Below are 72,089 nucleotides of genomic sequence, written 5' to 3'. Positions count from 1 at the left end.
GTGACGAGAAAAAGATTGGTGAAGGCAAATGTAAGTCCCTTACAATCAGAAACAGGGGAATGTATTATGGGGAACAAAGAAATGGCTGACCAGCTAAATGCATCCTTTGGTTCAGTCTTCACAAAGGAGGACATAGATATCATACCAGAAATTTTGGGGAACACAGGGTTCAGTGAGCGGGAGGAACGGAAGGAAATAAGTAATAGCAGGGAAATGGTGTTCGGGAAATTGATGGAATTAAAGGCCGATAAATTCCCAGGGCCTGCTAAACTACATGCCAGAGTATTTAAGGAAGTGTCCCTCGGAATTGTGGATGCATTGGTGGTCATCCTCGAAGATTCTACAGACTCTGGAATAGTTCCTTCTGATTGGAGGTAGCTAATGTAACTCTACTATTTAAAAAAGGAAGGTAGAGAGAAAACAGGGAACTATAAACCAGTCAGCCAGACGTTGGTAGTGGGGAAAATTCTACAGTCCTTTGTCAAAGATTTGATAGCAGAGCACTTGGAGAACAGTGGTAGAATCGGACATAGTCAACATGGACTTACGAAAGGGAAATCATGCTTGATACATCTACTGGAATTCTTAAAGGATGTAACTGGTAGACTTGATGAGGGGGAGACAGTGGATGTGGTTCATTTGGACTTTCAGAAGGCTTTCAACAAAGTCCTACAAAAGAGATTAGCATGTAACATTAAAGCACATGGGATTGGTAGTAGTGCATTTTAATGCATAGAAAATTGGTTTTCGGACAGCAAACAAAGTGTAAGGATAGATGGGTCTTATTCCAAATGGCAGGCAGTGACGAGATGTGTATGGCAGGGATTGGTGCTAGGACCACAGCTATTAACAATATACATTAATGATTCAGATGATGGAACTAAATGTAACATCTCCAAATTTGCAGATGACATAAAACTGGGTGGGTTGGAGAGTTGTAAGGAGGATGCAGAAAATCTTCAGGGTGATTTGGACAAGTTGCGTGAGTGGGCAAATGCATGGCAGATGCAGTATAATGTGGATACTTGTGACATTATCCACTTTAGCAGCAAAAAACAGGAAGGCAGATTATTATCTGAATGGCGATAAACTAAGAGAGGGGAATATGCAACGAGACCGGGGTTTTCTCGTACACTGTTTCGATGAAGGGTCACTGACCCGAAACTTTAACTCTGCTTCTCTTTCAACAGATGCTGCCAGACCTGCTGAGTGGTTCCAGCATTTCTTGATTTTATTTTCCCGTACACAGTTCGTTGAAGGTAAGCTTGCAGGTGCAACAGGCAGTAAAAAAGTCAAATGGTATGTTGGCTTTCATAGCGAGATAGTTCGAGTACAGAAGCAGGGATGTCTTGCTACAATTATACAGGGCCTTGGTGAGGCCACACCTGGAGTATTGTGTGCAGTTTTGCTTTCCTTATCTGAGGAAATATGTTCTTGCTATAGAAGGAGTGTAGCAAAGTTTAACCAGACTGATTCCTGGGATGGCGGGACTGACATATGAGGAGACATTGCGTCAGTTCGGATTATATTCGCTGAAGTTCAGAAGCGTGATTGGAGATCTCATAGAAACTTATAAAATGCTAAGACTACTTGACAGGGTAGAGGCAGAAAGGATATTCAAGCTGGTGGGGGAGTCCAGAAGCAGGGGTCATAGTCTAAGGAGACGGGGTAAATATTTCAGGACTGAGATGAGGGGAAATTACTTCACCCAGAGATTGGTGAGCCTGTGGAATTCACTACCACAGAAGGCAGTTGAGGCTAAAACATTGTATAGTTTCAAGAAGGAGTTAGATACAGCTGTTAGGGCGAAAGGAATCAAAGGATATGGGGGGGTCAGCGGGGACAGGCTACTGAGTTGCATGATCAGCTATGATTGTAATGAATGGTGGAGCAGTCTCTAAGGGCCAAGTGGCCCACTCCTGCCCCTATTTTATATATTTCTATTTCTGTCGGGCAGGGAAGTGGAAGGGATCCGCTCTGCAATTTCCAAGTGGCCCATTTCCCCCTCTCCTTGCCGAGCGACAAATGCAATGTATGCACTTTCTCCCTGCCCCTCTAGACAGACAAATGCCAGGTGGATGCTTTCCTCCTCCCCTTGCTGATCGACAAATGCAGAGTCTATCCTTTCCCCCTACCCATTCCGGACAGACAAATGCAGAGTGGACACCTCCCCACTCCCCTTGCTGAATGGCAAATGCAGAGTGGATCCTTTCCCCCGCCCGTTGCCGATAGGGCAAATGCAGAGTGGATCCCTTCCCTCTCCTCTTGCCGTCAGTAAAAACACCCACTCCCCTTCTAATGGCACCTTCCCATGCAAATACTGGAGATGCATCACCTGCACTTTCACGTCCTCTCGTTCAACCATCAGGGCTCCAAACACTCTTTCCAGGTGAAGCAGTAGTGTATCTGTACTTGCAGAGGGGTGTAGTGGTTAGCACTGCAGCCTCATAACTCCAGAGATCTCGGTTTAGTTCTGGGTATTGCCCTTGTGGAGTTTGCAAGTTCTCCCTGTGACTTTGTGGGTTTCTGCCAGGTGCTCTGGTTTCCTCACACAACAAAAGACTTGCACGTTGATAGGTGAATTGGCCATTGTAAATTGCCCTAGTGTAGGTACGTGGTAGGAGAATGGTAGGGAATATGGAGTTAATGTAGGATTGGTATAAATGGGTTATTGTTGGTCGGCACAGACTCGGTGGGTCGCAGTGCTTCTTTCAATGTTGTACCTCGAAACAAATAAATATCGTATTGAAAATAATTGTCCTTTACACAGAGGAAACCAAGCACATGTTCTGTTACTGCTTTGTTGAGCACTTCCAATAAGTCTGCAAACGTGATGCTTAGCTCCCAGTCACTTGCCATTATAATTCCCTGCCCCATTCCCATGCTGATGTTTCTCTCACGGCCTGCCACACTGCTTCAATCTTCCGGAATCAGCGTCAACTTCAAAAACTCACATGATAACTACTCCTCCATTTGTTTTTGACAGCGGGCGTTGGGAATGATTCCGCTCTTTATTTAAGGCCTTCCACCCTATCACAGTTATTCTCTTTCGTTCCTTCATTCCTTTCCTCTGTTCCCCTTTTCCCAGCCTCTGTTCTTACATAAATACTGCTGCAACAGAACACTTCATAGTTCTGAAGAAAATTCTCCAGCCGGGAATTTTAATTCTGTTCCTCTTTCTAAAAGTTCTACCTTGCCTACAAGGTAGTACCAGAACTTGCTGTTAATTTCTCAGCTTCCCAGCCTCCGCAGGATTTTGCCTTTTTACAGAATAAAATATCATGGAGAAATGAAGAAGTGAGGTTGTAATTGAATGTAAAGAGAAAGAAATAAATGCAATAGAAACATGACTTTGGAGAGGCTGGCAAAAAGGGGCTATGAGGGGATGAGGAAAGTGATCACATTAGAAATACATTTTGTAACTTGCTGCCTTGATGTCGAGGGCAGCCACCTCGATTACCATTACCACCATTACCAGCAATAGAGCCATCACTGTTTTTCTTGCCCACTTTTCTTGTATAAGCCCATGTAGAGCGGCAATGTATTTCTGAATCGTTCCTCTCAGAAATGCCGCACAATTATACTCCATATAAGGACTGTGAAGCTTCAGAGGGTAACTTGCCAAATCTTTGAGGAAATGTGATCACTCAGTGAGACTGTCGAGAGAATCAGAACACAAAGACACACTGACTGGTAATCAGAAATTCCAAACATTCACCATCGTTGAACTGTGCAGGGAGGGATGTGATGTGTTCCTTGTTAGCATTACGGAATGTGCTTTATCAAAGGTGATCACTTGGAATCAACAAAGAATTTACATTACCGAAATATATGAAAAGCAGCTCACAGTCTGCAGGACCTCAGAACAGTCACTGTGTGTTTTGTTGTTCTGTTGAACTGAGAGGAAGCGCCTGACATTGTGATGATTTCTGTGATATCAACATACTGCTGCAGGACATTTGACCTCGGACTTTGAACTTAGCTACATAAAATCCATAAGGACAAAGTATCGGGGGACGAATGTTTGTGCAATATCATTGATCATTGGAAAAATGTAAGAGCTTAGTGACTGCAAATAAACTGATCTCTTATTTCAAAGACTGACTCACAGTACAAAGATATGGTAATCTGTGTACACTTTCCAAAATGTAAAACACAAATATCAACAGTTCACGATAAATGACTAAGTTCAAATCAATCAGCAAAGTTAGGTACAGCAGGAGCATCAATTCTCCATGTGGTTTTAAAGTAAAATAGATGAACTTGTGAAATGTTCAAGCTGTTTTCTCCACCTGCATATAGAGGTTAATGAAACAGTAACACTGTTAATAATCTAGTCAGGCGAGTGAGGCTGTGTTACTGTAAACGGTTAATTCGTTGTGATCCAATCACCAGGAATGTAGCCTCTAATAATGTCATTTGTTAACTCCCTATGATTCAATGCAAAGATGGGAGCTGAAGGTAGATGTTGTTTCAATAAACTGTCCACTGTAACTCAATAAATAATAATTAATGTCAGTTTGATATATCCGGGAGTGAAAGTAGATCTGGAAAATGAAAAGAGCCTGAAGATCTAATGCTGATCAACAAATTAGCACAGCTGACGTGTCTCTATAAAGTTACCATAAGTAGAAAACCTTGAAATTAGTTCTTTCCCCGGATGTGAAACAACAACTCTCCTGAAATGGACATTTAACCAAAGAATTCACAAACTGTATTGGAACCAGGCTAATGACCCTCATAACTTTGCCATCCACTCACTGGTTTCTGCAGGGATTTCGGGTCCCGTCACAATCTGATAGGTTTGTTCCCCTGAGTTATGTTTTGCAGGTATCAAACAGACTGACAATTTAGTAAGTATGAGTTATGGGTGTTGACAGCAACTGGTTGCCACAGCAACTTGAATTACTCGGACATAATGATGGAGGTTTAAGATGTTTGGTATGGGTCTCTTGTATCTGTGAGAAGCCGGCCAATCCTGTAAATCATAAATACTGGTACTTTATTCATTTAGAGATACAGCACTGAAACAGGCCCTTCGGCCCACCCACTCTGTGCCGATCAACAACCAACCATTTATGCTAATCCTAAATTAATCCCATATTCCCTACCTAAACTCGGGGCAATTTATAATGGTCAATTTACCTATCAACCTGCAGGTCATTCGCTGTGGGAGGAAACCGGAACATCCGGCAGAAACCCACACGGTCACAGGGAGAAATTACAAACTCCGCACCGGCAGTACCCAGACCTAATCCCGGGTCACTGGAGCTGTGAGGCTGCGGTGCAATTCACTGCACCACTGTGCCACCCTGATTAGCCATTGACATTCTGAAAATGGTGCAAGTAACGAAGGAACATCCAGTAAGCACTTATATTCGGATGTAACTTTTGCCACACATGCAGGATCCTATATAAATGTTGAAATTCGAGGATCCCCTTGTCAACACGGTAATTTCAGAGTATCTCTGTCAATAGATAACATTAACGGGACACAATAAATACTGACAGTTGCAAGGTCTCCTGAAACGAAAATCTTATGGACCCAGAAGATATTACCAAACTCCCAGAGATTCTTTTCAAATGTTGCCACTTCAATGGACAAATTGCATTCATTGATAAGCAATCCCAGAACCGTCTGTCGATGACATAATCCAGAGGTCCATTTGCAAATGCTGAGAATGCCCTACGATTCTGTGAAAACTGGAACATAGTCTCAGTCCCAGTATCCCCTTGCAAATAAAGTCTCGCACCCGAGGGATCCCCTGGACACACAACTCCCAATCAGGGATGTCATGTAATTGCTCAAATGGCGAGATGCACTTACCGCCAAGAGCCGCGAATATAATTTATTAAATGATAAAAAAATACAGTAAAGCATGCTTCATACAGTTACTATCTAGATATCGTAGTGTTTTGACAATTGTATTGGACATATTGTTCATTTGAGGCTACCATGCACACACAAGCCAGCAGATGGCACTGAAAGAGAAAGTGAAAGAAAACAGAGTAAAGAAGACTCCATTATGTTCAAGAGTTTGCTGACTCGGTCCTCAGTCTTTTCCTCATATGTCTTACTAAACTCTGCTAAACCACAGGCCAGTTCAGAGACCATCAGAGTCATTGATCCTTACAAGGAACAGGCAGCAGTAATGAGGTGGTTAATGAAACAAAAAGACAGTAGTTTACTGAATTAATAGTTGGAGATGGAGGCTCACCAGGAACTAACGATCAGAGATAGCACAACCTGTGGACACTCTGAACCACCATATGTATCATAATTTCTATATATACTATATGGCAATTTGAATATACACATTGAAACTCCCAGAGCATACTCTTCCAGCCTATTGTTCTCAGATGTTGATCCATTCTCTCCCTCTTTGTAAAGCTACAGGTGCCTGTCAGTCATTGACGCAATAGTAGAGTAACATTGCAAGGAGAATCTTATTGATATCAAAGAGAAACCTCGCAGTGACACAAATAGGTCCCTTGGAAAGTGCCATGAATCACAGTCACTAAACAAACAAGGTCAGTAACATGCTTTCTTCTGAACACGTTTATATGTCAAACGGTGTATTGCCCAGATATTGCACAGACATGAATTGAAACTTCCCAAAGCCCAGAACATAATTTGATTGACTGTTCCACTGGTGAAAACTGCACAGCGCAATAGTTACATTGGTATTATACTGTCCATATCTGCCTGTGGATTCTGAACAGTGTCATGCTTGCATTTAAACAGTACTGCCTCCGTCTGCTGGTGAATACTGCACAATACAATTGTTGCATTGATACAGTAATACCTCCATTCTTTTGTATGTGTGACAGTGCAGTATTATAATTATATAGCAATGATGAGTGCAAAGACTACAATGATGTAGTAATGTCTACCTCATTTGGTGAATACCAGCTTACACCTCTGGTGGGGAAGACTAAACAGTGCACTTTTTCACAGTGGTATCCTCGTCTCTTTGGAATACAGAATAGTGCATTGCTTATTGTTACGATCAGGTGACGAGGGTCACACTATACCCCAATTGTCCTTCTTCTCATTTGACCGCAGCAGGGTTTCTTCCTTTCTAAACACTGGATGTACTTAACACTCCAGTGAGTGTTTTACCTTTATCCTTTGTTGTGATCGTAAAAGAACCAATTGGACAAGTTTTCTTGAGTTTAAACAAGGAAGAGGTGAGTTTATTATACTTAATAATTAAACGTTTAAAGTCGGTTGCCAATCCATGAATTTAAAAAAATCCCCTTTTTATAGCAGGTTTTCTTGACATTATGTTTAATATCATAATGCTTACCGCCACTGGTAGATCCACTTCCATGAACTGCACCAATGGCTCCAACTGATGCAATATGTGTTTATCCAGTATTTCATAACTGTTTCATGGTCAAGAAAATAAATGTGCACGGCATCTATAGAATGGCACATTGAACATCAACTGGCCACTAACAATAAACGGACAGTATTTTCATAAATTGACCTCCTGCGGACAAACTGAACAAGTTAAAATAAACTGACCCCGACCACACATCTAAACTATTCAGAAAATGCTGCGTGACTCACTAACTTAACAGGTCTCTGAAGCGGACACATCGCAGCAAAATACATAACCATCGACATTTGCGAAAGGTTCTCTTTTTTTCTTCTTGTCCTAGATGTACATCTCTTTAAGGGAGCTGCGGCAAATTGTAGGTGCCTCCCCACTCTCACAGATATGAGGTTGCTTAGCCTGCCCAGTACTCATATTTCGCTTTTACTGTCTCTGCTGACAGATTCTTCTGCACGACTCGGCCCTTCAGAAGCAGGAGAACCAAGCCAGCAATACCAATCTGAACAGTCACCCCTCTGACTTCAACACGCACCAGTTCAGCATTTAGCACAATGCATGGGAATGATGGTGAGACAGCACAGTCTGTACAGGGTGAAGTTCACATTGCAAGTGAGTAGCACGGGTAGTGGTGAAAGGCACAGTAGAGGACAGAGGAGGCAGGCGAGTGCGCCCTGACCCAAACATTGCTGAAGAGTGTGGGGAATACCAATTCAATGCCTGGCTGTTCACGCAAAGGAAATTGGAATAGTACCAGTAGAGAACGGTTGCGTGGGTAACCTGTCAAAGACTTTCAACATCATGGATGAGACTATGGAGGAGCCAATAGTCTCTGAATGGCACCCGGACGTTCCTGTTCATGGAACGAGTTGCCTGTGTTCTCTTATGAAGAATGTGTTGTCCTCTATGGAAGCTTACTATGCAAGAGCCCTGGTAACCACCAAGGCCAGCTTTGATTGAAACCCAACCTGCTGCTATTGGGGCTTTGGTTTCTACAGTGACGTCCAGCCTCGAAAAGTAGTGAAGCAGCGTTGACAGATTTAGTGGTTCGAATGGAGAGGAGCTTGGGTCGGATCAGTGGTGTCCTTTAGTTTTCTCTCATGCAGATCAGTGAGAGATAATGCACAGCCCCATGGGATCAGACTGGCGCTACGGCAGCTGCAGGTAGTGTCCTCTTTCAAGAGGGAAGTACATCTGTGCCCTTGACAGACCCTCGTCCCATGCCCATACACGCACCAGCAATGTAGTCCAGATGCACCAACCTGAAGCCAGTCCCATTCTCGGTCGCACCGCCGAAAATGCTGGTTGTAAATATCTGCAGTACCATTTTTACGACAGCTGCAAGCGTCCACCACGCTGAATTAAAAGGGGCAGCTCTATAATTAGAAAATACCAGCCTTCAAGGGAACACTATTAGGTGGCACATGAATGAATATTAATTTGAGTGCAATTTATTAACGTAATATTAGTCAAACATTTATCCATGTCAATTTGTGCAAAATGTTTTAGTAATAACTTAGGGCCCTCACAGTGTGTGGGCGTGGGAATGCCTCATGCAACGATTTTCTCTGTCCAGGTGCAGTGGAGATTTGACCTAAATGTAGGGGAAGAATCATCTTCGTGAATCACTTGGTGCAGGGGTGGGAGGAAGGGGTTTGAGTAGCATTTCAATGCAACCAATATTTAATCACTTGTTCTCAGACTTCACATGTTACTCGCTGCTTCACCGTGCAATGCCGGGCACCACGTGGTCAGCTTTCGGTGTGGTCTCCAATTCTGCTGCACAATGACAGTGCAGTGACTGGCACGGCAGAGCCATCTCTCAGTGTGGGCTCCAGGTCTGGCTGCTGATGCATGGCAGTGGGAGGGAAATATGAAATAATTGTCAAAGAGGACCACATATCTGCCAATATGATAGGAAAGAGGAAGGTTGAGTCCAGGGTAACTGCTACTGTCGTGAGTCAATAGGGGATCCGGACACCGAGCACGAACCCATACTTCCTCCAATTCAACTTGCTCGTCCATTACAGATACCCGCAATTAAAAAATACAGGAGCAATTTTTGGGCTGAAAAGTGCTATTATAAAGTTGACGTGTTCATTGAAGCCTCATCAAATCGCTGTTTGTTCTCAACAGAATAGACTACATTGTGAGTAACAAATACCATGTATTCAGTTCGAAGTAGGTACAATTAGATGCTTGTTTCATCCAGAAAGAATGATTGGGATGCTCTCTGTGAAAAGGGAAGAGGGGAAAGAACAGGTGTTGCATCATTCAGCCATTGCATGAGATGTTTTTTGTTGCAAGAGGAGTGATTCTGGGATTGACAGAGAGCTAGCCAAGAGCTTTACAGAGGGAATAGTGCCTTTGGATTGTTGAATGGGGAAGGGAGGGAATGATGCCTTTCATCGTCACATGGCGCTGGCGGCTGAAATTGCAGAAAACTGTTGAATATGTAAGTGTTGCTGTGGCAAGTGAGGACAAGGCTAACTGGATCATGGCTCTGGTGGTGACGAGAAGGGATGAGGGTGGAATTGCAGGTTACGTGCCTGAAGAAGGGAACTCTTCAGCCGATCAAAGACAGAAGCCAATTCGGAAATGATGATGTGGAAGGTGGCATCATTGGAACTGCTGTAACAGAGATGTAGATACCTGGAGAAGGCAATAGAGACCTGACACGAAGCAGGATGGGGGAGGTGGGGTGCATAATCGAGCTAGGTCTCTGGGTTGGTGGCTACAGATAGACACTGTGAGCTACCTGCCGATCCTCAGTTTTAGAAATAAGATTTCGAGGAATCGAATTGGGGATGGGTCGTGTAAAGGTAAAGTAGGGCTGGCAGCTAGAAGCAAAGTTAATTCCTTTCAGCTGAGAATGAGGTCAGGAAACTACAATGAAATAGTCATCAATGTTACCAAACAAGATGTCGTGTGCTGGTGGGATGTAAAGGTGTCAGACAACTGGATGGCGAGGCGAGGGATTGCGATACAGAAAGGCTGCACGTCCTATTCAGAGATACAGGTGTAGGTGGAAGATACATCCTGGTGAAAGATGGACTGTAAAGCGACTGGACATCCCTGTGTGGGATGGAAAAGTACAGACCTGAATATTTTGAATGGGCTAAGTTGCAGATGGTTTGAACATCCTGGTAAGAGATGGACATATTGAGGGTATGGCCGTCCTGATGAGGGATGGACATGTAGGGATCCGAATTTCCTGAATGGATTGAGTTTTAAAGGGATTGATCATCCAAGTGAGAGATAGAGTTTTAAGAGAATTACATGCTCTCGAGAGAGAAAGAGAAGTTTAAAGGGAATGAACATCTTGGTGAGAGATGTAAATGTCGAGTGGTTGGACGGCCTGGGGTGGGATGTAGTTGAAGGAATCTACATATCTCGTTTACAGTGTTGGACTGGATGTCCATGGTGAAAAGGAAACATTTATGGCCCGGAAACCAGAGTAGCTAAAATCGTGGATGGCGACAGAAGAAGACAAGGGGAGAAAGTGCAATGGAAAGAGTTAAGATCCATCGGAAAGGAACAGATTGAAATGTTGAGTCTTACGATGTAGCCTTGTTTGTGGATGTTTGGAGGATTTAGAAGGGGCTGTGCGCGGTCACAGGCACGGGGTGAAGATCTCAAGAGGAAATGAGTTCAAAGATAATATGGGAAAGGATGACATGATGTTCAGTGATGGACTCATGGTCTGGGGGAAGTGGAACGATATGTCAGAGAGTTCGTGTTTACGCTCCCCAAGGTAGAGGTCTTTACAACAAACAACAACAGCGATTCCATTGTCAGCAGGTTTAATGACAATGTGAGGGTTGAGAGAATAAAGTGCTGCACATCACAGGGAGATAGATAAGAGAGAGTAAAGGGGGCGGAATTCATTTCATAACACTTGCCTCCATCTTAACACAAACCTTCACTCTTTTACTCTCTCCAGTCCATCCTTTTTCCCTGATTCTGTATTTGCTAAAAGTAATTAATCTCGACTAATATATATTTCTGACGAACTCGCAATAACGTTCAAAGCTGGTCCTGTGTCTCTCGCCACAGATGATATCTCAGCTGTTATGTGTTTCCAGCATAATTCGTTTTCAATTCAAATGATGTTCGCCGTCTGCTGGTGGATACGGGTATTTCAGTAAGCCGACGAATCACAAAAATCACAATTTTCTGGAGAGTAATGCATGGTGTAGCTGCTCTCCCGACAGAGTAACAATTGCGCTCTGCTGATGACTAACTGAAATGTTTAAAATTGACGGCAAAAACGCATGAATTACTGACCAGTTTCTCCTGCTCTCCCACCATACTCCGGGATAGTGTAGCGCAGGAAAACATTATATTGTATCTCGAAATTGGTGTATATTTAGTCCTTGAACCACAATGCAGTCGTTAATATTGACAAAGGCACAAATTCCAACTGCAACATTGAATAAATCATTTTAATTATTTTTGAAGGTTATTCCCATTGTACATCAACACTTACATTAGAAACTGCAGTAATTTGTCCATATCGAGTATGTGGTGGTGGAGGAAGAAGTTACAATAAATGCAGATTAAAGAGACAGACCATTTATTTGTCACCTGACGTGTTCTAAACCTTTTTAAACAGGATATGGAAAAGTGAATCGGTTACAAAACGAACTTTACATAAACTCTTCATTAATAAGCAATGGTTTTCATCTCTGTAACAGTGTTGGTAATTACATGCGGAGTAATATATCTCAGTATTTGTACAGACAGAGAAATGATCCGAAATCAATTCTGTTTGGTATTTTAATTAAACAGAAAACACGCACCTTCAGACAAAATAAAGAGAAAAGCCAAATCTAGTTATTTCAAAACAATGTAAAATGATGGTTGATAAAAAAATAAAGTGATGTTTATATCGTAAAACAAAGCACAATTATCGTGTTCACACTGTTGGGAAAGTTTATGCCGTTCCTTCAGATTTAAGACAGAATAACACATCAGTCTGTGATCCACCTCCAGACATCATACACTGGATTTGAGGCTGACTTTTACCTGAAAGGACAACAAAAACGACTTGAGAGGTTTACAGCAATGTTAACCACCAAACAAATACATCAAATACAGTATATGATCTCTTCAGAATATTTCTGCTTCAATAAGCCTCTTATTTCTTTAGTAAGTACAGAAAATGTTCTCTCTTTTTTTGAGATACAGCACTGAAACAGGCCCTTCTGCCCACCGAGTCTCTGCCGACCATCAACCACCCATTTTTACTAGTCCTACACTAATCCCAAATTCGCACAAGATCCCCACCTGTTCCTTCATTTCCCTACCACCAACGTCTACTGGGGGCAATTTATAATGACCAATTTACCAATCAACTGTAAATCTTTTGGTGGTGGGAGGAAACCCAGTGAAAAGCAGACACAGGGAGAACTTACAAACTAAACACAGGCAGTACCCAGAATTGAACCCGGATCGCTGGAGCTGTGAGGCTGCGGTGCTAACCACTGTGCCACCCATCATCTTTCTGATACTTTGGAATCAATATCGATATTCTTAATATCGGAAACAGCTGGGACTGCACACTGTCAGCACAATACACGGTACAAATTATAAAACATTGGTCTTACCAGACTGATGGAGATGTAAGATGTTGAACTACACAGTCAGTGCCCATCTTTGGTGTAATGTCTGCTATTGTGAACGTGTCACAGTGAACATCCTCATTGTTTTCAGGAATGGAGGGAGGCATCAAAGCGGGATCAGTGCGGGTCTGAGAGCTGGAAACTGCACAGGGAAAGATCATGGATTAATGATTGGACTGAAAGCGGGATCAGTGCGGATCTGAGAGCTGTATACTGTGGAGACAAAGATTATGGATTAATGATTGGAGTGAAAGCGGGATCAGTGCGGGTCTGAGAGCTGTATACTGTGGAGAGAAAGATTATGGATTAATGATTGGACTGAAATTGGGCTCAGTGTGGGTCTGAGAACTGTATACTGTGGAGAGAAAGATTATGGCTTAATGATTGGACTGAAAGCGGGATCAGTGCGGGTTTAAGAGCTGTATACTGTGGAGAGAAAGATTATGGATGAATGACTGGACTGAAAGTGGGCTCAGTGCGGGTCTGAGAGCTGTATACTGTGGAGAGAAAGTTTATGATTTAATGATTGGACTGAAAGCTGGTCCAATGCGGGTCATCTATATACGTATAACGTAAAGGGGACTGGAATTTGTTGGCCTCGGAATGTTTTCCATCTCCATTCACCGTGTTGTTTTTTTTACTGCTGGGTGATAGCAGATGAAATTTTTTTTTTTTTTTTTTTTTAGAGATACAGCACTGAAACAGGCCCTTCGGCCCACCGAGTCTGTGCCGACCATCAACCACCCATTTATACTAATCCTACACTAATCCCATATTCCCACCAAACATCCCCACCTGTCCCTATATTTCCCTACCACCTACCTATACTAGTGACAATTTGTAATGGCCAATTTACCTATCAACCTGCAAGTCTTTTGGCTTGTGGGAGGAAACCGGAGCACCCGGAGAAAACCCACGCAGACACAGGGAGAACTTGCAAACTCCACACAGGCAGTACCCGGAATCGAACCCGGGTCCCTGGAGCTGTGAGGCTGCGGTGCTAACCACTGCGCCACTGTGCCGCCCTTGGATCAGCTAAGACTGAATCAGGGTGTTCAGATTGAGCACCTGGAAGATTTCCAGTCAAAGTGTTAGCAAGAGAGATATCACACACCGAATAACATAAGGGTGTCTTTTCTAAAATATTTCAAGCATTGTTTTGTCTAATTTCCTTTAATCACAACATGTATTTAAATCAACCAGCAGTCTGTGACATCGCCGAGTGGAACGAAATTCAAAGTAGTGACAGCGAGCTGGTGACTGTGGGAGTTTAACTCACCGAGAGTGGAGAGATCACCGCCAGCACTTGTGAAGAGATCATCAGGACTACTGTCCAGCAACAAGTGACCATCCTGAGTGTCAATGGCTCCAGTCTCAACATCATCATAATCACCCGGAACCAGACCTGAGCGGAAATAATGATTTTCACTGAAATTAAATGGTATCACTGAATACTTAGAATTATATTATTAGACGTCAGTCGACACGGGCCAGCCAGGGTAAACTGTGATCTTCAGCCATAGTGAGATTAGAGGCTGGCGAATGATGGGACCGTGTCCTGTCACGATAGGCGAGTCATCACTCATGCTATGTTTAAACTGCAGCCTGTAATCGATCGAAAGGAAGGGGCAGTGTAGGATATTGGTTGGCAGACTGACAACCTGCATGTTTGGCAGATGGCAGCAGCCAGAGCAAGGTTGGCGCCCAGGTTTTCGCATGCCTCCATGGAAGTGCTCCTCCAGGCAGCAAGGGCAAGGAGGGAAGCGCTTTTCCATCGGGACCGGAGGAGGAGGCCAGCGAGGCAGGTGGGGAGGGCATGGCAGGAGATTGAGCAGGTAGTGAGCAGCCGTGAGGTAGTCCCATGTAAGAGGTTTCAGTGCAGGAACGGGATCAATGCCCTGATGTAGTATGACAAGGTGAGTGCAGTGCCTAACATTAATTTGACAGCCTTAAATGTCACAAATGATAAAAATTAAATTAGAGAAGGGGTGCCCCACTCATTGGTTCAGATGTTCCGACACCATGGAGCACAGCTCAGTGCCCACCTTCGTGGAGAAGCACAATCTTCACTGACACTGCTGTTCCGACATTTGCAGGAAGCAGAGTCTCTGATGGTAAGCCCTCTCTGCTGGGTAGCATATTCTGCACTCAAGAAGCTGGTTGCGTGCGACTGTGTGCCCTGTTCATCCACACTCTTTTCCAGCCTCATGATTATTGTCCCTATCTGGGTGCTGCAGTCCAACTCCTGGGGACTGCAGCTGCTTCCATCTCTCATTCTCCTCCACAATGGGAGGCCTCAAAACCGGCGTGGCGTAGACCTATTGTAAATTGCTGCACTCACTTCTCAAGGTCTCCATTCTTTTTACTTGGTGTCGGTAAGTTTCAAGTCTGAGAGGATGCTCATCCTAAATACCTCTGTTATGATCGCCAAGATAGGTCAGCCTCCAGATTGCCAATACCGCGATACAGTATCTCTCCCCCTCCCTCCAGTGCCACAATGCTTTTCACAGCCAAAACTGACCTTCCTCTGACCTTCCCCCTCCTTATAGATGGCGAGTCTCTGAAAACTGTTGTCACCTTTCATTAAATTGTGAATGGTTTGGAAAATTGCCATGAATTTCCTGTTTATTGACTCAATTGCCTGCCCAGTGCCTGAAAGTGCAGCCTCCACCCACCAGCTCGGCCGCTTCCAGGAATATCACTTAACAGAGTAAATACGTCTGGCTTCTGTGAGACAAAATTCTGCTCTCCGTTTTAAAGTCACATCTGTCCCATTGAATCACCCATTCAACATACACACAAATGTCACATTTCACCGCCCACACAACAGTGTCAGAAATCACAATAATTGAATGTTTCATTCCATTAAAGTATTGGTTGCAATCGGTATTATTTTGCAGACATCCTTTCTTAAAAACTAAAATCCCTCAGCAAATCCCCATGCATTCAGCAGCATCATTTTACAGCGATTAAGTTCTGATTTATTTAGTTGTTGATTTTAGATAACAGACTGCGTGATGGATTAAAAAAACGTGATGGTAACAAATAAAAATGTACCCACCCTGAATACTGGAGGAGTTCCCTTCAGGATTTTCTGATCCAGGATCCGTATCACCCAAACTGTGACTGGTGTAATATTCAATCCGATTTAGGGACTCAATGGAATCAGCAACTGTTAAACACAAACATGGATGGTTATTGGAGAGATCGATTGGGACGGTCCAGCAAATAACATAATGCCGTCATCATCTGGTGACAATGTCCTGGGACTTTGTATCTGACACGATTGTGAAACATTTATCACAGGGACTGCAGTAGTTCAAGAGCAACTCGGGATGGACCAAATATGTTGGCTCATCCAGCGAGCAGTTAAAACAATACACAGTACAGCTGGTGGGTCAGATTTCAGACATCAGAGCAGAGACAATAGTATAAAACATAATCAGTTCGCACAGTTTCATAATCCAGAATCCCTCCATCCTGTCCGCGTTTCTTTCAATTTCAGAGTCTCAAACGGATGGTGGTGGCTTTAAAACCGAACCCCACCCCGGATAATGGGGCAGAAAAGTGTAAAGAGTGCAAGGAGACGAATAACGGATTTGTTCTTTCCTGTTTTTTTTTTTGCAAACTGAGAAATTAATCTCATTGGTTAAATTGCCCTCCAAATATATCGCAAGACAAAACTTTTATCGATTTGCTAGTGTTGTTGCCCCAGTATTGTGAAACAGAATTTGTAGATTAATGTTAAACTTCAGAATACAAAGTGTTAGGATATGTTTTTTGCAGGAACCACCGACTTCAGTTTAGGAGTTCCTGATGGAAGCGTGTTTCTGATCCAGAAATCCAGTCACTTAGAGAAATAAACTCTAAGTCAATGTGACTGTCTCCTCCTGAGAGCAGTGACTATTTATGGTCTAGCTTCAATGGAATAAAATGACATGATAGTTACAAACAAACAGAAATCACGTTCTTTAAGCAGTAGCAACGGGTGGAAATCTTCCCAACCCCATTGCTAATCTTGCGATACGCACAGATATAGACACACTCGCACTGTGATATGACTCCTTCACCTGGGGATAGCGAGCGGATTTCTGACAGTGTTCAGTCAGTAAACTGACCATTAACATGGGGTAGTTAAGTGGAAGTGACATTTGTCTTGTGAAAATTCGTTATGAAATATAAAACACAGACCTGAACGCCGTATCTGATAGGAATCCTTGCCAGGCGGAATATTCCCAATCTCTTCATAAATTGATTGGTACAAACCAGCCGGTGAACCCTTGCCACGAGTGACAGAACCTGTCAGATGGAGGGTGGGAAGATGAAAGCTTAGTTGCAAGCCACGAGCGTTTAACAGTAAATTATCTGCGAACACATCCAAATCACAGAGATGGTAGTAAATCACAGAGATGATAGTACACAGAGATGATAGAGATGACAGAGATGATCACAGAGATGATAGCAAAGAGACAAAGCCAGGTATTGTGAATGCGGAGTAGTTTTGCTGTGAGTATTTTCGTACATGTCTATGTGTCTATTTTTCTGCATACTCCTATGTTCACCTGCAGCAGACTGGGGGCAGATGTACTGACTGAGGAAAAATTCAATCAAGTTTGTTAGAAACGATCTCCCCCTGACAAAGCCATGCTGACTATCCCTGATTAATGCCTGCCTCTCCAAGTGGTGATTAATCCTGTTCCTTAGATTTTTTTCAATCGTTTCCCTACCACTGATGTTCGATTCACCTGCCTGCAATTACCTGGTGACCCCTGCTACCCTTCTTGAATAATGGTACCACATTCACTGCCCTTCAATCATCTGGTACATCTGCTGTAACCAGAGAGGATTTGAAAATGTGTGTCAAAGCCCCTCCGAGATCCTCCCTTACCTCACATAACAGCCTGTGTCACATCTCATCTGGGCCTGGGGATTTTTCCATTTTATGCCCGCCAAAACAACAAACACTTCCTACATTTCAATACTAATTTCTTTAAGTACTTCACAACCCCCCCTCCCTGATCTCTACACCTACATCGTCCATTTCCATGGTGAACACAGTTGAAAAGTAATCCATGAAAGCCGCATCTGCGTCCTCTGCCTGCAGATTGCAGACGGTCATTTTGGCTCATACCCGGTCCTAATATTTCCCTAGTTATCCTCTTGCCCTTAATATACTTAAAAAAATGCCTTGGGAGCTCCCTTGATCTTCCTCACCAGTGTTTTCGCATGTCCCCTCTTCGCTCTCCTAATTCATTTTTTAAGTACCCCCTATACTTTCTGTACTCCTCTCGGGAGTCCGCTGTTTATCAGCGCTCTGAATCTGCCATAAGCCTCATTTTTGTTCCTTGTCCAATCCTCCATATCCCTTGACATCCACTACATCCCTGGACTTGTTGGTCCTGCCCATCAACTTTACAGGAATATGTTAGCCCTGAACTCTCACTATTTCCCTTTTGAAGGTAAGAGCCCATGGGATCCAGGGCAATTTGACAATTTGTATTCAAAATTGGCTTAGTGGTAGGAAGCAAAGAGTGATGGTCTATGATGGAGCTGCATAAAACGCTAGTTAGGCCACAGCTGGAGCACTGTGTACAGTTCTCGGACCTGCACTGGAGGAAGGATGTGATTGCACTGGAGAGGGTGCAGAGGAGATTCACCAGGATGTTGCCTGGGTAGGAGCATTTCAGTTATGAAGCGAGACTGGAAAGGCTAGGGCTGTTTTCTTTAGAGCAGAGAAGGCTGAGGGGAGAACATGATTGAGCTTTACAAAATTATGAAGGGCATTCATAGGTTAGATAGGAAGAAACCTTTTCCCTTTGTGCAGGTGTCAGTAACCAGGGGGCATCGTTTTAAGGTAAGGGGAAGGATATTTAGAGGTGATTTGAGGGGAAAAGTATCACCCAGAGGATGGTTGGGGTCTAGAACATATTGCCTGAAGAGGTGGTAGAGGCAGGAACCCTCACAACATTTCAGAAGTCATTTAGATGAACACTTGAAATGCCATCGCACACAACACGAAAGGCCAAGTGCTGGAAATGGGATTAGAATAGATAGGTGCTTGATGGCCGCCCGAGACACGCTGGACCGAAGGGACTGTTTCTGTCCTGAATACCTCTATTACTCTATGACTCTATGACCTGATCTCCTGCTTGTGATCGTTTGCAAATGACTGCCAGACTAGTGAGGTTACCAGGCTCGAGCTTATCAGCTTTCGGACCGTCTAGTTACAGAGACTGTTCTGGTCGGGTCCTTGGCAGAGACAACAGGCCTATGCTGTCCTAGCTACAGAATCTTTCTTAATAAGCGAGAGAGAGAGGTATATTTCGATAGGAACTTTATATTATTATGAAAAGTGTCATTTATTAACTGTCCCATTTCTTATAATAAATCAGGAGTGAGATGGATGGGTGAAATATGACTTGAAGCGTTGTTTTGAATGTTGAATCGCCGCTGGTGAATGTAGAATGTCCTATACAAGTATCACTAGTCAAAATAACAGACAGACCCGGTTAGACAGCTCGATATTGGATGCCCAGAGCCGGAATCTGAATGGCTGGAATTGATACCCAATGGATGAAGGAAGATTAACAGTCAAATAAATTGCTGAATGCACAGCCCAAAAAGTTCAATTAAACGTCCTGATCCATTGTTACAATCAGTAAATTCTTTCAGAATTTCATGTGTGATGCGATGAACTCTCATAGTGAATGTGGACACTTCAAATCACTCTCCATTTTAAATGTTACATTTTACTAAATCCAGAGCACATTGAATGGAGAAAATCAGCAAATAAATATTACAATGTGTTTCTAACAAGGCCACTTGACATTCCATAGAAAGCTTCAATGAACGAGAGTTTTGTAAGTATATGACACAATATCTGGGATCTTTTGTTGGATCCGCGGTAATATATGAACCTCACCTCTTCTGATTGACTTTTTCTGTACAACCACCATCAGTGAGATCAACAAACAGATTAACAGGACTCCGAAGAAGACTGCTGCTAGGATGGAAGTAGTTTTATATCCCTGTTCTTAATCACAAAAATACAGAAAGGTTTAACACAGACACAGTCCGTCTTGCATGATAAAATATTTATAATAAGTATTTAATAATTATATCCACTGCTTCTGGGCAATGAGTCGGGCTGAACATTCCACAGTATGTGTGGTGAACATTGCACCAGAGGAAAGTGTGAGGCAATCTAAATTACAGAGACAGTGCCCCCCCCCCCCATGTTTCTGATGAGTCCAGGACAGTTCAGGTACAGTCAGAAAATGGGATTAGCAGAATTTCAACCAGACCATTTGAAATATGCAGTGAGGAAAAAATGTTCCAGTCAGTGAGAACGTGCTCATAGTATCTTGAGAAAATGACAACAATACAATTTCAACTAATATAAACCCTAACACTAGCTGGAATAGTAATAATGGTAAGTACCTGCAGATGCGGACGGGAAAGCAGTTGGAGGCACATCGAACCCTGTGGAATATATTGTGCAAAACGTTCAGGAGGATGAAATTTCGGCACTTTCCATTTAAATGATAAATACTGTTCTTAGTTTCCCGAACTAATGAGTCAATTTAACAAAACAAGGAACCCTAAACCCAATCTCCAAACCCTGCCACCCTCACCGGAACAAATCACACTGGCATCTTCCTTGTGATCACAGTCAGATTGAGCCAGAGATGAGGAAGGACAGTCGGCCAGAGAAGATTCGCTTCCAGTGCACTTCACCTCATCCAGCCAGATAACACCGTCACCCTGGGAAAAAGTAGCCCCTCCTGGCGCCAATAGAGCGTGACCACAACCCAGCTGTCTGCAGACAACATTGGCATCGGCCATATCCCAGGAGTCATCACACACCGTGCCCCAGCTGTTATTGCACAATATCTCCACTCTCCCAGAGCAGTTGGTGTTACCTCCAAACAGGCGCAACCATTGTCCCAAATCTATCAAAGAGAATCAATGATTACTATTGATGTAGTATAAGTCAGGAGTACAAGTCAGATAGTTGGTATAATAAAAAGGAAGTAGCACCTGGTGAAAGCCCACGTTTACAATCATATTCTCGAATGCAGTCCTCTGATCTATGGAGCTGCTCCTTCGTTACTTTTGCTTCTGTTGAGAAGAGAAACATGCTGACTGTATCAGACACCAATGTTTGAAATGGCACTCAGGCATTGAGAGGTTTGTTGTGTTACCTGAACAAATAACACCAGCATCCTCCCTATGTTCACAGTTGTGTTTACCCCACGGTTCTGTTTGACACTGCCAAAGGAACGATTCGTGTGAAATACACTCTATTCCATCGAGCCAAATGGGTCCGGATCCTGCTCCGAATGACTGAGCGGAATAATCGATAGAACTGAGGGTACCACACTCGAGCTGTTTACAGATCACTTCTGCATCAGGTCTATCAAGTGTATCCGAGCACACTGTTCCCCAGGTGCCATTGTTGAACACTTCCACTCTCCCCTCACAGCGATGCTTCCCATTCACCAGCCGCAGATCTTTGTGCTCTGTCAATGGCACAAGAAATATCCAGATGGTTAGATTGATAACTCGCTGTGTGTTTATACTGCACAGCTCAACACATGCTGCACCGGTTGTGTTCACTGATTTCCAGTAATTATTTCAGAAAAGTGATAGAAAAACACCGACAGCCCAAAATGCAATAAAGAATAATCAACACGGATTTCACAACAGAAGGACAAACAACGTTATTGAATGCTTTGAAGTAATTACAGAAAGATAATGGGGATGATTCAGTCGATGCAGAATGCATGCTCAATTTTTTTTCAAAAGGCCTCTGACAAGGTTGCACATAGTAGGATCATGACTGGGGTCGGAGCATGTGGATTCAAGAGATAAGTGGATAATGGTTGAAAACTAGCTGCAAAGCACACCGTCATTGTTAAAGCTGGTAACCCAGAATGGTGGAAGGTGGGAAGTGGTGTGACACAGGGCTGGGATTATTGCTGCTTAATATTTACATAAACGATGTGGATTTAGACAAGGGAGACATAATTTCAAAATTTAAGATGGCAGCAATATGGGGATATAGTTAACACTACGAAAGACAGAGACAAAATATGGGAATACGATAATAAGCAGGTCGAATGGGCATACAATCGCCAAATGAGTTGAATCCAGGTAAGTCTAAGGTGGTCAGTGCTGATAGGAAGAATAAAGAGGCCACGCATTTCTTGCACAATAAGAGTGAAAACGATGTAAAGCGGCAAAGAGATCTCGGGATACAGAGGCACTAAACACTTATAGAGTGACAGAGATTGAAGCTAGCGATTATAAATATAGGATAATCATGAATACATCTAATAAGAAATTCAGGAGAACTTGTTTTTTATTTACCCAGGGAGTGGTTTGAATTTTGAATTCTGAACACATTCAATGGTTGAGATGATTAGCATTGATGCCTTTAAGGTAAAGCTAAAAAGATACAAGAGGGAGAAATAAGTAGGTGGATATGCAAAAAGGGTTAGATGCAGGAATGTGGGGCGATACACGTGGACAACATAAACACCACATTGAACAGTTAGGGCGAATGGCCAGATTCTGTGCTGTCCATTGTATGTAATTCGATGTCATATCTTCCCTGTGAAGCCACGTGCACAAAACTAAGGAAAATTGGCACATGGAAGCATCCTTACCTGAACACATGATCCTCACATCTTCTTTATGAGAACAGTCATGGTTACCCCACGATGCTGAGGGACATTCCCAGAGAAACGATTCGCTACTGGAACACTTCAGTTCATCCAACCAAACTAGCCCTGTGACTGGTCCACAAGATGCAGGAAGTGCCAGGTCCATTGCCTTTCCACAACCCAGCTGTTTGCAAACCACGTCAGCGTCTGCCAAATCCCAGGCATCATCGCAAACTGAGCCCCAGGTCCCATTGTAATAAATCTCCACTTGGCCAGTACATCGGCTTCCACCGTCTGACAGCCTTAACTGCACGTGGTCTATTGGACAACAGTACAGGAGGATTATACTTCCAATAGACATTCACCTCATCACTCAATACAATCATTGCACCATCACCAGCTTAAAAAAAGTACTCGTTAAATGTGCCTTTGACAGGTAAATAATACTAAACAACGGAATTGTTTACACTTACTTCTTACATTGAATGCAAAGAACATAAATGGTTCAGATAGCCTTCTACATCTGGCTTTGACAAGCTATGGTCTCCAGTTCCCCTTTTATGTGTTAAACACTATGTGTGTTGTTGTGCAGGCAATCGCTCGCACGAGTGACAGTCAATTTATACTCATGTTATATAACTGTATCTGTTCCTGGTACATGTATGTTACCCTTATTTGTTATCTTGTTCAGACATTTCATGCCCTCTCCTATTTCCTTTACTTTGAATAACAAGTGAATTGCATTTATCTAGCGTCGTTGATGTGATAAAACATCCCAAGGCGCGATACAGCAGTGATATCAAAGACATTTTAGTATGGAGCACCAAAAAATACATTGGGTCAGATAACCAAAATCTTAGTCAAAGAGTTAGTTCTTATGGAGCGTCTTAAAGCAGGAAAGAGGAGTTGCCATGCAGAGAGATTTAAGGAAGTAATTCTGCAGCGTGTGACCTCCGCAGCTAAAGGCACGGCCGAAAATGCTGCGCTATTAAAATCAGGAATGCTCAAGAAGCCAGAACTGGGAGCTGTCAGACTGGAGGCGATTGCAAAGACAGGAGCTGTGAAGCGAAGAAGGGATTTGAAAATAGGATGAGAATTTTAAAATCGCGCATTGCTGAACAATGTAGGTCAGCGAGTACAGGGCAGATGGCTGTTTGGCACTTGGTCGAGACAGCAGATTTTGCAGAGCTTGTAATGAGGGAAGCAAGCCAGGAGTGCATTAGAATAATCGAGTCTAGAGGAACAAAGCAATCGACAAGACCAGATAAGGGTAAAGTCGGGTGATGCTATGGAGGTGAAAATAGACAGTGTTCATCATGTGATAGGGAACTCACGTCGGGGTCAAATATAATTCAAAGATCACAAGCAGTCTGCCTGAGTCACACACAGTTGGCATCGAGAGAAATGGGGTTGGTGGCAAGGGAACAGATGTAAGGGGTACTGATGGTTTCTATCTTTTGAACACTGAGTTGGTGGAATTTTCTGCTGATGCAGGACTGAATGTCAGACTGAAATTCTGACAGTGTACAGGCTGTGGATGGATCAAGAGAGTTGGATGGAAGGGAGAGTTGGATACTGTGTGAGATACATGTGGAAACTAAGGTTGTTTTTGCAGATATCACTGAAAGGCCGCATGCAAATGAGAAATGAGGTGTCGAAGGATAGATCCTTCGGTGACACGATAGGTGACTTTGCAGGAGCGGGTAGAGAAGTCATTGCAGGTAACTTTCTGACTATGACTGTGTAGATAAGACTAGAACCAGCTGAGTGTAGTCACACCCAGCCGGGTGATAATGGAGAAGGGTTGGAGCAGAATTTTATGATCATTCATATCAAAAGCTGTTTGCAAGTCAAGAATAAGGAGGAGGCATCGTTTAGATTTGTAACAATCAATTAGGATGTCATTTATGACTTTGATAAGAGTTGTTTTGGTCTTGTGGTGTGGCTATAAATCTGATTTGAGGAACTGAAACATGCAGATCCATAAAAGATGAGCATGGATTTGGGAGGCGGCAATACATTCAAGGACTTTGGCGAGGTACGAACAGTTAGATTGAGTTTTTTGACAAGGTGACCAAACAGGTGGATGAGGGTAATGCCGTGGATGTGGTCTATATGGATTTCAGTAAGGCGTTTGATAAAGTTCCCCACGGTAGGCTATTGCAGAAAATCCAGAAGTATGGGATTGAAGGTGAATTAGTGCTTTGGATCAGAAATTGGCTAGCTGAATGAAGGCAGAGGGTGGTGGTTGATGGTAAATGTTCATCCTGGAGTATAGTTTCTAGTGGTGTACCGCAAGGATCTGTTTTGGGGCCACTGCTGTTTGTCATTTTTATAAATGACCTGGATGAGGGTGTAGAAGGGTGGGTTAGTAAATTTGCGGATGACACGAAGGTCGGTGGAGTTGTGGATAGTGCCGAAGGATGTTGCAAGTTACAGAGAGACATAGATAGGCTGCAGAGCTGGGCTGAGAGATGGCAAATGGAGTTTAATGCGGAAAAGTGTGAGGTGATTCACTTCAGAAGGAGTAACAGGATTGCAGAATACTGGGCTCATGGGAAGATTCTTGGTAGTGTAGATGAGCAGAGATATCTTGGTGTCCAGGTACATAAATCCCTGAAAGTTGCCACCCAGGTTAATAGAGCTGTTAAGAAGGCATATGGTGTGTTAGCTGTTATTGGTAGGGGGATCGAGTTTCGGAGCCACGAGGTCATGCTGCAGCTGTACAGAACTTTGGTGCGGCCGCACCTCGAGTATTACGTGCAGTTCTGGTCACCGCATTATCGGAAGGATGTGGAAGCTTTGGAAAAGCTGCAGAGAAGATTTACTAGGATGTTACGCGGTATGGAGGGAAGGTCTTACGAGGAAAGGCTGAGGGACTTGAGGTTGTTTTCGTTAGAGAGAAGGAGGATAAGAGGTGACTTATTAGAGACATATAAGATAATCAGAGGGTTGGACAGGGTAATAGTGAGAGCCTTTTTCCTCGGATGGTGATGGCAAACAGGAGGGGACATAGTTTTAACTTGTGGGGTGATAGATATAGGACAGATGTCAGAGGTAGTTTCTTTACACAGAGAGTAGTCGGGGCGTGGAACGCCCTGCCTGCAACAGTAGTAGACTCGCCAACTTTAAGGGCATTTAAGTGGTCATTGGATAGACATATGGATGAAAATGGAACAGTGTAGGTCAGATGGTTTCACAGGTCGGCGCAACATCGAGGGCTGAAGGGCCTGAACTGCGCTGTAATGTTCTATGTTCTATGTTCTAGATCTGGGACAGTAATTTGCATGGACAGGTGGTCAATGGTTCCGTTCTGAAAAGAGGTGTGTGATGACAGATGATTTGAAGGGGAGGGGGCTGAACCTGAAGAGAGAGAGAGAATCTTTAATATTGTCAGCTAACATGGGAACCAGGAAGAGAATGTGTGCGCTCAGTAGTTTGGTAGAAATAAGATGTAGGCAGCAAGATGTGGATTTCATCAACAGCACAGGTTCAGAGAGAGCTTGAAGTGTCAAGTAGAGAAACAAGAAATGCGAATTCAGGGTGATGGTTTGGAGTGGGGTGGGGAACAGTTAGGAAGTTAGGCCTGGTGGGTTGGGGAAGGAAGTAAAATAGTGCAAGGCGACTGAACAGATATTTTTGAACGTTGGAACAAAAAGTCCACGTGCTCCTCTCACTTATTTTTGGAGTTGAGGGTGGACGAGGCAGGGGAGTGGTTCAGGGTGAAGATTTATGATGGAGAAGATATGCTGTGCGTTTTCCTTGCCTTCCTGGATGATCTTCATCTAACGCGTGGTTTTAGTGAAGAAGAGTAGGACCCGATGATGCTTTATGCGATTGATCCATTCAGGATTATATAACCAGACAGATGGCCAGATGTCACCGTGCCTTTCTGTTTTATTTTTAATTCTTGCAGGGGTTGTGGGTGTCACTAGCAAGGCTAGAATTTGTTTAATCTACCCTATTTATTACTTCGGCTTAATAATGGAGAATGTAACCTCCAGATGTACTACTCTTAAACATCAGCTTTGCAATATGCAGTATCTTCGTGTCGAACTATGTTTGAGGATTGTGTTCATTATAACATTATCATAAATCAATTTAATGTTAATTGCATAACAGAATCACTTACATTTGCAAGGATGGGACTCTGTCTTAGACAATGAAGACATTTGAGTAATTTTAGAGATAAAGCACACGTCTGAACAGAGAATATGCAGACCTCTCTGTTCAGACAGGCTGGTGCTATTATGTTCAATGAGCAAACGAAACTTGTGAGGCACATTATCAATTGCTATTGTCTGTAAAAGATCAATGAACTAAACTACTAATTATCAATATATGACTGTTGGACCGGACCAAAGAGGGCAGAAAACAGGATCTCTCTGCAAAATGTTGGACAGGATCAGGAAGTTCCCATGGACAATTGAACTCCAGATGTACAGACCTCCTGGCTGAGCAGGAAACCAGTATTTAAACTGGTGTGGACAAAACTGATTGGACTAATTACGTCAGGCACTTTGCAGAATCAAAATCAGCGATGTGACCCATCAGACAGAGAAGTCGAAGACAAGGAGAAGACACATGGCTTCTGTAGGCGGACATAACTGCTGGGTAGAGCTTAACATTTACCGAACTGAAGAACAAGATGACATACACATACTCTACTCTATCCAGTGACTGAGTGTGTCATAACCATTCGGCACTGTAAACGTCTGACGTGAAATGCTGAAATGTATTGATCACAGATGTTGTAAGTTCTACTCTTTCATATGTAAATAAATGCTCGTTCGAACAACCCCAAAGCACCTGTCCGCACTTGCATTCTGCATAATGCAACATCTCCAGAACATATGCCCGTATTTACATGCTGCACAATGGAACTTTCAAGCATATAGTCCAAAACAACTGTCTACTTTTATGCACAGCCGAATGACACTTACAACAGAACAACTCCCACCCAGTTATCTCCACTTATATACTGTACAATGCAGCTGATTGCAAGCTCGGTGCCGGATTTGATACCAGAGCTGAGATTCCAATTTCATATTCTCTTTATCACAAGGCCGTTATCTTTCACCTCTCTCATCATTCACCCTCCTTCCTGCCTCAGCCCATCTGCTGCTGAAATGTTCACCCATGCTTTGTTGCCTGCAAACCCGAATATTTCAATGTTCTCCTGGGTGATCACCCATCCTGCACCCTCCAGGAACATCAGCTCATCCAAAGTTTTGTTGCCTGCCCCACATGAAGCCTCTCTCAGGAGCGCCACTGCATTCACTGGTTTCCCAGCCACCAATGCCTCGAGTTGTTAGTTATGATCTTCATGTTCAGACACCTTCATGCGCTCCCCCTGGCATCAGTATAACCGCCTCCAGCCTGAATCATTTCAAGAGCTCTGCTTTTCTCTGAATCTACCTTCTTGTACATTACGCACTTCCATCCCCGACAACTTTCAGTCTTGCTTTTAACCATCTAAACCCCAGATCAGAATTTCCACCGGAAACATCTCTGTGTTTGGCTCTGTGTCAGTTTTTTGTCTAATTGCACTCCTGTTAAACTTCTTTTGATGAATGCTTACTGAAAGTTCTGTCAAAAATAGTTCTTGCTGGTTAATTGTGTCCGTGTCCTCTCTCTCTGCACACCACGCCATCCAGCCCCAGCTCCCCCACCGCCCACCATCCTCACCCACTCTCCTCGAGTGAAATGACTGGCTTGAGACACCCAGGAACAAGTAACCTATATTATCACTTTTCTCAGCAGATTAGACATTTCACTTTTATGTTTTTGTAAAAGCAGTGAAGAATTTGTTCACCTGAACACAGGACCCCAACATCCATACTGTCAGTGAGAGTCGAATTCAATGTGAATAAGCTGCAGTTCTGGAGCTGCAATTCGTTTCCTTCACATTGGACATCATTCACCCAGACGGGTCCTTTACTCTCTCCGTCCTTTGAATAGTTATAAGCGGCTGTCGCTTCACCGCAGCCCAGCTGTGTACAGACCACGTTGGCATCATTCAGGGTCCAGAGTCTATCCTGAAATCTCCACCAGCTGCCGGTGTGGTAAATCTCCACTCGCCCATCACATTGGCTGCCTCCGTTAGTCAGCCTTAGTGACCAATTTTCATCTACAATATTAAACACATTGAGAATGGTGAAATGGAAGCAAAATGTCTCATAATTTACTGCCACCAGAAAAGTTATTAATGTTAATGGTTACTATTTCTGTCATCATTGTACAGAAGGCTTGTCAGAAGATGTTATTCACCATTACCTTTTCTCAGTAAATACATTTTAGTGGCATACCGAGTAGCTTCCGCTGACTAAACTGAGCAAAAAGGGTAAAATTAAGTGGGGTTGAGCGCGGCAAATACTGCCTATAGATAAGTGATGAGATCGAAGGGTGGAATAGGGATTTTAAATGGCTCCTGACAGATGACAGTTCCTTTTAACCAATATGGAGAGAAACAGACAAGTTTAATTTGACACAATGCTTCCGATAACGTCTTAAACTGCCTCACAGGCAATGAAGCACTTTTGATTTGCAGTCACTAATGCAGTAGGTGACAGACCCGCCGGACTGAAGGTTGTCCTCCTCTCCACATGTACTGATATTTCCTGCTCTCGCCCTACACTTGACAATATCATCAACGTTTCTTCCAATTTCTCCTCCTTATCTTCACATGGTCCATCTTCAATTCTTCCATTCCCTTCCTCAACATCTCTGTTTCTGATTCTGGGGATAGGTTATTAACCAATATAAAGGGTAAGCCCAGTGACTCTCACAGTTACCTTGTTTATGATTCCTCACACCCCGTTTCCTCTAATGAATCTATCACATTCTTCCACTTTCTCCACCTGCATTGTATCTGTCTGGTGATGCAACCTTCCATACCAGTGCTTCCAGATATGTCTTCCTTTTCCCTCAACCAAGGACTCTCCTCACCTCCTCATCCACCCACCATAGTTGATTGGGCCTTCAAGCACGTCCATTCCATTTTCCATACTTCTGCTTTCACCCTTTCCCCCCTCCCAGGACCATGAAAGGATTCTGCTTCTTCTCACCTTCCACTCCACCAGCTTCCATATTCAACACATGATCTTCCACCATTTCCACCACCTTCAATGTGATGCCATTACCAAGCACATCTTCCCCTTCCCTCCACTTTTAACATTCTGAAGGGACCATTCGCTCTGTGACATCCTGATGCACTCTGCAATCATTCTCAGCACCCCTTCCCACAGGAGCATTCCATGAAAGCGCGAGAGATGCTGCCACTTCCCAGTTACGTGTACTTTTCTCACACCCAAGCCCCCAAGCACTGCTTCCAAGTGAAACAGCGATTTACTTTTAATGCTTCCTCGTTAGTATCCTGCATTTACTCTGTTGACTAATCATGATGCTATCTCCTTTACATTGGCAGACCAAACACAATTAAGTGATTAGTCTGCAAAACACCTTTGTTCAGTCTGCAAGCTTTACCTTCAGCTTCCAGTTGCCTGTCATTTTCATTCTTTATTCCACTCCAACTCTGACCTCTCCATCCACTTTCCCCTACACATTCCCAATGAAGGTTAACATAAGTTTGTGGAACAGCACTTCATCATTCCACGAGATTCCTTACAACGTTTGTGATTCAACACTGAGTTCAGCAATTTCAGATCTTATTCCTTACCCCTTTTCCTACTTCCAATGTACACCTATAAATGTGCTTTTTACTTGGCCCATTCCAAATCTATTTGCTTTGCATTGTCCCTTTTGCCATTTAGTCTCTCCTGTCTTCTACCATATCGCAGCCTATTCCTTTTGTTCTTTCCTTGCTTTCCCCTTTCTTTAACAACTGTTAAATCTCTACGTTCAGATTAAAGATCCGCAAAATGAAAGGTTGATATTGTTTCACTCAACATACATGCTGCCAGATCTTCTGAGTATTTCCAGCACTTACTGTTTTTATTACCTATATTTTAAATTGTGAAATGTGGGAGCACTTTTGCATAGAGCAATGTCCCACATACAGTGATCAGATAACTGAGCAGATAATCTGTTATATGAGGGTGCTGGCTGAGAGATAAATGTAATCCTGGAAACTGGCAGAATTGTAATTTACATCAAGTTTGTGAAATAATCCAAGACATAGCACATTGGTGAAATAACGAGTTACTTCACTCACTATAATTTTATTGCACTTGGTGTAATGGAAATTAACATTTATCTTACGCTATTTAGCTGGAATAAAGTTCACAGTGTTTTCTATTGTACAACTGATCTTTGCTGAGAATTCCAGATAATTCATATTTGAACGGCCAACATTGATAACAGTTTCAATGCTCGAGCAACATTTCCATTCTATGGCAGTGGTCCTGGGAGCATCTTGCTGATTCTATAGCCCTTGAATAATGCCCTAGATTTACCCGGAAAGAGGTATTATATGACGATAAGTACTAATAACGAGACATTGTATGCATTCAATGTTTATTGGAGTGAAGCTCTTGGATGCATTTGTAATTTAATTCAGACCAATAAACCCACAAACACATCTCAGAATCTTAGTGTCAAAGGAAGCATGGGATCAGCAAAACTAGTGAATCAGCGACCTGTGGAAATAGTCAATGATGCTTGACAGCAGAACATTTGGTGTATTTCAGTTCAATTGACTGAGATGACTCACCCGTACAGATGACACTGGCATCATTTTCATGTGAGCAGCTGAATTGATCCCAGGATGAAAGAGGACAATCCCACAATCGCGTCTCGTTTCCCCGACACCTGTAATTTTCCTTCCACATTGGACCGGTTCCTTTCCCAAAGTGAGCTCCTCCTGGGATTGAGTTTACTGTCCCACACTGAAGATGCTCACAGACCACGTTGGCGTCTTCCATATCAAAGTAAAGGTCACACAGCGTCCACCACTGGTCTCTGTGTAGCACCTCCACCCTTCCAGAGCATCTGTTCATCCCATCAACTAATCGGGGTCCATGTTTCCCTGTATTGGAAACAAATCCAGATCCAAATAATTTATAAATCATCCTCCACATAGAAACAGCAAAACGGAAAATAGGTAAAAAGTTGTATCTTATCTACCACGATCATCTATCCATACTTTACACAAATTATCTGTTCAAAACAATTCAAATTACGACAGCAGCTCAAAAGCAAAATACTGCGGATGTTGGAAATCTGAAATAAATCAGAAAATGTTGGAAATACTGAGCAGGTCTCGCAGTATCTGTGGAGTGAGCAAGAGAGTTACGTTTCAGGTCTGTGTCCTTTCATCACAATAATTACTGCAGAACCTCGTTAAGAAGTTGGATGAACACTCAAAAATTAAGAGCTCTTCTTGCAAACGTTAATAGATTGTTGGTCTCTATCTCTTGGGTCTTGCAATATAGAAGTCAGAAGGATGTGATGTTTCTGTTGTATTTGTTGCCGCTTTTGGGCACCGCACTTCACAAAACCATTTGCTTTGGAGGCGGTTCAGGACAGAGTCACCAGAATGACAACAATGCTTAAAGCGTTACATTATGAAGACAAGTTGCATAAACTTTGTTTGTCGTAGATTAAATTTAGATACTTTAGAGCTTATCTAGTTGATGTGTTTAAAATGTTTAAGGAGTTTGACAGATGCGCGATAGAATATTTGGAGAACGAATATCAAACAAGGCCATTTAGGAGCTGCATTTCTTTTTGAGGGATGTGGGCATCACTGGCAGAGGTGGCAGTTATTGCTCAACTCTATTTGCCCTTGAAATCGATGTCAGGACCTTCATTTTGTACTTCAATTGTCTGCAGGGGGGATGTTCTTCTGCAATGCTGTTCGGCAGTTACAGTTAAGGCAAAGGGAGTAAACAAAAATTGTACCTTTTGCTGCATGTGTTATAAACAGAGTGGGAAGTTTATAATTTGGTAATTAGTGGCTAAGACTGAAATATGGCCTTAACATTTAGAATTTAACTTGAACTTCAAAACAAACTGCAAGGCAGTTCATTGTTAGCAGTTAACAGTGCAATTCAGGTGAGCAGTGAGAAGTCAATCAGCTGTGATTGCCCGAATAGAGGTAAATACTGTAAGCTGGAATCTGTCTAAACTGTGGCAACTTGAATGTGCCCGAAAAGACCGATGTAAGTAAACTTCAGGTACGGTACAGAGCGTAACCACAGTTCACAATGTTGATTGAATTCATTAAGAACAAAGTGGGAAGTTGGAATTTGCTGAGAGTAAGAAGAGGGGGAACATTCTTTTTTTATTATTTCACAGGGGATGGGGTGTTGTCGAGGCTGGCATTTCCTATCCATCCCTAATTGTCCTGGAAAAGATTGTGGTGAGCCGTCTTCTTGTACCAATGCCGTCCAAGTACTCTCGCTACACCCACAGATCTGTTAGGAAGGGAGATCCAGGATTTTGACCGAGGGACAGTGAAGGAATGATGATATAATTCCAAGTCAGGATGGTGTGTGCCTTGGAGTGGAAATTTCAGGCGGTGATGTTCCCATCCATCTGCTGTCCTTGTCCTACTAGATAGTAGAGGGCGTGTGTTTGGATGGAGGTGCTTTGTTTTGTCTGTTAAGCTTGAGTAAGTGAATGGAGTCACCGATTTAAAACAGAACCACAGCCAGCAGCAGCAGAGTCCATTGGGAGAGGCAGATAACAGGCAAATAGAGGGGAAACTCCTTCAGTGAAGCAATTGTTAGGTCAGAGTATGAGAGGGCGTGGGTAAGTTGCAAATCAGTATTACGTTAATTGGTGAGTGCTTCGTGTTTTGGCTTTAGCTAACCAGTAAAGTAGCTTTCAAACTAAAAAGCAACTGCACATAATTTTACGTCTAAAATAAAGAAAGACTAAGTTCTGGCAAACCAGTTTTTTTTCCGGATATTGGAAATTGTGAGTAACTGAACTGTCCTGAGGGAACATGTCTGTAGCAGATGTCTCTATCTGGAAACTCTGTGGCTCAGGGTCATAGAGCTGGTGTGGGAATTGGAGAAACCCCAATGGGAGCAAGAGGTGCATTGGACAGTTTGCTGCAGATTTCAATCACACCTTGTAGTGAGCTGCAGGATCAGAATGAGTTTGTTGCAGATTATAGTGCACAGTAATGGAAATCCACATGAGATGGAGATCGAGGATATGCAAAAAGTGAATCTATCCAACAGGAACAATGTACTGGCTATTTCTGAGGATAAGGATAAAGTCTGTCAGAAGGACAGCCAGAATGTTGACCTTGTTACCTTGGAATAGGAAGCAGTTCAACGGGAGGAGGAGTGGAGCATAATGTGATACTTTTAAGTGATTCAATAATTAGGGTATTAAGACTCCCACACAGTATTTGCCCAACTTGTGCAAAGTGAGGGATATCTCAAAGCAGATTGCAAGAATGGAGGGGAAATATCCATTCCTTGTGGACCATGTATGGACTGATCGCATGGGAAAGAGGAGGCAAGAGGTTCTTTTCAGAGAGTACCAGGAGCTGAAAGAAAAAAGAAGATCTCAAGGATTATTATACAAGCCGCTTGCACATTGACATAGAAAAAAAGATGAGGGAGATGAACACGTGGTTGAAGGTTATGGTGTTGGAAAGAGGTGTTACGTTTTATGGGACGCAGTCACCTGTACTGGGATATTAAAGAACTATTCTGCTGGAATGTGCTTCACCTGAATCGGGTTGGGATCAGGGTCCCAGAATAAAGGATAAATAGGGTTGTTACAGGAACCTTAAACTGGCAAATGGGTGAGGGGAGGTTGGTGGGAGACGGGGTTAATGGGTAGAGCACAGTTGGAAATGTAGTATATCTAGGTAGTACAGGGAAAGGGATAATTGAAAGATGCAACATTTGAGTAAGACCATTTTACGGTTTTACATCACGTGCATTTGCGCTGAAAATAGCAGTTGCTTTCTTGATAATAGAATTGTTAGAAATATTGGCAGACCTCGACGTTTTGGGCAGTGCACTCTGTCCATTGTCTGGAGAAATAGTTGGATCTGGTGGAACCTGTCCGTTTATATGTAGTGCAGAACGGGAATGTGGACAGGATCTTACTACTGATAGGTTGTTACATGTTCCTGTTCTGGCTGTTATTGGTCTGTTAATTATATTCCCTGGCGGGCAGCCATAAAGGCGGGGCTAAAGTGTGGTGAGTCGAAAAGACTTAGCAGTTGGCAGGAAAAAAGACAGAAGCGTAAGGGGAGAGCCAACTGTGAAACAGCCCCGACAAACACATTGTTCTGCAGCACCTGTGCAAGAGCCTGTCACTCTGGAATTGGCCTTTATAGCCAGTCCAGGCGCTGCTCCACACACCGCTGACCACCCCAGGCGCTTATCCGTCGTCTCTCGAGATAAGGAGGCCAAAGAAGAAGATGATAGGTCAGTATATGCTATTGTTCTTGCTGCTGATTGGTCAGCTATTGTGCATCGTGGCAAATCAATCCATACTACTGTTCTGGTGGTGGTATGTTGGTGGCAGAGCAGGTGTTGGTGCGTTTCTTGTGTAGAAAATGCCAGATATTCACTGAGGAACAGGCCACTGTTCGGGGGACAGTATGGTGTTTATTGATCTCCATAGCTTCCCTAATGCAGTGAATGGGACAAGACTGCCATCGTCAAGCAAGCTCAACTCAAAGACCACCGCATTGAATGGTCCAATTCAAAACTCCACCTTGTCTATACTAGACCGGCATGCAAGACACAACAAAATCAAAATCATGCAAAAATTCAAAAAAACAACATTGCTCAGATCCTCGTGAATGGCAGCGATACAAAGAAAAACAAAGGATGACAAAACAGATCACAAGAGCTACAAATTTTGACAATAACTTCAGAAATATATTGTCATTAAGAGCAATGTGGTCTCATTACAATGGCAGTTGTGATATAAATGAAAATAAGGAAATGGCAGGAATTATAATAATTACTGTGCTTCAGTATTTACATGGACAGAACTTTTATTAAGGTTCCTTGTTGCCACACGTGGCCACATGCTGCCCTGACGTCGAGGACAGTCACTCTCATCTCAGTGCAGGAATTTATCTTTCTCATTCATGTTTGTACAAACGGTGCAATGAGGTCTGAAGCTGAGTGGTCCGAGAAAACCCAAACTGAACATCAGTGAGTAATTTATTGGAAAATTCTGCTTGATAGCACTGTAAACAACACCTTCCATCACTTTGTTAATGATTGAGATCAAACTGCTGGGACAGTAATTAGAAAATTGCAATTGTCACACGGCTATTTGAGAAAGGTTAGCGAGGGAAACGAGGACATTATAGATTGGTTAGCCTAACAGCTATTGTCAGGAAATTGCTAGAGTATACGTTTAAAGATGGAGTGTCTGATCACCTTGAAAAGTTACAGCCAATCAGGGAGAGCCAGCATGGATTTGTAAAAGGTAGATCATGCCTGATGAACCTGATCAATTGTTTTGTGAAGGTAACTAAAGTAGAGGACAGGGGAACCTCAATGGATGTTATTCAGATGAACTTCCAGAAAGCACTCAACAAAATCCCTCATAACTGATTGTTGGCTAAAGTTGAAGGTCATTGGATTCAGGGCAAATTATTAACTGCTCAGGAGGCTGACAGCAGGGATAATGGGCAGACAACCTAACTGGCAGGATGTGATAGTGCCGTCCCACAGGAACCTCCACTATTTAGCAATGATTTAGATGGCTGGAAAGAAAGCCACATATCATTGACATATTCAATATTGCCATTGAAAAAAATCAGCCATATTGCAATCATGTATATTTTAAGCATAACTTAACAAAAAAAATCAGTAACTGTGTAAAACTATTTCAAGATTGGCAATTGTGAGGTGTCCAATTTGGACTTTAAAAGGTTACAGAACTTTCTAAATGGTGAAAAGCCGGAAGCAGCACATGGAAAAGAGACTTCAGGCTCATGGGCAAGTACGGGAACGAACATCAAAACAACTAATGGAATGCTGGGATTTATATCTAGAGGATTGGAATACAAGGGGCTAGAAATGATGCTACAGGGGCAAAACAAAAACCCTGGTCTGGCCACATCTGTTGTAGTGTTCAGCTGTGGGCAATACATTGTTAAAAAGGATATATTGACCAGGGAGAGTATGCAGCATAAGAGATACTGGAGTTCTGAAGAAGGATCACTGACCCGAAACGTTAACCCTGCTTCTCTTTTCACAGATGCTGCCAGGCCTGCTGAGCGGGACCAGCATTTCTTGTTTTTATTATACTGGAATGATTCCTTGGCTTCAAGTGTTTCTGTTTTTTTAATCAATCATGAGATGTGGGTGTCGCTGGCAAGGTGAGCATTCGTTGTTCATGCCTAGTTGCCCTTCACAAGTGAGTGGCTTGTTCGGCTATGTCAGAGGAAAATTAAGAACCAACCACATTGCTGTTTTTCTGGAATCACATGTAGGGCAGACCAGTAAGAATGGCAGATTTCCTCCACGAAGGACATTAATGAGCAAGATTTTCTTTTAATGGCAATCGACAATAGTTTCATGGTCACGATTACTGAGACTAGTTTTCAATTCCATATTAATTAACTGAATTTAAATTCCACTAGCTGCGGTGGTGGGAATTGAACCAGTGTCCCCAGCATTAGCCTGGGCCTCTGGATTGATAGTCCAGTGACATTAGCACCACGCCACTGCCTCCTCTCATTATGAAGCAGGATTACAGAAACTGTGGGTGGGTTCCCTGAAATGTGTAAGAGCCTTGTCCTTTAATATTCTTAGCCTATGCCGTTCAGCAGCAGGAATGTCTTTGGGAATTCTGCAGGTGAGCTACTTGCCACAGAATACCCATCATCTGACATGCTCCCGTCGCCTCAGCATTTTTCTGAATGGTGAGGTTCCCTGTCACTGACAAAACCCAGCAGGATTTTACAGTGGTAGTGAATTCACTGATTATAATAGCTAGGGGAGGTGTTATTCTCTCTCTTGTCAGAGATAGTAATTACCTGACACGGAGGTGGTGAGTGTGTTACTTTCTACTTATATACCCAAGTCTAAATAATGTCCTGATGTAAGTGGTCATGAACTGTTTCCTTATTCGAGTAATTATGAATGGAACTAAAGATCATGCAATCAGCAGCAATTTGCCCAACTTCTGACATTTTGATGGTGGGCAGGTAACGGACCAAGCACCAGAAGATAGTTGGGCCTCAGAGAACAAACAGGAAAGACATTTTTATATAATTGTAGTGGAAATCTGGAGCATTCCCTAACAACTCCCAAAGTAAAGAGCTGTGGATGTTGCATTCAATCTAAATTTTCAAGACTAATATTGACCGATTTTTGTTAGCTCGGTGTATCAAGGAATCTGGTTCAAAGCCAGGTAAAGAGACTTGAGGAACATATCAAGTATGATCTGATTGAATGCTCGAGTAGGCTGGTGCAACTGACAGCTCTGTACTGATCATGTGGATATGTGTCTGATCCTGTCATATTTAGCATATAAAATGCACACATTCTATAAATTAACTTTGCAATCTTTCAATTCAGGCCTGATTGCACTGAGCAGTGCTAAAGAACAGCCGTTCGTTTATACCCTGTAAGTGTTAACGTGGGCAGGGAGGGTTGAAAGGCTATTGAAATGTCGGATCATTCGTGGTGCTCACATTAAAGTATCTAAATTGGCCAGTGCATGTTAATTTAGTCAACTCCCGACTGTTGCAGCCAATATGCAATTATAGATATACATTCGGTGCAGTGATAAATAAACTTGCGGAAATTCTGCTTCTTGCAGAATAATGTTCGGATTTAGAAACATCTTGTTGATCAACTATTGTGGGTATCTTGAACCACGTTACACCAGACCCACAGCAGTAATGGTAAACTATAATGACTCGTTTAAATATGAACCTTTTAGACAGAAAGACGGCAATGTCACCTTCCTCAGTTTTCCAAATATTAAGCAGGAAGTTGTCTGCTTTTCAGTAAGTCTGTACTCACCGGAACAGATCACACTGGCATCGTTCCGATGGCTGCACTCCTGCTGAGTTCCTTGAAAAAGACGGCAGTCCAATAAACTTGTCTCGTTTCCGATGCATTCAAAGATATCACTCCGTATGAGCCCAATGCCCTCTCCAAAATGAGCATATCTTGGCGCAGACATGGCGACTCCACACTGCAGCTGACTACAGACCACATTAGCGTCTTTCAGATCCCAGTCAAGGTCACACACTGTTCCCCAGTATTCACCATACTGGATCTCCAGTCTGCCTGAGCATGGAGAGTCTCCGGATGTTAGTCTAGGAGATCTGTGATCTGAATAAGCGTATTATATCATAATAAGTATAATACATTAATAATCACAATAATACAAATATTTATATTTCAATACACATCCGATTAATCACAGATCTGGCACTATTCGTTCTCAGATCGTTCCATTCTTTTCAAAACTGATGAATCTGTGTTTTCTGTATCACTACTGCTTATACTGTGACAGGACCATAATGTTTAAAATTTTTATTTATTTATTTATAACTTACCCAGTCGCCGTGACTGTAACTGAGGAACACGCACTGTATCAGCAGTTGGAACTGGGTAAAAAGTATTGTGTGGCAAGAACTGGTACAAGGAGTCCTGTTGCTCATGTTTAACATAAATGGTTCAGACTCGTAAAAGGGAGGTACAATTATAATATTCATCAATGATATTTTCTTGGGACAATAGTTTCATACGAAGGCAGATTGTGATAAAAATACATGACGTTAACGAAATTGCAAATGAATTTCAATGCAGATAAATGTACACTTATGCATTTGGGTAGGAAGACTGAGAACACAGATTCCTTGGACAATGATAATCTAAATTGCATCGAGGAACAATGGGATTCAGAGGTACAGATATAAAAATCAATAAAATAGCAATAACAGGTTAACAAAGCTATAGAAAATACAAAAAAAGATTGATGTTTATTTATGAGAAATACGTTGAAAGGGGAGTCATACCCAGTACAAGGAAGGATTTGCTGTTGATGGGAGTTGTTTGATTGGGTGCTAACTGGTCAGTGTTTCCCTGCTTTTCTCGACAGTATGTAACAGGGCAATTTTCCACCATATCAGTTGAATCCTAGTGTTGTATCTGTACCGGATCAGCTGGTCTAGAGTTGTAGCTTGTTTTAGAGTACTGTTCTTCAGCACTACAGCTATAATGTTATCGGGCCCTAAACCTTTGCTTTGTGCTGTGCGCTCAGCTGCTTCTGAATGTTGTGTGCCGTAATCTTAGGAATGGACCGAAAAATAGAAAGCATTTGCACAGCGATAGACCATTGGCATGGATTCTCACCTTTTGTCAGTCTGAATGACTACCTTTAACCCACACTGTGTTGACTGTTTTGTAGCCATTTTGATACAGTCTGTCATGATCACCTTTCAAAGCTCTTCATGTGCAATTAATTACCTTGAAACCACATTCACAGTTTTAAGTTTAAGAACTGGACAGACAGTTTGTCACCAACAAGATGCAACAATCAGCATACAATCATAGAATGTTTACAACACAGAAGGAGGCCATTCAGCCCGTTGTGTCCATGCTGGTTATCTGCAAGAGCAGCTCAGCTAGTCCTATGCTTCTGCCCTTTCCCCATAGCCAGGAAACGAATTTATCTTCAGGTGCTTGTCCATTTCCGTATTGAAAGCCACAATTGAATCTGTCTCCAACAGACTCGCAGGCAGCACTTTCCAGATCCTGAAAAAACGCTATATAAATAAGTTTTTCCTCATGTCACTGTTGGTTCTTTTGCCATCCACCGCATAACAGTGTCCTCTGGTTATTGACCTTTCTGCCAAGAGGAGCACTTCCTCTCTATCTACTCTGTCTAGACCTCATGATTTTCAACACCTCTATCAATTTTCCTCGCAGCCTTCCCTGTTCTAAGGAGACCAACGACAGTTTCTCGAATCTATCAATGTAAATGAAGTCTTTCATCCTTTGAATCTTCCGTGTAAATGCTTGCTACACCCATTCTAAAGCATTCACATTCTTCTAAAATGCCGTGTCCAGAATTGTCCAGAATACAATACGGCAGTTGAGTTGAAGCCAGTGTTTCACAAACGTTCGTAATAACTTCCTTACTTTTTTACACTATACCACTATTTAAAAAGGCCAACATCCCATTGACTTATTAACCACTTTCTCAACCTGCCCTGCCACCTTCAACGATTTGATCACAAATACTCCCATGTCACTCTTGGCTGCAGCCACTTTATAATTGTACCCTTGAAAAGGGACTGGCAGCTAGCATTAAGAGAAATCACACAGTTTTCTATAGACAGAGAAATAGTAAAAGGGTAGTAAAAGGAGGAGTGGGGCCGATGAGGAATCAGAAAGGTGATTTACATATGAAGGTATTAACTGAATTCTTTGCACCTGTCTCTGCCAAGGGAGAAGATGCACTCCAGGCAATGGTTAAAGAGGAGGTAATTCAAATACTAGAGGGGTTTAAAATTAATAAAGAGGATGTATTAGATATACCCTGTTATATGAGAACATACATATGAATATACGAATTAGGAGCAGTAGTCGGTCACTCAACCCCTCGAGCCTGCTCCACCATTCAATACGTTCATGGCTGAACTGATTACTCCACATTTCCTCCTACCCACGATTACCTGCCACCCCCTTGGTTATCAAGAATCTACCTACCTCTGCCTTAAAAAAATTCAAAGAATCCGCTTCCACTGCCTTTTGAGGAAGAGAATTCCAAAGACTCACGACCCTCTGAAAGAAATAAATTCTTCTCATCGCTGTCTTAAATGGGCGACGCCTTATTTTTAAACAGTGACCCCTCGTTTGAGATTCTCTCACAAGGGGAAACATCTTTTCCACATCCATCCTGTCAAGACCTCTCAGGATTTTATATGCTTCAATCATGTCGCCACTTCCTCTTCTAAATTCCAGAGGATGCAAGCCTAGCCTGTCAAATCCTTCCTCGCATAACAGGTCACCCATTCCAGATATTAGTCTAGTAAACCTTCTCTGTACTGCCTCCAACGCATTTACATCATTCTTTAAATAAGGAGACCAGTACTGTACACAATACTCCAGATGTGGTCTCACCAACACCTTGTATAGCTGTAGCATAACCTCCTTACTTTTGTATTCAATTCCACTTGCGATAAACGATAACAATCTACTGGTTTTCTTTAGTACGTGCTGTACCTGCATACTAATGTTTTGCAATTCATGCACTCGGACACCCAGATCCCTCTGCATCTCAGAGCTCTGCAATCTCTCACCATTTAGATAATATACTTCCCTTCTATTCTTGCTGCCAAAATGGACAATTTCCCACTTTCCCACATTAAACTCCATTTGCCAGGCCTTTGCCCACTCACTTAATCTATCTATATTCCTTTGCAGACTCCTAATGTCCCCTTCACAAGTTACATTCTTACCTATCTTTGTGTCATTAACAAATTTAGCAAGCATACCTTCGGTCTCTGCATTCACATCATTTGTATAACTTGCAAAATGTTGAGGCCCCAGCACAGATCCCTATGGCACACCACACGTTACATCTTGTCAACAAAAAAAAAAGACCCGTTTCTGCCTACTCTCTGTTTCCTGTTAGCTAACCAATCTTCTATCCACGTCAATATGTTACCCCCCACACCATGAGCTTTTATTTTCGGCAATAGCCTTTGATGTGGCACCTTATCAAATGCCTTCTGGAAATCTAAGTACAATACATCTACCAGTTCCCCTTTATCCACAGCACATGTAACTCTTTCAAATAATTCCAATCAATTGTATAAACATGACTTCCCTTTCACAAAGCCATGTTGACTCTGCCTGATTACCTTGAATGTTTCTAAATGCCCTGCTATAAGTTATTTAATAATAGCTTGTAACATTTTCCCTAAGACAGGTGTTAAACTAATTGACATGCAGTTTCCTGATTACTGTTTCCCTCCCTTTCTGACTAAAGGAGTTGCATTCGCTATTTTCCAATCCAAATGAACCTTCCCCGAATCTAGGGACTGTTGGAAAATTAAAATTAACGCATCAACTACCTCACTAGCCACTTCTTTTAGCACCCGAGGATAAAGTCCATCAGGTCCCGGGGACTTGCCAGCCTGCAGCTCCAACAATTTACTCAGTACCTTCGCCCTGGTGCTTGCAATTTTATTGAATTCCTCCCTCCCTTCCTTTTCCTGACTTACAGCTAAAACTGGGATGTTACTTTTATACTCAATAGTGAAGACCGATGCCAAATATCTGTTCAATTCATCTGTTATCTCCTTATTTTGCATTATTAATTCCCCAGACTCACATTTTAGAATTTCAACGCTCACTTTGTTGCCTCCTTTCTTTTTTAAATATATATAAACTCTTGCTATCTTCCTTTAAATATCTACATACCATTCTCTCGTACTCTAATGTTACCTGCCTTATCAATCTTTTATTCATTCTTTGCTTCTTTTTAAAAATATTCTGTCCAATCTTTTGACCTGCCTCCCATCTTTGCGTAGTCATAGGCTTCTTCTTTAAGTTTCATACTACTTTTGGCTGTTTTACTTAACCACGGATGGCGGGTCCCACCCTTGGAATGTTTCTTTCTCGTTGAAATGTGTGTATTCTGACATATTCCCTCAAATGTCTGCCACTGCATCTCTATTGACCTATCCCTTAACCTAATTTGCCAGTTCACTTTAGCGAGCTCTGCATTCATACCCTCATAATTGCCCTTATTTAAGATTAAAATATTAGTTTTGGACCCACTCTTCTCTCCTTCAAATTGAATGTAAAATTCAATTATATCATGATCCCTGCTACCTAGGGGCGCCTTAACTGTGAGGTCATTAATTATTCCTATCTCGTTGCACAGTACCAGGTCTAGTATAGCCTACTCTCTGTTTGGCTCCATAACGTATTGTTCCAAGAATTTATCCCGAAAATATTTTATGCAGTCCTCATCTAGGTTACCTCTGCCCAACTGTTTTTTACAGTCTATATGTAGGTGAAAATACCCCTAGAATTATCACTGTACCTTTCTGACAAGCTGCCATTATTTTTTCATTTATACCCCGTCCCACAGCCTGGTTAATGTTAGGTGGCCTGCACACCACTTCTGACAAGTGACTTCTTGCCTTTATGATTTTTCATCTCTACCCGAACACTTTCTACATCCTGGTCTTCTGAACTTAGGTCATCCCTCACTATTGCGCTAATATCATCATTAATTAACAGAGCTACGCCTCCACATAATCGTGGCTTCCTGCCCTTCCTAAATGTGACGTATCCTTCAATATTCTGGTCCCATTCTATATATATAAATGATCCAGACCTTGGTGCACAGGCACAATTTCAAAGTTTGCAGATGATACAAAACTTGGAAGTATTATGAACTGTGAAGAGGATAGTGCAGATCTCCAAAAGGACATTGACAAGTTGGTAGAATGTTGGATGAAGTTCAATGCAGAGAAATATGAAGTGATTCATTTTGGTAGGAAGAACATGGAGATAAAATATAAAATGAAGGGTTCAATTCTAAAAAGGTTACAGGAGCAGAGGGACCTTTGTTTAATAGTGTATAAGTCATTGACGGTGGCAGGCCAGTTTGAGAGAACGTTTAATAAAACATACATTGTCCTGGACTGTATTAATAGGTGCATGGAGGACAAGAGCAAGCAAGTTATGTTGCAATTGTATAAGGCACTAGTCCGGCCTCAGCTGGAGTATTGGATCCAATTCTGGCGCCGCACTTGAGGAAAGATATGAGGGCATAGGACAGAGTACAGAGACTTTTCATGAGAATGTTTCCAGGGATAAAGAATTTCAGTTAGGAAGATAGATTGGAGAAATTAGGACTGTTTTCCTTGGAGAAGAGAAGGCAGAGAGTTGATTTGATAGAGGTTTTCAAAACAATGAGGGTTCTGGGCAGATTCGATAGAGAAAAACTGTTTCCACTGGTGAAAGCATCGAGAAGGAAAGGGTACAGATTTAAAGAATTTGGTAAAATAAGTTAAAGTGACTTGAGGAAAATCTTTTTCATGCAGCGAGTTTTCCAGATCTGGAATGTTTGCCTGAGAACGTGGTGGAGGCAGGTTCAATTGAAGCATTCAAAAGGGAATTAACAGTTATATGAAATGGAAGATTGTGCAGAGTTATGGAGGGAAGGCAGGGGAATAGAACTGAGTGAATTTCTCTTTCAGAGAGCCCATGCAGACATGATGGGCCGAATAGCCCCCTTCAGCACTGTAACAGTTCAGTGACTCTGTGATATTGCCTCTCCTCCTTGTTCCAACCAGAATGTATCAGTTCACACTTCTCTGCATGAAATGTCATCTGCCACGTGTCCGCCCATTTGACCAGCCTCTCTTTGCCCTCTTGAAGTCTATCACTATCCTCCTTACAGAAACCGGCCAGGATTTCAGGAAAACTTGCCAATTTTCTTCCAATAGTTGAACGATGTTGAGTTTGATCGTTCAACTACTTCCTGAACTATCTTAGCTCCTTTTTTTAATATTCTGTGCATTTCACTTCCTCAATATTTCCCAAAATGTAAATGGCAAAGCGTAGGCAGCGATGGGATCTTAACGCGCAGTTTCCTCTTGTGATACCCACAATAACTGCAGACCCATTACTTCGGCTCCCCGAGGCTGAAAAACCTGCCTCCCTCCCTCCCCTGCTCCCCAGTCTCAGCTTCACAATATGTGTAATATATCAGATCCGAGGCCAAGCTCTCACTGCAGGTGGACAGCCGGGCTGACAGTGCATGCCCGGTAGCGGCTGCTGGGTTGATGAATGGAGGGTTTGAGATTGCGAAATTTCCTGCGATTCAGATCATTCACTGCGGAATTAGGGAAAATCTCAATGGAAACTTCTCTGGCTGTATTGTAAATGCACTGAGTATCAGGTATTTGCTGCTCCTGGTGGAGAACATTTATTAAATATAGTACTAATGATATAATTTTAAACAGTGATCCTAATATTAACATTAAATCTAACCAGAAATTACTGGAATTATTATCATCTGACTTTCCGGGTACCGACCGTCCCGGATTGTTTTACTTTCGCTTCTTCCCAGATTCTATCAGCCGCGGCGGGAGATGAGAGACTGAGCGAGCTTTTTACCTGAGCAGATCACCCCTGCCTCATGGGACTGTAGCCTGGAATAGAGACCCCATTGCTCTGACTTACAGTCCCGGAGAGCGGCCTCGGTCCCGCTGCACTTTACAGCCAACGTCATAATGGTTCTGGACCCTTTCCCAAAGTGAGCTCCACCCGGTGCAGAAACTGCGGACCCGCAGCCCAGCTCCCGACACACAACAGCGGCGTCTGGCAGGTCCCAGAGATAGGAAGCCACAGCCCCCCACTGTCCCCTGTAGTGAACCTCCACTCTCCCAGCGCACCGACTGCCCCCATTCACGAGTCTCAGCTTCACCGTCTCTGTAAAATATCAGAAATATCATCAAGTGGTGATAGTGTGTTAAACCCACATGGTCCTAGCGCACGGACCATACACCTTCACCAGTCTCAGCTTCATCGTCTCTGTAAAATATCAGAAGTACCATCAAGCGGTTATAGTGTGTTAAACCCACAACTTCCCAGCGCACGGACCCTCCCCATTCACCAGGCATGAATCGATAGGAACATCGGAGTAAATATTACACATGAAAAAAAAGGAAAGGTAAATAGTAATAAACGGTGCAAACGAGCAGGGAACCGGGAGGCAGCCGGATATTCCCACCAACACAGCAGCTGCAAAGGGAATGGGGTGGCGACAGGCTCAGAATATATTTAACCTGCAGAAGTAGGGACATGGGCGTGGCTGTAATGATCACATGTTTACGTGCTCAGTACTGATTGGACGAACACAGTGAGATTCCAGAACCAGGAAAGAGGAAATTGCACTCTCACCCACCACAGCCAATAAAGACAGGGCTGGATGTTGATGTGATTTGGATGTCAGTGCAGATTGGTGATGTTGGCCTTTGGATCGGCAGCACTGCCAGTGGAGCTGATCATTCACACTCTGCTCTTCAGAGACCCTTAGTTATTGTCCCGCCACATGAAGACAGCAGCTATCTCTCCGCTAGGTAACAGTGTCAATGGAGCTGATTCTTCACTCTCTGCTGTTCAAAGACTTCAGTTATTATCCCTCTGCATGAAGGCAGCAGCCATCTCTCAGCCAGGTAGCAATGTGAGTGGAGCTGATCTTTCACACTCTGCTCTTCAGGGACCCTCAGTTATTGTCCCTCCAACATGAAGACTGCAGCCTTCTCTCAGCTAGGTAACAGTGTGAGTGGAGCTGATCCTTCACACTCTGCTCTTCAGAGAGCCACAGTTATTGTCCCTCCACATGAAGACAACAGTCATCTCGCAGCTCGGTAACAGTGTCAATGGAGCTGATTCTTCACTCTCTGCTGTTCAGAGACCCTCAGTTACCGTCCTCCGCTTGAAGACAGCAGCCATATCTCAGCTAGAATGAAAGACCTTTACTAACACTACGAGGGACACATTCCCTTTCTGACTGGTAACCGCGCAGCGGGTTAATCCGTGATCAAAAAGGTGCTGAGATTGTTGCCCAAGCTTAATACTTAATGGGATGGATTAGAGCAGACAGACATTAGACAGTGTGAGGATAAAGGGCGATTACCTGACGGGTCAGCCTGACTGTTCCCGGGTCTGCCTGAAATGAGAAGTTAACAATTAAAGTTTACTGGGGCAAAAAATGAACGAAACTGTCAGAAAGAAAAGACACAAATATAACTAACAGCAGGGTCATTATTCCCGTCGCTTTGCAGAAGAAATTATACCAGGATATGTGATTTCATTCCTGAAAACCGAAAATACAGTTTTTGCAACAAATTAATATTGGTAATGGGCCAAAATGTATCCAGAATTGTTTTCACATATACACACACTGACACCCGGATACACTCTCTACTTTTGGTAACGATGGGTGGGTTCCATGTATTACCAGTGTGAAGGTGCTCTGAGAAGGCGGTGGTGATGGTCCTCTCCCTTATAGAATCTTACAATGAAACAGCACAGAGGGACGCCATTCAGCCCATGGTGCCGATGCTGTCTCTTAGTAAGAGCTGTCTAATTAGTCCCACTCCCATTCCCAATCGCTCTTTAAATTTGTGCTGATGGTGCTCTGATCATTGATGACCCGTATGTAGATACCCTGAGAAGCGGTGGTGATGGACCCGCTTTTAAACCCGCTAATGATGGCACTCTCAGTGAATTCAGCATTCAGATCTAAAGTAAGAGAAGGAATGGGAAATGTTAAATTCAATTTAAGATTTTCCGGTCCTGTGGTCGATTTCGATGCCTTTTAAGTAACTGCAAATCCTTCCACCTGCAGCTATCAAAGTTTCTACAAAGGTGTAATTGGGCCTTTCTGCTGTTCAGTAAAATATATGCCTTCTTCAAACAAAACAAAACAAGATGAATGGTCTGTCAGTCTCCTAACTCCGTGCTGACTGTTTATTACTAAGATCCTGCTGTTCTGATTCTCTTGTAACCTGCCCTCGCCGACGTGCCCATTAATGATGTTCGATCAATGGTCCTCCCGTTTACTGGTTAAGCATTTCTGATTTTTAAAAATGCATTCAGTCGGTTGACCTGCACCCAATCTCCCTGATGGCAATGTGTCTTACTGATCTCCAGGTGTTTTTCTATTCTCAACATTTTAAACGATAGACGGTGTGTTCAGCTGACTCCCAATCTCTCTGATCACAATGTGTCTCACAGATCTCCAGGTGTTTTCCAATCACAACATTATATACTATAGATGATATGTCTTCCTGCTCCCAATCCCCTGATCACAATGTGTCTCACAGATCTCCAGGTGTTTTTTCTATTCTCAACATTATATACTATAGACGTTGTGTTGACCTGCTCCCCAACTCCCTGGTGATAATCTCGCTCCCATATTTTGTTATCTCTCTGTACACTCGGCTGATATATTATAGACAACGGGACACCGATTCCTGTCCTCAGCTTTGCCTTCCTAGTAATCTTGAATGAGTTACAGTTCCCCAACTATAATCTCACTGGTTCCTTGATGCTCCTAGTTATGCAATGTAAATAGTGTGTGACTTCCCCCCAGTCTTGGAGCCTTAACATCCCGACCAAATTTCCCTGATAATCGTCAGTTCCTGCAAATTCCCCTTTTCCAGTGACCCAATGAGAGACGAGGGGTATAATCTTTCAGTATTTACTGAAAAACGGTTCCATCTCAGTGCTTCTGTAGAGTCCATGAATATTCTTCAAACCACTCAGTCATGTCCCCTAGCTCTTTATGCATTTATCTTTTCAGACTGTCACCACCCATGTTTTGACTGTTTTTTTTTCCTGATAAACCACTGGTTCAAGGAGAAAGCCCACGAGTACCTTCTTAGGGAATATAGGGATGGACAATATTAGATTAGAGATACAGCACTGAAACAGGCCCTTCGGCCCACCGAGTCTGTGCCGAACATCAGCCACCCATTTATACTAATCCTACACTAATCCCATATTCTTACCAAACATCCCACCTGTTCCTATATTTCCCTACCACCTACCTATCCGAGGGGTAATTTATAATGGCCAATTCACCTATCAACCTGCAAGTCTTTGGCATGTGGGAGGAAACCGGAGCACCCAGAGAAAACCAGCGCAGACACAGGGAGAACTTGCAAACTCCACACAGGCAGTACCAGGAATCGAACCCGGGTCCCTGGAGCTGTGAGGCTGCGGTGCTAATCACTGCGCCACTGTTCCGCCCTACAATACATGGGTGAAGAACAATATCGCCAACATGACGAGAGATTTTCAAGAAAACATCCCGCCATCCTCTCTGCCTAAGTAGTGTTGTTCATTAAATTCCGCCTGGCCGGCTAACTCATATCCCGAAAAGGAATCTAAATAATTTATAACCGAGACTCCCAAGTTTGACTATTCGACAAGTTTATCTGTTACTGTCTCAGATAAATGTTCAGTCGTTCCCTTTTCTCAATCATTACTATTTTTCCATTTATCGACACTACTCCTCATATCTGCTGATTCCTCCATTCACTCTCACATCCTTCCTCACAATGTCTAACAGCTCTCATTGTTGTTCTTGAAAACGTTTGAATGCATTTCTTTGTGAACCGTTATCCAAATCACCTCTATATACAGAAAATATACCCACGATTGTCACACACTTCTGGTGGGCCTCCTCCCCTAGGTAAACGTCAGCTGATCTAAAACTTTGCTGCTGCTGTAATCCTGGTGTGGACAGTCCCGCTCACCCATTTCCCCTGCTCTCACTGACCTGCGCCTCAGAGTTCAGTGGTAGCACCGTTACCTTCCTGATGATTAGACAAATGGTTTGGTGCCAAACTGTTAAGTTATTTTAACATTTTATACTTTTGTTAACTTGCGAATGCACCGTATTACCATAAAGAGTAATAGAGAAATATTAATTATAAGTGACAATAAATTCAAAGCAGGTGAACTGAAACAGGATAAATGTGGGATTTTCAAAGCCCAGAATTTAAACCCTTGAATGAGTTAGAAACCAGGGACAGGGGTGGTTTAGAGGTTACAAAATACAGTCAATACAGAGAGTTTATAAGTACATGCTTCTCACGGCAGTTATTATTAGGTGCATCGATAATCTAAATAATTATATTATATCATACTATTTTAGGTCCAATTTGAACTACTTTTGCAATTAAGTGACCTCTTGTGCATTTCAGAATCAAAGTAATTGATAAAGTTACAGTTATTGTAGGGTACAACCACAAGCAAAGCACCGGACAGAAGGACCTCACAGCAAACAATCCGGATGCTGTGTGTCAAAAGCGTTGTCAGTAACTTTTAACAATCTATCTCCATAACACATGAGCTAGTGCCTGAAGAAACGTTACCACGGTTATAAATAACGAAACATGCATCGAACATTTACAGTACCAAGACAAGTTGTTCTGGGCACTGTCTGTTGAATTTAAATATGCAAACGAATTCAGGATTTGTTCCAAATGGTGAGCAGAGTATGGCACATATGGGAGAACATTAAAGCATTTAACAGGAGTAGGATTAGGCCATACTGCCTACCAAGGCCACTCCGCCATTCAATAAGATCATGGCTGATATATTGCCCCATCTCCACTTTCCCACCTTTCCCCAGAGATTGGGAAACAACCCCGGATCTTTCATTAAACACTGCATCACACGATACAAAAAGTATGGGACATGTGGAAAGAGATTTAGAAACACGTCTGGATATTAAATACTACATCAAATTTATGAAAAATCTAGAAAGAGACTGAGAAACACTAATTATTACACAACACCGTGCACTTAAATGTATGAGGTAGAAAGCATGATTTAATACAAAAAGGCGTAGTTTTGAAGATTGTCGGTGACCAAATAAAACTCTTCATGCACCGAATCCCTTGGAATCAGTAGCATCATTTCTGGAGGGTGGAATTGATAACTCTATTAATAATCAGTACAAACGTAGCAATATTAGTTCCACCTCCAGTTAATATATTATACAATATTTGTTGTCCTTTCTGAACATTCCAAATGCTGCACAAACGATTTAATCTAATTCTCTCCATCACACGACACTTCACTGAGAAATTGCAGGGACAGAAATCACAATGTGGGGTGAGTCGGCTCAATGTAGTTCCCAGCATTCTGCAGTTCTGACTCCCATACACTCCATTGTAACACTGAGCACTTTCTAATTCCATGTGTCTCCGTTTTAAACGCATGATTAGAATTTTAACTCCAGTCTGCTGCGTCTGTACGAGAGCCACAGGAAACAACATAAAACCAACTCTTATGGTGTTTATGTTCAATTTTGGTAATTAAACTAAATTTAACTCAAATCTCTCTTGGAAAAGAAATTAAATGTTAATCAGAGCACGAAATACGAGACCCGTTTATGCTGTGAGTGACCAAAATGGATAACAGTTCCCTATTTGAATTTGATGAACTAAAAATCAAACAGGACAAAATGTATTTCATGATAAATTTAGAAATAAAGGAAACTGTTTCAATATTCACTTCATACAATCTCAATAAACACAAATTAAAATAAATATGCACCTTTGCTATAAATTGATTTTGATCAGTGGCCGACTGCTAACAAAAAGATTCAGGGAGTCATCTACATTTCATACTTTCTCTCCGCTCTATGGTTTGCAGAAAATAATCTTAAATTACCTTCAAAATCAGGATTTTACAATTCAATCCCTTTTACAAATACAGAAAAAGATTCATCATGGAATTATTTAATAACACATAGGGAGCGTTTCCCTGTAGTGAACCAGCATTTGTTGTCGATAGACATTAACAAATGTAACCAAATCCGCACTGGAAACAGTGAGAAACTGAATCGAATCATCGACCGAAAAACCCCCCTAAATATCGAGCAGATGGAAGGAGACTATTCATGATATCTCATTAAACACTTCACGATGCGTTACATAAAGGGAGCATGTGGAAGGAGACGTTGTCACATTATTTATTACTTGACGCTGGACATATGAATATGTGAAATAAGTTGCGAATTTGCAATACAAAGTTCTAAAGTTTCAAGGTCATCGTTAAGAAAACAATAATAAATGGAAAATCCTCCGGAGATTTTGGAATATTCAGTAACATTATCTTTTGGAGAGGCACTTCACAATTACACTAATAACGAATGTTAATTGAAATAATATTGGTTCTTCCACTATTTAACATATTATACAATATTTATGGATCATGTGCAACACTCTTAACTTGGAACAAGCTATTTAAATTATTTCAGTTCCACTCAGTATATCACACAGGGTCAGACAGCACTTCTCCTGTGAAATACCTGGGACACAAATGCCTGTTTGGGTTCAGTCAACAGTAGATTTAGCTTTGACTGCAGTTCTATAATCCCTGCATTACCATCGACCCCAGACCCCAAACCCTGAGACCTTCCATTCTCACTGTGATCACGCTGTACAGGTAGATTGCTGTGTTTAAATAATCTGCTTGGAATTTCAACTCCAGTCAGTCGTGTCGGTACAACAGCCGCAGAGGACCACATAAAATAAATTGCCACGTTATTTGTTTTCAATTTTGGATTTAATTGAAAGTTTAGCACATGTCCCACCAGGGAATTGAGAAGACGTGTTAATCAGATGTAAGATATTATTAAAACAATGATTTCTGATCTAGAAAGAATGGATAATTGTTCTTTATTTAATATTGATAGCATGTAAAATCAAGACAACAGCCCAAGATCCTTATTCAATGCGAATTCCACAAATGATATAAACTATTTCAATATTCGCTTCATATGATAGCAATGAAACATTGTTTTATTTGTCAAAAAGCATGCTTGCTTTTCAAAAATCATTCGGAGCAACTCGCGATTGGAGAAAAGGATACAGGGAGTCATGTGCACTTCATTTTCTATCTTTTCAGTGACTTGAATAATTTTTTTTTAAATAATCCACAAACCAGGGTTTTACTCTCCAATTAGTTAATATTCACGGAAATATAATTCGCTAAATACATAAAGTATCGGATAGCACTGGGACTAAGTTCTCCTGTCAGTAAACCAATAAAGTTTCAATAGACAGAGATTAATGAATGTAACCAAACACACAAGGTAAATAGTGAGAAATAGAATTGAATCATCAATGGAATAAAACAACAAATATGCAACATGCATGAGCCGTTGGAGCAATAATAAAGAACATTATCACGAACTCATTACACACTACATGACACTGTGTAAAAATATGTGATTGGGAAAACTGAACTATGTTTAGGTACTGTACATACAAATGGAGGATATAGAATAATGAATTTAATATAAAAGATACTAATTTTGAAGATCATCACTAACTGATCAGTAATACAGAGCAAATTCCCCAACGATTCAGGAACTTTCAGTAACACCATTTTTTGCAGAGTGCACTTGATAATTATACTAACAATGAAAACAAATTGACAAATTTTGGTTCCATCGACATTTGAGAGGAATTATAGGTTGAATATTACACTTCAAAACTGAACAAACGATTTTAAAATATTTAGTCTCATGAACTGTATCACTAGAAGAGCAGACAACATTTGTATTGAAAAATATCTGTGACAGAAATGTGTGTGGCGGTTCATGTCAGCCGTCGAAGCAGTTTTTACTGGTGCTCGACACTCCCCAACACAAATTCAACTGGGAATTTAAAATACCCGTTAATTAGATGTAGAATATTCCAAACTCGTTTACTGTCACCAATACAATATTACAGTCAGCAATAACTCAATTGTTAGCACTCTCGCCTCTGAGTCAGGAGATGGTGGGTGCAAGTCTAATTCCAGAGACTTGAGCACAAAATGTGGGCTGCCACTCCAGTGCAGTCCTGAGGGTGTGCTGCACTGTCCAAGATGCTTTCCATCGGAGGAGAAGTTAAACTGAGGCCCCGTCAGCTCTTTCAGATGCAGTATTTGGAGAAAGGGCAGGGGAATTATCCCGAATGCTCTGAGGAATGTTGATCCCTCAATCAACATCACACACACACTAAAAGTATTCTGGCCATTATCACATTGCTGTTTGTCGGAGCTTGCTCTGTGCAACTTGCCTGCCACGTTTCCTACATTACAGTATGGACAACACTACAAAACAGCACTTAATTGACAGTAAAGCTCTTTGGGACGTCCTGACGTCGTGAAATGCGCTACATAAACGCAATTCATTTTTATATATATGGAGGTTTATTCCTATTTGCTGTTGATAGAACTTAAAATGGAAACAATCAATCCCAAATGTGTGTCAAATGAAACTTCTACATATTGTATAAACCTTTCAGTATCCATTTCATATCATCCCAATGAATGACAACTGTAAATAAAATAGATGCGTTTTCTGTAAACTGATCCCAGATACTGACAGATTCTATTCTAACAGCGAAGTGGCTCTTTTTCTAACAGACCCTGCTTAAATAGAACCATTAGATTTTCAACTCCAGTCTGCTCTGTCTGTACGAGCGGCAGGTATAAGGCAATAAACAAGTTCCGATATTTCATTACACTCTAAACAAGAATTTAAATATGTGCAAAGCATTATTTACTTTCTACATCTCCTGAATGTGTTCTGTATTAAAGATGATAATTAGATTAATAATACATATCTTGTAATAATAATCAGTGTATCAGTAAATAACATAATGCATTCAATAATCCGTAACTCACAGTTCAAAAGCTGCAGTAGAGACAGGGTCAGGAAGGACCGCAGCATCGTTCTGGTGCCAGGGACAGCGATGTGAACAGAACATTAACTGAACGCTATTCTCAAAGACTAAGAGCTCCTTCCAGCAACTTCTGAAACTCTGACTGTTGTGGAAATTAATTCTTTGACAGAAGTTTCTACAGAAACCAATGTTTCCTTCCAAATACCCAATAGATTTTGACTTGTGTGAACCGTGAATTACAGTCTGGTAAAATACACCAATGAGATGAAATGTGACCATTAATGGATAAAATGAACCCAGGTTCCAACTACCAGCCTATCCTGCGAGGATAATGACATGTGACAGTGTGAAAAGTAAATGAATACCTGATCTGGCGCCCAGATCATCGAATCATAGATGCACAGGAAAGGCCATTCGGCTACTTTGGTCAGAGTCGTTTAGAAAGAGCTGTCTAATTTATTGTCACATATGTAGCATTTTCTTGTAACCCTGCAAATTATTCCACTGCAAGCACTTGTTTAATTGTCTTTAAAAATTCCTCAGGAATCTGATTTCATCACTCTTTCAGGTCGTGCTTTCCAGATCTTAACAAGCCTCTGTGCAAAATACTGTCTCTTCATTCCCCCTCTAGTTATTCTGCCGGTTCTACAGAAGGCCTTGGCCCCCAGGCGCAGCGCTGGAAGCCCAGAGAAGAGGTAGGTGAGGCGGGGTCACCAGTTACAGTCCGTTAGGCCCCGGTGAGAGAGTAAGGCGGTGTTCTGGTGGTGCAGGAGGAGGGAGGTCCCGGGGAATGAACTGGTTCCTGGTGGAGGTGCTCTGTGGTCCACAAAATACCCACGAACGAGGCAGCGCCCCATCCCACCCGCAAGGCCGCAGGGTGAGTGCTTCGTTTTACAAGGTGTCCTCTCCATGTGGTGGAGGACCTCGCTGCTGGTAAGATCCCAGCGGCGGTGGAATGATCCCATAATTATCCCATAATAGGCCACATAAGATCCTCAATGTGCCACTGGGCGAGAAGGCTGTTGTCGGTCTATCCTGCCCCCAGGATCACTGGACGAGGGGGATGCGTTGGGCTCTGCATCCTGCCATATCCCCTGCCAGCCACCGCTTTTCTCCTTGTCCCCTCCCCAAACCTCCTGGCTTCCAATCATGCCTCTGGGGGCCAGTAAAATCCTTGCCATGATCTCTGATGACAAACGTATTCATGAGAGGAAATAATTTCCAAATGCTTACTCCATCATAACCCCTCATCATTTTGAGTTCTGTTAGATCTGAAATGGCGGGAATGACTTATGAGGAGAGATTGAGTCAGTTAGGACTATATTTTCTGGAGTTCGGAAGAGTGAGGCGGGCGGGGGGGGGGGCGGTGGGGGGTCTCATAGAAGCCTACTAAATTCAAACAGGACTTGACAGGGTAGATGCAGGAAGGATGGTGGGGGAGTCCAGAATCAGGGGTCATTGTCTAAGGATACAGGATAAGCCTTTCTGGACCGCGATATCTTCACCCAGAGAGTGCTGAGCCTGTGGAATTCGCGACCACAGAAAGCAGTTGAGGCCAAAACATTGTATGTCTTCAAGAAGGAGTGAGATACAGCTCTTGGGTCTAAAGGGATCAAAGGATATGGGGTGAAAACGACAACAGGTTAATGAGTTGAATGATCAGCCATGATCAGAATGAATGGCACAGCAGGTTCGAAGGACCGAATGGCCTGCTGCTGCTCCTATTTTCTGTATTTCTATCCCACTGAACGTTCTCTGCGCCAATAAGAAAAATCCAAACTCCTGCATTCTATCCATGTAAATGAATTCCCTCATCAGTGGTTACTTCTTGCTAATCCTCCTCTGTACCCTTTCCAGGGCCTTGAAATTCTTCCAAGGTATTCATGCCCAGAATTGCACACAGGACGCCAGCTGAGTCATAACAATTGATTTGTAAAGGATTAGCCTGATGCCTTTTGTGTTTGAATTCAATTACCCCATTTTCAAATCAAGTATCCCATACACTTTCTCAATCAGAACAAAGAACAAAGAAAATTACAGCACAGGAACAGGCCCTTCGGCCCTCCAAGCCTACGCCGATCCAAATCCTCCATCTAAACCTGTCGCCTATTTTCTAAGGGTCTGTATCTCTTTACTTCCTGCCCATTCATGTTTCTGTCTAGATACATCTTAAAAGACGCTATCGTGCCCACGTCTTCCACCTCCGCTAGCAATGCGTTCCATGCACCCACCACCCTCTGTGTAAAGAACTTTCCACGCATATCTCCCCTAAACTTTTCCCCTTTCACTTTGAACTCTTGTCCCCTTGTAATCGAAACCCCCACTCTGGGAAAAAGCTTCTTGCTATCCACCCTGTTTATACCTCTCATGATTTTGTACACCTCAATCAGGTCCCCCCTCAACCTCCGTCTTTCTAATGAAAATAATCCTAATCTACTCAACCTCTCTTCATAGCCAGCTTCTCCACTTGCCCTGCAATCCTCAAAGATGGATGGACTTGCATTTCCCGGGTCCCTCTGTTCTTGTATCCCCTGAAAATGGTACCATTTATACTGTACTGACATGATATTTTCCCATTGAACTTCACTTCTGACTTGACCACAATAAGGTGCATCTACCGTTGATTTGACCATTTCAGCAGACTGTCTACTCTGAAGTCTGCTATGATAATATTCACGATTTACTACAGAGCCATGTTTTTCACCATTCACAAATGTCAAAATTATACCTTCTAACCCCAAGTCTAAGTAATTTGCATGCAGAAAGAAAAAACAGTAGTCTTAAAACGAATCCCCGGGCAACCGCCATGCTCGCCTGTCAGAAGAGCATCCATTCACCACTGTTCTCTGCCTCCTATCTCATAGCCAATCAACTGTTCGAGCTGACATCGTCCCTTTAATAATATGCATTCCTATTGTCTGAATAAGTCTGTTATGAGGTACTTCGTGAACATTGAATGCCCACATACACAAGGCCCACTTCAGTCTCTTATTTGATTAAACAACTCAGTCAGGTTAGTTCCACGTAATTGGCCTTCAACAAATCCGAGATGGTTTTCTCATCTTACCCCATGCTTCTGAAAGTGAGAATTAATTTTGTCCTTGATGGGGGCCTCTAGTAGATCTCTCAACCTTCACTATCGTCACATAGATTAGCTTGTAGTCACAAGGCTTACCCTCTCCTCTCGTTTTGAAAAGGAGTCTAGCATTGACCAAATTCAAGTCCTCTGGCCCCAGTGCGATAAACAAGGAGGATTGAAACATTGTGGTCAGAGCTGATCTTATCTCTAACCCAGCTTCCTTTATCCACCGAGGATGCTTCCCATCTGGAACAGCGGTGCTGTCCACATTGAGTGATAAACTGTTTAGCAACGCCTTCCCATCTATTTTATCCTATGCAAGACCTCTGCTTCCCTCGACTCGATTGCGACATTAATTTCAGCCTCTTCTTTTGTGAAGGCAGTTGCAAATTACTCATTCAGTACCACAGTCATGCCCTCTGCCTCGACAGGAATATTTACTTGTTTCTCCATAATCCGCCCCACCGTTCCTTTAACTATCCCTGTCACTTTTACATGTTTTACAAGATTTGCTGCTGCTAATCTTTTCTATGCTCTCCCTTTGTCCTTCTTGTATTATTTTTCTATTTCTCCCTGTACACTATGCTATCTATCTGGTTTTAGATTATATTCTTGAATTGGATTTTGCAATGAATTTCTTCTTTCTCTTTTCCCTTAACTGACAATTCATTTTTCATCCAAAGAGTGCAGCATTTAATTCCCCACCTTCACCTCTAGACTTGACTATTCCAATACACGTCCTGGCCAGCCTCCCTCTTTGCATCCTCAGTTAACCTGAGGGCATCCAAACCTCGGCGGCCAACGTACAACTCACTCCAGGTCCCGTTCACCCATCACCGCTGCACTCCCATTGGCTTCTGGTTATTCACCTGAACAATATTGAAATTCTCACGCTTATTTTCTAATCTCGCCATGACCTCTTCCCACCCTATCTCTGTAATCTCTTTCAGCCCGATGAGATATTTGTGCTCCTTCAATTCCGGAATCTTGAGCATTCCCAAATTTAAACGCTCCACCGCTGGTGTTCTTGGTGTCATCTGCCAAGATCCTAAATTCTGGAATTCCCTCCATAAACCTCTGCCTCACTATATCTTTTTCCTTCTTTAAGACACTGCTTAAAACTTACCACCTTGACCAGGCATTTGGTCATCTGCCATCATATCTGTCAATGCTGCTCGCTATCAAATTGTGTTTGATAATATGACTTGGATATTTTAACTATGTAAGGGCACTACATAAATAAGAAATTGCAGATCTTGTTTTACACCTTCTCCATTACTATGGTCTGTCCCAGACTATATTATTGTAATTGAAGGTTAAATCATTTTTATCTTTTTCTGAACTTCCCTGACAGAATAAGTCCATAATCTAGTGCTCACTTTTGGGGGTGTATAATAAACACTAGACTATTTAACACCTCATTTTGTGAATGGATTAGTGAATAGATGATTCACTTGTCGAATCCCCCAATATATAATTTTTCTGTTGCAAACATACCCACTTCTGACCTGATGGAGGGAAGGTCATTGATGAAACAGCTGAAGATGGTTGGGCCTACGACACTACCCTGAGGAACCCCTGCCCAGATGTCTTGAGACTGCGAAGATTGACCTCCAACTCCCACAACCCTCTTCCTTTGTGCGAGGTATGATTCCCACAAGTGGAGATTTTTCCCTCTGATTCCCATTGCCTGCAGTTAATCCCAGTTAACGCCTTTCCCAGTAATGGTGCATCGTGGAGCGATGCTTTCATTTTAAATTGACTTCTCCGAGGCAGAAAGGCGAATATGAGATCCATAACCACTCCAGACAGTCGATTCCTGATGCGAGTCCGTCCCATCCCTCTAGTGATCTATTCCAGCTACGCCTCAGCTGGATGGACAATTACATTTGGATAGATCTGGAGTGGCAACATGTCAGTTCACACATTACAACAGCAGTTTATTTAAAATATAAACTATCGTGGTAACTATATGTAACAATGAAATAGTCCTTCATTCCTCATAAATACTGGGATTGATATTCAATGGGCAGAATTATTTCTGTTTTTAGTGCGACTGAAAGGTGCAGCTTGATATTAGTGAGAGGACCGAGAGCTGTGCAGTCACCACATGTTTTCCATGGAACTGCAACTAATTGTTATAAATAGTTGAAGCTGCAATCTACAAGCAAGTGGGAAGTATTCTACCAGCTCCTGACTAGTGCTTTGTAGATGGTGAAATGTCTTTGTGGAACCGGTAGATGAGTTGTTGTCTGTAGTGGACCGAGCATTTGACCGACTCCTGTCGCAACAGTATTTAAATGACTGGTTTAAATTTAAATGGGTGGTTGTTGGTGGGACAGACTCGGTGGGCCGAAGGGCCTGTTTCAGTGCTTTATCTCCAAAAAAAAGAGCAAAAAAAAATGCCCTTACCCTCAACTTTCACTCCACCAGCCTCGACATTCAATGAACTATCCTCCATAACTTCTGCCAACTTCACCACAATGCTACCACCAGACATCCTCCTCTTTTTTTCAGCATTCTGAAGGTACAGCTTGACCCAATCTTCCATCACTCGAAACACCCACTACTCTTCCAATGTTACCTTCCCATGCAAGTGTTGGAGATGCATTACCTGCCCTTTCACCTCCTCTCTTTCAACCGTCAAGCCCACAAACAGTGATTTACTTGTAATTTACTTTATTTCATCAATAGTGTTCATTCTTAACAAGTGGCCTCCACACCGTGGAGATGAAGCATACATTCTACAATGGCTTTGCTGAGCAGTCATTAAGTCCCTCAGCTTCCATTCACTTGCCATTATAATTCCCTGTCCCACTGCCAGCTGACCCATCTGTACTCAGCCTCCTACACTGTTTCAATTTTCAAGATCAACATCAACTTCAAAAAGAAAAACACATGGGAACGAGTGCCCCCATTTGTTTTTGACAGCAGGTTCTGGTATTGATTCTTCTCTTCATGTAATCACTCTTGCCTTCCACCCCATCACATTTTCTCTCTTTATCTCCTTCCTCCGTTCCCCCATTCCCAGCCTCTGTGCTTACTGAAACACTGTTACAGCACAACATTTTCCAGTTCTGAAGAAAATTCTCCAGCGGGGAAGGTTATGTCTCGTTCCCTTTCTCAAACTGCTGCCCCGCCGACTAAGTATTTCCAACATCTTCCGTTCATATTTTAGATTTTCAGCATCCGCCGTATTTTGACTTTTTAAGAAAGATGATATCATGGGGAAATGGGGTAAGGCTGCAATTGAATGTAAAGACATACACACAATAGATCAATAACTTTGGAGAGGCTGAGAAAAGAGAATATGATGGGATCAGGAAAGTAATCTCCTTCGGCACACTCTTGGTCCAATATTGCCTTGATACCGAGGGCAGTCACCTCGATTACTATTACCACCATTACCAGCAATACAACAATCACTGCTTGCTGTATTTGCCCACTGCAGAACAGCAGAGTGTTTCTGAGCCATTCCTCTCAAAACTGCTGCACTCCATATAAGGACTGCGCAGCTTTATTGGGAAACCTGCCAAATATTTGACGAAATGTGTTCACTCATTGAGACTGTGAGACACGCAGATCACACAGAGACACTGACTGGTCATCATAAGTTGTGAATTTTCACCATCGTTGAACTATACAGGGAGGGATGTGATGTGTTCCCTCAAAAAAGGTCTCTGTTTTCTGGAAGGTGATCACTTGGAGTCAAGAAAGGCTTTCCAATACCGAAATATGTGAAAAGCAGCTCACAGTCTGCAGAGCCTCAGAACAGTCACTGTGTGTTTTTCTGTTCTACTGAGAGGAAGCACCTGGCGTTGTGGTGATTTCAGTGCTTCTGTTTTTTTTTGCCTGCTGCTCTGAATTATCAAGATACTGCAGCAGGATGTTTCAGCTTGGAATTTGAACTTACGTTGTTTAAAATCCAGAAGGACAATGTATCGGGGGAAGCATTTCTGGGCAATATCATTAATTCACTGGAAATATTTGACAGCTTAGTGTCTGCAAATAAACTATATCTCATCACAAGGAGTGAATCACAGTACATAATTACTGTAATCTGTGTACAATTTCCAAATGTATAACACACAATATCAACAGGTCACGATAAATCACTTTGAGTCCTATTCAATCAGCAAAGACAGATACACCAACGCATCAATTCTCGCTGTGGTTTTAATTTAAAATAGAAGATGCCATGAAATGTTGAGGCTGTTTCCTGTATAGGTTAATGAAGCAGGAATACTGTTAAGAATCAAATACAATCAGGAGGATTGAGCCTGTGTTAATGTAAAGTGTTAACTCACTGTGATCCGATTACTGGAAATGCAGCCTGTGTCAATGTCAGTAGTTAACTTGCTGTGATTCAATTCAAAGAGGGGATCTGAAGATTGACAGTTGCTTCAAAATAAACTGTCCACTGTGCCCCAATAAATAAAATTAAATGTCAGCCTGATTTCTCTGGGAGTGAAAGTAGATCTGGGTAATGAAAAGAGTCTGAAGAACTTAAAACAGATCAATAAATGAACACAGCTGAGCTGCCACTGTAAAGTTATAACAGGTAGAAAACCTTCAAATGATTAATTCCCCGGATCGCACATAGAATGAAACAAAAACTCTCCCGAAATGGACATTGAATAAAAGAATTCCACAAACTGTATTATCAATCTAGACAGAAATGATTTGAAACAAGTTAATGCGCCCCATAACACTGCCAGACACTCTTTGGTTTCTGCAGAGGGATCCAGTCTTTCCAAATCAGATAGACTTGTCCCCCTGAGGTGTGTTTTTCAGAGATCACAGACTGACAATTTCAGAATGAGACATGGATGTTGACAGCAACCGGCTGTCAGAGAAACCTGAAGCACACGCACAGAATGGTGGAGATTGAAGATATTTGGGTCAATCTCTTGTATCTGTGAGGAGCTGATCAATCCTGTAAACAGTGGCACTTACACATAAACATACTGAAAATGGTCACACTAACCAAGGAACTTGCAGGAAGCGCTGATACTCAGCAAAGAACCTATATAAATTATGTTCCACATGCAAGATCTCCTCAGAATTTCTCAAGTACTTAAGAGAATGCAGTATGAAAGCAGAAATGTGAGGATCTCTGTGCCAACACTGTCATTTTCTGGGATCCCTGTTAATAATGTAACACTCAGGCAGCACAATAAACACTGACCTTCAATCAGAAAGTGCTGGAAATGCTCAGCAGATCTGACAGCATCTGTGGAGACAGAGTTAGCATTTCCGGTCTGTGACCTTTTGTTAGAAGTGGAAAAGGTTAGAAATGTAATAGTTTTTTTTTAAGTGGAAAGAAGGCGGCAAGAAGAAATAAAATTAATATGTGTGATCGAACAGAGGGCAGGAGAGATTTTTTTTATTATTATTCGTTTATGGGGATTGGGCGTCCCTGGTTAAACCAGCATTTATTGACCATCCTTGATTGTATTTGAGATGGTGTGAGCTACCTTCTTTAACTGCTGCAGGCCATGGGGTGTCGGTACACCCACAGTGCTGTCAGGATTTGTGTGCCAGAATTTCAATCCAGCGACAATGAAGGAACCACAGTATTATTCTTAGTCAGGATGGTGAATGGCTTGGAGGGGAATTCTAAGGTGCTGGTGTTCAAGTACATCTGCTGCCATTGTTCTTCTAGGTAGTAAGGGTAGCGGCTTTGGTATATGCTTGGTGTGTTGCCGCAGTGTACCTTGTTCTTGACACACGCTGCTTCCACTGTGCGTCGGTGGTAAAGGGAGTGAATGTTGAAGGTTATGAATGGGGTGCCAATCAAACGGGCTGCTTTCCTGGATGGTGTCGAGCTTCTTGTGTGTTGTTGGAACAGCACCCATCCAGGCAAGTGGAGAGTAATCCATCATACTCCTGACATGTGCCTTGTAGATGGTGGACAGGCACTGGGGAGACAGGGGATGAGTTACTTGAGACAGAATTCCTAACATCTGACCTGCGCCTGTAGCCACAGTGTTTACCTGGCTGGTCCAGTTCAGTTTCTGGTTAACGGTCACCCACTGGATATTGATAGTGTTGGATTCAACAATTCTAATACCAGTGAACGTCAAGGGGAGATGGTTAGATTACCTCTTGTTTGAAATGGTCACTGACTAGCACTTGTCTGGTACGAATATTACTTGCAACTTATTAGCACAAGGCTTGATGTTCTCCATGTCTTGCTGCATATGAACACAGGCTGCTTTAGTATATTCTGATTCACAAATGGTGTTGAACATTGTGCAATCAGCAGCGCGCATCCCACTTTCGTCTTACAATGGAGGGAAGGTTATTGATGAAGCAGCTGAATATGGTTGTGCCGAGCACATTGCCCTGATGTCCTATAGCTGAGATAATTGACCTCCAACAACCACAACCAACTTCCTTTGTGCCAGGTACTACTCCAACAAGTGGAGAGCTTTCCCTCTGAAGCCCTTTGATTCCAGTTTTTCTCGGGCCTCTTAATGCCATGCTCAGTCTACTGTTACCATGATGTCAAGAGCAGTCACGCTCCCCTCACATCTAGCGTTGTGCTCTTTAGCCCATGTTTGGACCAAGGCTGTAATGAGGTCAAGATCTAAGTGCCAGTGAGCAGGTTATTGCTGAACAAGAGCTGCTTGAAAGCATGGTTGATCACCCTCCCATCACGTTGCTGATGATCGAGAGTAGACTGATAAGGCAGTAATTAGCAAGGTTGGGTTTGTCCTGTTTTTTGTGGAGAGGCCATACCTGTGCAATTTCCCACATTTCCAGTTAGATGTCAGTGTTGTCGCCTTACTGGAGCAGCCTGGCTCAACGTATGGTTAGCTCTGGAACACAAGTTATCAGTACTATTGCCGGAATACTGTCAGGGCCCAGAGCATTTGCAGTATCCGGTGCCTTCACTATTTCTTGATATTTCGTGTAGTGAATAAGATTGGCTGAAGACTGACATCTGCGATGCTGGGGACCTCATTGGGAGGCCGAGATGGATCATCCACTCTGCACTTCTGGCTGAAGATGGATGTAAATATTGCAGCCTCGTCTTTTGCACTGATGTGCTGGGCTCCACTATTAGTCAGGATGTGGATAGTTGTGGAACTTCTTCCTTCTGTTGGTTGATCATTTGTCCACCACCATTCGTGACTGGATGTGGCAGGCTGCACATCTGTTTCAGTGTTATTGGACCTGCACTCATCCAGGCAAGTGAGTGGGGACAGTATGAAGAAAGATTTTTCAACTGTGAGATTCTGGGTTTAAGAGATTACACAAAGCTTGTGGGATGGGAGAGGAGGAGTTTTATATGAACTGTGGGAAAATTGAGTTCATCGACCACATGACTTACTTCTTTTCTCAACAAGTTATTTTATCTGGTGTGTCATGAAGCTGGAGCCTTGCTTGATTCAACAGGCTGAATTTTTCAAGCATTTTGGAGATGGTCTGGGATTCAGGACGGCTGGCAATACTGGTGGGGAAGACATCGAGTTGGGAGCTGATCTGTGTGTTGTGGAATTGTTTACCTCTGTCTATCACATGTTGCTTCCACTGTTGGGTAGGCAAGTAGTCCTGTGTTGTAACTTCACCAGGCTGACACCTCATTTTTAGGTATGCTTGGTGCTGCTCCTGGGAAGCCTTCCTACACTCTCATTGAACCAGGGTTGATCCCGCGGTTTGATGCTAATGGTAAAGGGGGGATATGCCGTGCCATGAAGTTACACATTATGGCTGAATACAATTCTGCTGTTGCTTCTGTTGCCTATGGCACAAAGAGTCTGGTGGATACCCAGTTTAGAGTTGCTAGATCTGTTTGCAATCTACGCCATTTAGCATGGTGACAGTGCCACACACTGCAATGGTGAGTATACCTCAAAGTAAAGACAGGACCTTGGCTCCAGACGGACTGTGCGGTGGTCAATCAGAGAGCCATAGAGTAATGCAGCACAGAAACAGGCCCTTTGGCCCAACGTGTCTGTGCTGGCCATCAAGCACCTAACTATTCTAATCCCATTTTCCAGTACTTGCACCGGACCATTGTATGCTATGGCGTTTCAAATGTTCATCTACATAATTTTTAAATGTCCTGAGGGTTCCCGCCTCTACCACATCTTTAGACAGTGCGTTCCAGACTCCAACGACCCTCTGGGTTCAAATTATTTTCCTCAAATCCCCTCGAAACTCCCTGCCCCTTACTTTAAATCTATGCCCCCTGGTTATTTGTCCCTCAGCTAAAGGAATAAGTTTCTTCCTATCTAACCTATAAATGCGCTCAGAATATTGTATACCTCAATCACGTCCCCCTCAGCCTTCTCTGCTCTATGGAAAACAACCCTTGCCATTTCAGTCTCTCTTCATATCTGAAATGCTCCAGCACATGCGACATCCTGGTGAAACCCCTCTGCAATCTCTCCAGTACTATCACATCCTTCCTATCAGGTGGAGGCTAGAGCTGTACACAGCAATCTACCTGTGGCCTAACTTACATTTTACACAGTTCCATCATAACCACCCTGCTCTTATATTCTATGCTTCAGCTAAAAAAGGAAAGTATCCCATGTGCCTTCCTAACCACCTTATCTACCTTTGCTGCTGCCTTCAATGATCTATGGACAAGTACACCAAGGTCCCTCTGACCCTCTATTTCCTAGGGTCCTACCATCCATTTTATGGTTCCTTGCCTTGTTAGCCCTCCTATGCATCACCTTTTCAGGATTAACCTCTATTTGCCACTGCTCCGCCCATCTCACCAGCACATCTATATCGTCCTGTAATCTAAGGCTTTCCTCCTTCACCATTAACAATATCATCAATTTTAGTGCCATTTGCAATTTACAAATCATACTTCCTATATTCACGTCTGAATCATTAATGTACACTACAAACAGCATATGTCCCAGCACCGATCCCTGCGGTACAACACTGGTCACACGTCTGCACTCCCAAGAACAACCCTTGGCCATCAGCTTCTACCTCCTGCCACTCAGCCAAATTTGGATCCAATTTGCCAAATTACCCTGGATCCCATGGGCTCTTACCTCCTTAACCAATCTCCCATGCGGGGCCTTAGCAAAAGCCTTAGTGAAGTTCGTGTAGACTACATAATCCAATTTACCCTCATCTGCACATCTAGTCACCTCCTCGAAAAATATCAATCAAGTTTGTTAGACAGGATCTTCCCCTGACAAAGCCATGCCGATTATCGCTGATTAATCACTGCCTCTCCAAGTGAAGATTAATCCTGTCCCTCTGAATTTTTTCCCAATAGTGTCCATACCACTGATGTAATTATCTGTCAGATCCCTGTTCACCTTCTTGAATAATGGTACCACATTCAGTGGCCTCCAGTCCTCTGGTAACTCTCCTGTTTCCAGAGAGGATTTTAAAATTTGAGTCAGGGCCCCTGCTATCTCATCCCTTGCCTTAAATAACAGCCTGGGATGTATCTCGTCAGGGCCTGGGGATTTATCCACGTTAAATCCCACGAAAACAGCTAATACTTCCTCCGCTTCAATGATAATTTGTGCAAGTATATCACAACCCCCTCCCTGATCTCTATGCCTACATCCTCCTTCTCCATCTTCAAAGCAGATGAAAAGTAATCATTTAAAACCATACCTCTGTCTTCCGGCTCTACACACAGATTGACACTTTGGTCCCTAATGGGCCCTACTCTTTCCCTGGTTATCCTCTCGCCCTTAATATACTTAGAAAACGCCTTGGGACTTTCTGTTATCTTGCCCACCAGTGTTTTATATGTCCCATCTTCGCTCTCCTAATTACATGTTTTCAGTACCCCACCCCCTCCCCACCCCTCTACACATTCTACAGGCTCTAGGGGCAGAATAGCCTACTCCTGCTCCTATTTTCGATGTTTCTATTCTCCTCTATGGCCTCCACTGTTTTCAGTGCTCGAAATATGCCGCATGCCCCCTTCTTTTCCTGATCCAATCCTCGAGATCCTTTAACATCCAGAGTTCCCTGGACTTGTTGGACCTACCCTTCACCTTTACAGGTACATGCTGGCTCTGAACTCCCACTATTTCCTCCTTGAATGACTCCCAATGGCCTGATGTAGACTTTCCTTCAAGTAGGTGCTCCCAGTCCACTTTAGCCAGATCCTGTTTTTCATATTGATATTGACCTTCCCCCAATTCGGTACTTTTATTTCCGGTCCCTCCGGGTCCTTTTCCATACTTACCTTAAATCTTACAGAGTTATGACTACTAAGCCCGAAATGCTCCCCCACTGATACTTTTATTACTTGTCCAGCTTCATTCCCTCGGATTAGGTCCAGGACTGCCCTTTGTCTTGTTGGACGTTCTACCTACTGGCTCAAAAATCTCTCCTATATGCATTTTAAGAATTCCGCCCCCATTAAGCCTTTTGCACAAAGAATGTCCCAGCTAATTTTGGGGAACATGAACTCCCGTACTATAGCCCTATCAGTGTTACACCTGCCTCAGATTTGCCTACGTATCTGCTCCTCTATCTCTCCCTGACTGTTTGGAGGCCTGTAGTACAGTCCCAGCCAAGTGATTGCCCCTTTTTTTGTTTTGAAGTTCTACCCATAAGCCCTCATTTGAGGATCCCTCTCAGATATTATCCCTTCTTACTGCAGTAATTGACTCCTTAATCAACAGTGCAATGCCACCTCCTCTTGTACCCCCTCGTCTGTCTCGCCTGAAGATTCTATACCCTTGAATACTGAGCTGCCAGTCCTGCCCTTCCCAAAAATATGTTTCTGTAATAGCATTAATATCATAATCCCATTAATGCCCTCAAATAATTTGCCTTCTTGTAAGACTCCTCGCATTAATAAAATAGATGCAATCCTTGCATTATTCGCTCGTGCCTGAACAGGTCTGTATTTGCTCTGCCTTCCAAACTGACTTAGATTTTCTTCTTTATTTGACTGTGCATCACCCCGACTGTACCTCCAGTCTGATACCAATGTGCTGCCAAATTAATTTCACCCCCAATAGCCCCCCTCCCACCCCAACAGCACTAGCAAATCTACCAGCAAGGATGTTGATAAAACACACATACAGGCACACACACCGATCAGACCCCAGGCACTGAGCGAGACAGATATACAACCACATACACAGACAGATAATTAGAATCACACACACACACACCGATCATACCCCAGGTCGTGAACCAGTCAGATATAGAAACGCAAACACACACACACACAAACACACACACACACACACACACACACACACACACACACACACACACACACACACACACACACACACACACACACACACACACACACACGGTGGGATGGGAACCTTTGCAAAGAGTCAGAGGAGGCACGATCAAAGACAAGGGCAAAAGACAGTCAGGTGAATAGGAAAAGTGAAAGGCAGAGAAAACAAGGGCCAGAATCAAACAAGGCCGCAGTGAAAACTAGTGGGAAGGGACCAAATAATGTTAAAAAGACAAGCTGTAAGGCTATGTGCCTTAAAGCGTCGTGCATTCACAATAAAGTGGATGAATTAATCGCGCAAATAGATATAAACGAGTGTGATACAGTCGGGATTACAGAGACATGGCTGCAAGTTGACCAGGGATGGGAAATGAACATCCGGGGTATTCAGTATTTTGGAAGGACAGACAAAAAGCAAAAGGCAGCGGAGTTGCATTGCTGGTTAAAGAGGTTTTTAATGCAGTAATGAGGAAGGATATTAGTTCTGACGATGTGGGATATGTATGGGTAAAGCTGAGAAACACAAAGGGGCAGAAAAGGTTAGTGGAGGTTGTATATAGACCCTCCAAGCAGTATTGGTGATGTTCAGAATGGCACTAAACAGGAAATTAGAGACACATGCAATACAGTAACATTTGTATTTTCGGGTGTCTTTAATCAGCCGATAGATTGGGCAAATCAAATTAATCACAATACTGTAGAGGAGGATGTCTTGGAGTATATACGGGATGGTTTTCTGGACCAATACGTTGAGGAACCAATTAGAGAAGAGGCCATCCGAGACTGGGTATTGTGCAATGACAGAGGAATAATTGACAATCTGGTTGTGCGATACCCCATGGGGAAGAACGACCATAATATGATAGAATTCTTCATCAAGATGGGGAGTGACACAGTTGATTCTGAGACCAGGGTCCTGAATCTTAGTAAAGTAAAGTATGAAGGTATAAGGCGCGAATTGTCTATGATGGGCTGGGAAACGTTACTTAAAGGGACGACGGTGGAAAAGCAATGGCAAACATTCAAAGTGTGCATGGATGGACTGAAACAAATGTTTATTTCTGCCTGGCGCAAAAGTAAAACAGGAAAGGTAGCCAATCTATGACTTACAAGGGAAATTAGAGAAGCATTAGATCCAAGGAAGATGCATATAAATTCGCTAGAAAAAAAGCAACAAACTTTAGGATTAGGAGCAGTTTAGAATTCAGCAAAGGAGGACCAAGGGATTGATTAAGAAGGGGAACATAGAGAATGAGAGCAAGCTTGTGGGGAACTTAAAAACTGACTGTAAAGGTTTATATAGATATGTAAAGATAAAAAGATTAGTGAAGACAAATGTAGGTCCCTTACAGTCAGAAACAGGGAATTTATTATGGGGAACACAGAGATGGCTGACCAACTAATTGTATACTTTGGTTCTGTCTTCACAAAGGAGAACACAAATATCATACCAGAAATGTTGTGGAACACAGGGCTAAGTCAGAGATGGGAACTGAAGGAAATCAATATTAGTAGAGAAATGGTGTTGGGAAATTGGTGTGATTGAAGGCTGATAAATTCCCAAGGCCAGATGGTCTGAATCCCAGAGTACTTAAGGAAGTGCCTAGAAATGGTGGATGCATTGGTGCTCATCTTCCAAGATTATATCGACTCTGGAACAGTTCCTACAAATTGGTGGGTAGCTAATGGAACCCCACGATTTAAAATGGGAGGTAGCGAGAAAGCAGGGAATTATAGACCAGTAAGCCTGACGTCGGCAGTGGGGAAAATTCTAGAGTCCATTATCAAAGATTTTATAGCATAGCACTTGGAGGACAGTGGTAGAATCGGCTGGAGTCAGCATGGATTTACGAAAGGGAAATCATGCTTGGCAAATCAACTGGAATCTTTTGAGGATGTAACTAGGAGAGATGATGAGGGGGAGCCAGTGCATGTGGTTTATTTGGACTTTCAGAAGGCATTTGAAAAATTCCTACCGAAGAGATTAGCATGTAGAATTACAACGCATGGGACTGGGGGTACTCTATTGCGATGGATAGAAAATTGTTTGGCAGACAGGAAAAAAGGAGTGGGGATAAATGGGTCTTTTTCCGAATGGCAGGCAGTAACGAGTAGGATACCACAGGGATCGGTGCTTGGACCCCAGCTATTCACAATATATATTTAAGATTTAGATGAGGGAACTAAATGTAATATCTCCAAATTTGCAGAAGACACAAAACTGGGTGAGAGGATGAGTTGTGAGGAGGATGCAGAGAGGCTTCAGGGTGATTTGGACAAGTTGAGTGAGTCGGCAAATTAACGGCGGATGCAGTATAATGTGGACAGATGTGAGGTTATCCAGTCTGGCAGCAAACACAGGAAGGCTGATTATTATCTGAACGGCTATAAACTGAGAAAGGGAAGTATGAAATGAGTCCTGTGTGTTCTCATACATCAGTCGCTGAAGGTAAGCCAGCAGGTCCAACATGTACAGGAGCAGGGATGTCTTGCTGCAATTATACAGGGCCTTGGTGAGGCCACACCAGAAATATTGTGTGCAGTCTTGGTCTCTGAGGAAGAATGCTCTTGCTATCGAGGGAGTGCAGCGAAGGTTTGCCAGATTGATTCCTGGGATGGCGGGACTGACGTATGTGGGGATATTGAGTGGGTTCAGATTATATTCTCTGGAGTTCAGAAGAGTGAGGGGGATCTCATAGAAACCTATAAAATTCCAACAGGGCTTGACAGGGTTGATGCAGGAATGATGTTAACGATGGTGGGGTGGTCCAGAATCAGGGGTCATAGTCTAAGTATACGGGGTTAACCATTCAGGACTGAGATGAGGAGAAATGTCTTCACCCAGTGAGTGGTGAGCCTGTGGAATTCGCTACCACAGAAAGCAATTGAGGCCAAAACATTGTATGTTTTCAAGAAGGAGTTAGATATAGCTCTTGGGTTTAAGGGGATCAAAGGATATGGGGCGAAAGCGGGAACAGGTTACTGAGTTAGGTGATCAGCCATGATCATAATGA

General features: G+C 42.7%; 1 protein-coding gene across 1 annotated transcript; it reads right to left on the bottom strand.

Annotated features, from left to right (window-relative positions):
• Positions 1 to 29,011: 29,011 nt before the first annotated feature.
• LOC137362351 (scavenger receptor cysteine-rich type 1 protein M130-like) lies at positions 29,012 to 46,219 on the bottom strand. Its single transcript, XM_068026762.1, has 5 exons — positions 46,136 to 46,219; positions 45,699 to 46,013; positions 38,565 to 38,879; positions 31,304 to 31,618; positions 29,012 to 29,079 (listed from the first exon to the last, which is right to left on the bottom strand). Exons 2-5 carry the CDS (start codon positions 45,811 to 45,813, stop codon positions 29,012 to 29,014), a joined length of 813 nt encoding a protein of 270 aa, XP_067882863.1. The 5' UTR covers positions 45,814 to 46,013; positions 46,136 to 46,219.
• Positions 46,220 to 72,089: the final 25,870 nt, after the last annotated feature.

Source organism: Heterodontus francisci, unplaced genomic scaffold (genome assembly GCF_036365525.1).
Source record: "Heterodontus francisci isolate sHetFra1 unplaced genomic scaffold, sHetFra1.hap1 HAP1_SCAFFOLD_236, whole genome shotgun sequence".
In the NCBI taxonomy this organism is placed as follows: Eukaryota; Metazoa; Chordata; class Chondrichthyes; order Heterodontiformes; family Heterodontidae; genus Heterodontus; species Heterodontus francisci.
Note: the sequence above shows the minus strand (reverse complement) of the source record. Positions and strands in the feature narration are given on the sequence as shown.

Bases quoted from the DNA above. Each gene is read 5' to 3' on its own strand.
- LOC137362351 (XM_068026762.1), bottom strand. From the start codon at position 45,813: ATGACGTTGGCTGTAAAGTGCAGCGGGACCGAGGCCGCTCTCCGGGAC. The intron at 38,880-45,698 runs GTAAAAAGCTCG...ACGCTTATTCAG, and splicing joins GGCAGGGGTGATCTGCTCAG to ATCACAGATCTCCTAGACTA. The intron at 29,080-31,303 runs GTGAGTCATCTC...ATTGGTTAAAAG, and splicing joins TGCCAGTGTCATCTGTACGG to GAACTGTCATCTGTCAGGAG.